General features: G+C 54.4%; 1 protein-coding gene and 1 long non-coding RNA gene across 2 annotated transcripts; one reads left to right on the top strand and one right to left on the bottom strand.

Moving 5' to 3' along the window:
- Positions 1 to 45,773: 45,773 nt before the first annotated feature.
- LOC129623693 (uncharacterized) lies at positions 45,774 to 57,325 on the bottom strand. The gene is made up of 3 exons (XR_008700624.1): positions 57,125 to 57,325; positions 56,480 to 56,667; positions 45,774 to 55,972 (listed from the first exon to the last, which is right to left on the bottom strand). It is a non-coding gene; the product is annotated as an uncharacterized LOC129623693 (long non-coding RNA).
- A 10,683-nt stretch (positions 57,326 to 68,008) lies between these two features.
- Positions 68,009 to 70,273, top strand: LOC129622640 (ral guanine nucleotide dissociation stimulator-like). Its single transcript, XM_055539223.1, has 3 exons — positions 68,009 to 68,161; positions 68,936 to 69,128; positions 69,461 to 70,273. Exons 2-3 carry the CDS (start codon positions 69,044 to 69,046, stop codon positions 69,739 to 69,741), a joined length of 366 nt encoding a protein of 121 aa, XP_055395198.1. The 5' UTR covers positions 68,009 to 68,161; positions 68,936 to 69,043; the 3' UTR covers positions 69,742 to 70,273.
- The last annotated feature ends 231 nt before the right edge of the window (positions 70,274 to 70,504 follow it).

The following is a 70,504-nucleotide window of genomic DNA, read 5'->3' as shown; positions in this document are numbered from 1 at the left end:
GAGGGGGCGGAAAGGAGGTCCCCACCGCACCGTGGGCTCTCTGTCCCACCCCCACCAGGCCAGGCCGGGTCTAACTGAAGAGGGGGGCGGTGACATAGGATGACCCTCTGCTCGCTAGTGGTCACTGAGCTGTGGAATTTCCTGCACCTGAAGTAACGCTTCTCAGTTAACCCAGGTGGACTTAAAGTCCATGTCATGAGCCTCACTTAGGACCGTCTGGGTCTTGGGGAACAAGCCGTGTGCGCCCTGAAGAGGGTTTCCTCACATCGTGTCTTCCGTGGGTGTGCCTTCAGGCCTCTGAGGCCCAGCTCCCCTGCAGCTCGCTGCCCCCCCGGCCACCCTCAGCCTCAGGCCCTTCATGGTCTGGGTGATGACGAAGGTCTGGATGCCACAGGTGAGGGCCAGGCCCAGGGCAAGCAGAGGTGCTTCATGGCTGTAGCCGGGGTGGTGCTTCTGAGCTCCGGAGGGAAGAGGAGGGCTGAGTCAGTGGGCCTGGGGCCTTATACAGGAGGAGGGCCAGCCAGTCAGCCCAGGCTGGGCCCCCGGCCACACAGTTTCCCCGAATCCCCGCTGGCCCATCCTCGGGCCCTCAGGCAGCTTCCTCCACCGGGACAATAGGAGGCCTTAGGCCTTTTTCCATCCGAGGCTGAGCAGGAAGGCCCCTTGTGTCCTGGGCCTGGACGGTTCCTGGTAGGCCCCAGATTGGGATGGGGGGTGTCTGGGCTGTGGGTCCAGGCTGGTCACCAGCGCCAGGAGCACTTCCAGGGTCAGCCTCTTGGACATGACAGCCTGAACTGGGTTCTCTCCCCAGCTCCGTCACCTCTGTGTCCCAGAGCTCTGAGTGTTTGGCAGCAGGAAAACCTGGGGTCAGTGTGTTGTGGCCACACAGTCTTGACAGCTTCACCTCCAAGAGGTGAAGAGAATAAAGAGATTATTAATTTCTTAAATCCACCTTTCCTGTTGTGTTCCCCATAGCAGTTCCCTGGTTCTAGACCCACAAATAAGTGTTTATGGGCAAGATGACTGAAACACCCCTCCCCTCCCCGTCGCACATTCAGCTGCCAGAGGGAAGTCTCCAGTGCAAATGTGACCCAATTCGTCTTTTCTCTGAAACAAACGTGAGTCCATCTTGGCATTCCCCATTGTTTAGGGAGTAGTTCTCACCCTTTAGGGCTCCTTGGAATCACCTGGAGAATCCCTCAAGGATGCTGTTCCCCGGGGGTCCACCCAGATCTACGGGGCAGGGACTGGCCTGCCACACTCGAGCGCAAGAATGTGGACTGGAGCGAGGTTATGAAGAACCATCACGCAGCCTAATGTTAACTTCATAGCTACATCACTTAGTACCTCTGTGATCCTCAGACTCTATATATACGTATTTCCTTTTTGCTTAAATTTTTTTTAAGTATAATTATTTTTTTGGCCATGTGGCATGTGGGATCTGGTTCTCTGACCAGGGACTGAACCCATGTCCCCTGCATTGGAAGGTAGAGTCTTAACCACTGGGCCGGCAGGGAAGTCCTCAAGATTACATATATATATATTTCTGCATCTTGATTTTCTCATGTATATAACAGTTGGGGATGATCAGTTCAGTTCAGTTGCTCAGTCATGTCTGACTCTTTGTGACCCCATGGACTGCAGCACACCAGGCATCCCTGTCCATCACCAACTCTGGGAGTTTACCCAAATTCATATTGACTGAGTTGGTGATGCCATCCAACCATCTCCTCCTCTGTTGTCCCCTTCTCCTCCTGTCCTCAATCTTTCCCAGCATCAGGGTCTTTTCTAATGAGTCAGCTCTTTGCATCAGGTGGCCAAAGTATTGGAGTTTCATCTTCAACATCAGTCCTTTCAATGAACACCCAGGACTGATCTCCCTTAGGATGGACTGGTTGGATCTCTTTGCAGTCCAAGAGACTCTCAAGAGTCTTCTCCAACACCATATTTCAGAAGCATCAATTCTTTGGTGCTCAGCTTTCTTTATAGTTCAACTCTCACATCCAGTAAGACAGTAGGCGCTGAGAGAGGCCATCAGAGGGCAGACAGACTGAAACTACAATCACAGAAAACTAGCCAATCTGATCACAGGGACCACAGCTTTGTTTAACTCAATGAAACTAAGCCATGCCATGTAGGGCCACCCAAGACGAACGGGTCATGGTGGAGAGTTCTGACAAATGTGGTCCACTGGAGAAGGGAATGGCAAACCACTTAAGCGTTCTTGCCTTGAGAGCCCCATGAACAGTATGAAAATGTGAAAAGATAGGACACTGAAAGATGAACTTCCCAGGTCAGTAGGTGCCCAATATGCTACTGGAGATCAATGGAGAAATAACTCCAGAAAGAAAGAAGGGACAGAGCCAAAGCAAAAACAACCCCCAGTTGTGGATGTGACTGGTGATAGAGGCAAGGTCTGATGCTGTAAAGAGCAATACTGCATATGAACCTGGAATGTTAGGTCCATGAATCAAGGCAAATTGGAAGTGGTCAAACAGGAGATGGCAAGAGTGAACGTCGACATTCTAGGAATCAGCGAACTAAAATGGACCGGAATGGGTGAATTTAACTCAGATGACCATTATATCTACTACTGTGGGCAGGAATCCCTTAGAAGAAATGGAGTAGCCCTCATAGTCAACAAAAGAGTCCAAAATGCAGTACTTGGATGCAATCTCAAAAATGACAGAAATAATCTCTATTTGTTTCCAAGGCAAACCATTCAATATCATGGTAATCCAAGTCTGTGCCCCGACCAGTAGTGCTGAAGAAGCTGAAGTTGAACAGTTCTATGAAGACTTACAAGACCTTTTAGAACTAACACCCAAAAAAGATGTCCTTTTCATTATAGGGGACTGGAATGCAAAAGTAGGAAGTCAGGAAACAAGGCAAATTTGGCCTTGGAGTACAGAATACAGCAGGGCAAAGGCTAATAGAGTTTTGCCAAGAGAATGCACTGGTGATAGCAAACACCCTCTTCCAGCAACACAAGAGAAGACTCTACACATGGACATCACCAGATGGCCAACACTGAGATCAGATTGATTATATTCTTTGCAGCCAAAGATGGAGAAGCTCTATACAGTCAGCAAAAACAAGACCGGGAGCTGACTGTGGCTCAGATCGTGAACTCCTTATTGCCAAGTTCAGACTGAAATGGAAGAAAGTGGAGAAAACCACTAGACCATTCAGGTATGACCTAAATCAAATCCCTTATGATTATACAAAGAAAGTGAGAAATAGATTTAAGGGACTAGATCTGATAGACAGAGTGCCTGATGAACTATGGACGGAGGTTCGTGACATTGTACCGGAGACAGGGACTGAGACCATCCCCAAGAAAAAGAAATGCAAAAAAGCAAAATGGCTATCTGAGGAGGCCTTACAAATAGACAATGTATCTCATGGGTTTAAAGTAAGAATAAAAAGAAATCGTAAGAATGGAAAGAAATTGTTGTGAATGTCAGTGAAGTGTGATCATGGCACACAGCTCTGCTTGGGGTGACATCCAAGAAAGGCGCGTCTTATACTTTTCCTAATTTAATTTACGATTGTACTGAAGTATAGTTGATTTTGGGGGGACTTCCCTGGGGGCTCAGAGAGTAAAGAATCCACCTGCCAATGCAGGAGACCTGGGTTGGTTCCCTGGGCGGGGAAGATCCCCTGGACAAAGGGATGGCTGCCCACTCCAGTATTCTTGCCTGGAGAATTCTGTGGACAGAGGCGCTTGGTGGGCTACAGTCCATGGAATTGCAAAGAGCTGTACACGACTGGGGGACTGACACTTTCACTTTGATAGTTGATTTTCAATGCTGTGTCAGTTTCGGGTCTACAGCAAAGTGATTCAGCTATACATGCAGTCATTCTTTTAAAATTCTTTTCCCATATAGGTTATTACGGAATATCAAGTGTATATAGTTTCCTGTGCTCTACCCTAGGTCCTTGTTGTCTGCTTATTTTTTCTATAATACTTTGTGTATGCTAATCCCAAACTCCTAGTGTATCTCCCTCTTTTCTCCTTTGGTAACCGTAAGTTTGTATTCAAAGTCTGTGAATCTGCTTCTGTTTCTTCGAGAAGTTCATTTGCATCATTTTTTTAGATCCCACATAGAGACATGTGTTTTCCTGTAGATGTCAGATAGGGAGGGCTGGCTGGGTCTGACACTGCGGGAAGGACCACCGGGGTTGTGGGGCGCTGGTCACAGTCAAAGCTGAGTGCTGGGTCCAAAGGGCTCACCCCACCATCCTCTCCCTGCACGCTCGAGAGTTTCCACGGTTTTTGCAATGTGAAAAACCCTTGAATAATCCATGTGTGACCTCTGGGAAGTATTGGCCGAGAGGCTGCAGTCACAGGGCCCAGAAACTTCTTACCTTGTGTTTTCCAAGCTCCCAGACTGTTCCCGCTTCTGGCCAAACCACCGCTGCAGAGCGCGTCCCTGCAGCCACATCCTCTCGGCCCCATGGGAGCCAACCTGGCCCCTTGTCCCCTGCAAGAGGGCCGGACAGCCCCCGTCACACATTCACCTGGGGATGACCATGTTAGCGAACTGGCTTCATGGAGGACGATCAAGCTTCTCACATCAAGGATGGGAGATGGTTTTCAGGTTGGAGCAAGATGCCCACTCCCCCCAGAGACAGATGGGGGTAAATGCTTAAAGATCAAGGAGGGGAGGGAAATCACCTCCCTTATTTTTCAACCAGAAATGCACATTTATTCTTACTTTTAACATGTTTGTGTCTTCGCCAGGGCCTGGGTACCATCCATCCCCAGTCTTCTCAGGCACTGCTCCTCCCCATCACCCGAAGCCTCTGTGAGCTCCGCTCTCTCCCCAGATATTCCTGGGTTTTGTACCCTATTTGTCCTGTGAGCACTAGCCCATCGTGACCCACTGTGTCCTAACCAGGAGACTGTGTTGTCCTGCTTTTTCTGCATCTTATAAGTTGAGAAATCGTATTGTCATGAGCCTCTGAGAGCCGAGGACGGCTCACCACAGCAAGCTAGCCTGTCCAGGCAGAGTGATTTATGTGTATTTCCGGTGCATGCCTTCTAAATACTGCTGTTTTGTTGCATGTGCCAGTGTGTGTGTGTGTGTGTGTGTGTGTGTGTGTGCGTGTGTGTGTGTGCGTGTGTGTACACTGAAAAACATTTCCCTCTCTGACTTGGTTTATCAACATAATCACAGAGCAAACCCCCACCTGCACACCAGTCTGTCCCTGGGCTCCTCAGTGCCCAGCATGCCCAGGAGCATCACCTGCCATCACCAGATCTGCGTCAGGTTGGTACCTGGTCGGCCAAGTTTCCCCTCACTGTTCCCTTAATCAGAAGAGATTGGTCATTCTTTGCATTTATGCTTCTGTACAAATATTAAAATGCCTCGCTACTTTTCATTAAAAAACCATGGAATTTTACTGTGTTTGGGGCATACTTATATATTTATTTGGGGACTGGTGTTTCTGTGGTGAAAGCTGGGGTCCTGTAGCTCAGGTTGTGTAGATTTCCTCGTAGTCGTGAAGAATGTGCGTAGTCTTGCGCATTTGCTCTAAGGTTTACTCCTTGGTGCTTTGCTACTTTTGCTGATGTAGACTTCACATCGTTCTTCTGTCAAATATCCAGCTGGATTTTGGTGTTGTGGAAAAGAAACCCCCTATACCATGTCAACTAGGGGAAAAAAAAGCACAACTAAGAAGCTGAGTTGCATTTTACTTCACAGACAAAACTGAGGACTTAATCCCAGGACGCAGCGTCTCAGATAACCCTGAGAAAATATTCCAAAGAAGCAAGGGGGGGAAGAGCCAGGATATTTAGGAGTTTTTACAATGAATACCAGATAGTGGGAACATCAAACAATTACTGTAAGTTAAATGAAAACAGATATATCAAGTTAAGGAATTTAGCGCTTTTCTATGTATGGGCAGATGTGAAGTCTGGGCTCACTGAAATCATTCCTTTGGTGTGTACCTTAGCTATTTGGGGCTCCTGTCCTGGGCTTTTCATCCTGAGTCTCCTCAGGGTGCTGCATGGGAGGGTGGCTGACTGCTAGACGGGGGGCATCCTGCCTCCATCCTGAGTTCCCTCAGGACTCACCCTCCAGCAGCTGAAATATGGTAGCTCAATGGCTGCAACATTCTTTGTTTACTGACAAGGCAACAATGTTTTATCATTGACAACCACCATCTGGGCACTTTGCACTCGGTTAAGGGATTCCCAGCTGACGTTCTGTTTCTCTAAGTAGAAAATCACAGAACTGGTAGTTACCCCTTCACACTCACCGGATCTAGTCTCTATAAATCTATCTTTTTTTCTTGTCTTAATGCATTGACAGTAATCACTAGCACGATGGAGCCCACAGAGATGAAATGGGTGTTCTGGACTCATGGCCAAATTGTGGGAACACATCTGCTGTTTCAGAGTTAAGTGTGGTCTGAACTCAGGTTTCTGAGAAACAGACTTCATGAGGTTGAGGAAACGTTCTCTTTGCAGTTTGCCAGGAGGGTTTGGAACTCTGGTTGTGTGGAGCTTTTTATCAAATGCTTTTCAGCGTCTAATGAAACAGTCATAGAGTTTTCTTTCAATCTGTGCATGTGGTGACCTATACAGACAGATTTCCTAAATTTCAGGAACAACAAGAGTCTGTCATGAAAACCATCACTACCTAACATCGTACCAGCCCATTTGTTAATGCAATTAGGCAAGCAGGACAAACAGAAGTATAAAAACTGGGAAGAGGAAAGTTAACCGACCACCAGACAGGTGATGTGCTTGTGCGTCTAGAAAGCCCAAGAAAATCAACTAGAGGTCAGCTATGAATGATAGACATTCGGTGACTCATAAGAAGACAAACACTGAGTTACTGAAAAATAAATAAATAAATTTCTAGAGTAAAAAAAGAACACAAATAAAAGTAGTTTAGGAAACAGTGTCTTTCATACATATGTAAGCAACAAACAGTTACAAGTCCTAAAGCAGGTAAAGAGTCCATTGGAATATGAACAAATTAATAAAACACTTGCAACGGATATCAGACAAGTGCAGGGACTTTTCCAGGAAAGCTTTCAAAGCCTTTTGGGGAACTCCTAGCAACCTGACTTCCCAGGTGGCGCTAGTGGTAAAGAACATGCCAACGCAGGAGACACAAGAGACGTGCGTTTGATCCCTGGATTGGGAAGAGCCCCTGGAGTAGGAAATGGCATCCCACTCCAGTCATGGAAGATTCCAGGGACAGAGGAGTCTGGTAGGCTACATACAGTCCATGGGGTCCTCAGTCCACGACTGAGGATGCACGCAGCAACTCAAAAGAAAGATGAAGCCTAAGACTTTGCATAAGGAAACCTGATGTAAAAATGTCAATTTTCTCAAGAGCAATGATCAATGGAATATTTTTTTAAAAATTTATGGGAAAACATAAGTAACATAAATGTTGTCATCTTAACCACGCTTCAGTGCTCAGCGTGGGGGTATCAACACATTCCCATTGCTGGGCAGCCTCTACCACTGTCCTCTCCAGAACTTTCTCATCTTCCCAAACTGACCCTAAATCCCCAGGAAACACTCACCCCCATGCCAGTCCCTGGCCCCACCGTCTAGTCCAGTCTCCACGGGGCCCCATGTGGGTGGAATCACACAAGATTTGTCCTGTGGGAACTGGAGTGGATGGGGGTGGTGAAGGGCCCTGGGGTTTCCAGGGGAAAGACCACGGTGTCACTGTCCCCTGTCCCCCTGTCGGTTAGAAACAAGTGCGTCCGCCCCTGCTGGGGGCGGCGTTGGCTGCAGGAGGACGGGGTGGCTCCCCGGGCCAGAGCGGGCGGCGCTCGGTGACGTCCTGTGGGCTCCAGTGCTAAGTGCTCCTCCCACACAGGCAGCTGCGCAAGCAGATGTGGCCCCGTGGACGTTTGCCTGCGGGCCTGACGGGGCACGCACACCCTCGGGCACCCCCGGGGCTGAGCCTCTGGTCCCAGCCAGGAGGGAAAAGAGGGGAAGATCCAAGTCTTACCCCCGTGCGGGGGACTGACCATTTCTGTCTTGTTTAGCCCTTTGCTCTCCAAACTCCTCGAAGGTTCTCAGGGCCTCTAGGCTCTCCTCTGGGGAGCGGCCTGCAGGGGACAGGTGGACATGGGTCTGGGCAGCCGAGCAGGCCAGCCACGTCTCCCAGGACTCCAGCCCGCTCTCCAAGGGGGTGCCCACGGATGGGGCCTTCCTCACCCAGATGTCCCGAGAAGGAGGCCGGATGGTGGGGCATGCGGTCTGAAGTGGGGATGCTGAGGGGACATCAGGGGCTGGGGGCCACTGAGGCCCTGTCTGAGTCACGGGAGGCACCCAGACGGCGTCCTCTCCCTGGATCTTGCTGCCCAGACTGGCCTGGCTGTGCTGGGACCTGGTGGGTGCAGAGGCTGGGGGCGTGGCAAGGACTGTCCCTGCTGGGCACATCGGGGGTGCTGGAAGGACAGGCGTGACGGGGGCAGTGCGCAGAGGGGCGGTCTGGATGCTCAGAGATCCTTGGGAGAAACAGGCAAGCTGGTTGTCAGAATGTCGCAGCTGCAAAATGGGGACGTGGCTCGGCCGGGGTCACTGCCGTGCCAAGGTCGAGGGCGGGGCTTCCCGACCCCGTTTGTCCTGCGCACTGTGCGGAGCAGCATCCACCCACCAGGTGCCTGAACCACCTCCCTCCCTGGTCATGGCAACCACGGACGTCTCCCAGCATTGCCCAGGGCCCCCGGGGACCCCGTTTGGAATCCCCCGATCCAGGGCATGACCAGACCAGAGGCCGACTGAGGAAGGACGGGGCGGAGGGCCACGGAAGAGGTGGGTGCCTGAGTCGGACGTGGGTGCCGGACAACAGAAATGGTTACACGAGATGGTGGACAAGAGCTGTCAAGAGAGCTTGCAAATCCCCCTCCCTCAGGCAGGCTCCGCGCAGTCAGGGACCAGGACCCACCGAGCCAGAACCCTGGACCTCAGAAAGCGCTGGTCCTCCGATGAGCATGGCCATGTGGAAGTAGGTCCCGTCCATCCTGCCCTGGGAGTGCACGACCACATACCCCTTCCCCAGCAGGAAGTCTATAGAGATGCCGTGCCTCCACCCTGCCAGCGACACAAGGACCCTCAGGGTCTCAGCCCCCCACTCCCGTCTGCTTCAGGGGGAACGGGCACTGGCCACGCACAGGTGCCGAAGTAGCCGGGGTTCGACCCTCTGCTCAAGGGCAGCTTGTACTGCAGGCATCCGATGGGCTCCCTGGAAGGCAGGAGTTACAGACGGGTGCCTGGACACAGCGCAGCCCAGCGGCCTCGCCCTCCCACCCAGCCAGCCCCTGCCAGCCCCTGTTCCCACCTAGGCTCTTGTTCCCACCCTGCCTGCCAGGCTCCCAGAGCCCCTCCCTGAAGACCAGGAGCGAGGTCCCCACCACAAGGTCACCTCGTTCAGACAGGGGAAGCAGGTGGGGGGTCAAGTCAAGGTCTGGTGTGCTGGCCGCACCGTGCACAGCCCGGCCGCAGACCTCGGCTGGTTCCCAAAGGCCCTTGGCCTCCCGGTCCGTCCTTCCCCGTGATGGCCGGCTTCCCATGGCCGGCTCGCCCTCTCCCTGTATTCTCAGGTGGTCCCAGCCAGGAGGGAAGCCAGGCAAGGCAGGGTCAGAAGGACCCCCTCACTGACTTCCAGGACAATTTGGGACAGTTTTTGCCCCAAACGAATGAGGCTCAGACCACTCTCTCCTGGTGCTGGTGTTAGGGTCTGTCTCAGACCTCCCAGTCCTTCACATCGCCTGCAGCCCCAGCCTTGGATCCGCCTGGCTCCTGCCCAGTCTGCTTACCAACCACAGAGCCCTGAGCAGAGGCCTCTGAGGCTGCATGGGAGCCAGACCAGCGCCAGGCTGCGGCTTCCACGGGAGGGAGTGCGTGAGGCCCTCAGGGAGCGGTGGATGGGCTCTCATGGTGCTCACGTCGGGCTGGGCGAGGTCCCAAAGGTTTCATGGGTCTGGGGGAGTGAGGCCACAGGATCAGGGCTTCAGGAGGCCACTGTCCAGCAGGGAAGGACTGGGCCAAGGGCTCCAGCGGGAAGCGGGCCTATTTCCCACACGGAGGGTCGGGGCCGGGGACCCACCAGCGCGTGAGGGAAGGTGTGGGAGAGGGGTGCTCAGCTGACGTCCTGAACTGCAGCTTTCCCAGACTATTCATCCCAAACTGGACGGGGGCAGGGGGTGTCCCCTCTTCTCCTTGGGGATCGCCCTGTTTCCTGCCCATTGCCTGACGTACAAGTTTCCTAAAAGCCGGATCGGGGTTGGGGGGGCTGGTCCGTGAGCAAGGGTGGGGTTAACCAGGCCTGCCTTGGCTTTCTCAGTACAGGCTTGACCAGCTCCCGGAGAGGGGAGGCACAGGGGGGCACAGTGGGCAGTAGGGGGATGGGTGCCCCTGGTCAGGAGGGGATGCGAGTGCCTGATTGGTCACTAGGGGGCGTGGGGGCACCTGGGCCAGCTGCCTGTATGCCCAGAGGCACCCGGAATGTGGTGAGGGCAGCAAAGATGAGGAGGCCGCATCAGACACCCCAACCCCAGTGACAGGGCCCTGGTGGTGGAGGGCATTTCCAGGGCCCTGAGTCTCACCATAAATCTTAACTGAGCTTTTAAGAGTCACAAGCTATTGGCACAAATGCGTGGTTTTCACATAGACCTTCACGCACTAGCCTCTCACTGCAAAGTGGACGGTCAGACTAGAGTCCTCTCAGATGAACAGAGAGAAGTTTCTGGGAACCACAGCCTGAGATGGAAAGAAACAGGTCCAGGGGCTGGGCAAGACCCCTTATCAGGAACCGTCTGTCTGAGGCCTCACGAAGCCCCGCTGCCCCGGGCCCTGGAGGAAGCCCTCTCCTTTGCCTGGAGACAACCCCAAAGACACAGACAGGGGACTCTGGCCAAGTCCACCCGGTGCGGGAGCAGCAGGACTGGGACCCTAGCCCAGCGCAGGCACCTGACCTGGGCCACCCTCGTCCCACGACCCCACCCTCTCAGAGCCCTTCACCTCCTGAACGCTGGTGAGGGTCAGCTGGGGCCCCCGGGCCCCCAGCACGGAGAGCAGACCCAGCCCAGCCGTCAGGAGGAGCAGCTGCCCGGCCAGGGTCCCCGTGTCTGCTCCGGGGGCGCCTGGCCTCGGGGTCACCCATTTATCCCTGGACTGGCGGCCCCACCCCCTCCCCTTCACAAAGGCCCCTCAATCCAGCGGGGTGGGAGGGGAGACATCGTTTTCTTTGGATCCCGTAAATGGAGGTTCTCAATCGTATCATTAGCTCCCATGGCTCTCGGGTCAGACAAGTCCGGAGAAGCCTTGTCTGGGAGGAGAATGTTATCAGAACAGGAAGCGGTGCCTCTGGGTTCAGAGCCAGGAGATAAGACCGCGGCTTCCTTGTGCTCCCCTCTCCCGTCCCGCGGCCTTCACTGCACCAGCCCCGGGGAAGCCTGGACGTGCCCTGGTCCCTCGAGGCCCCTGGAGAGCCAGTCCCCGTCCAGGATCCAGTTCCCACCTTGGAGCTGATGCCCCGATATCCCCAGACCTCCTGAGCCCCCAGTGCAGCCTCAGGCTGGCTCTGAGCACCTCCTCCAGGCTGCCCACTGGGCCTATCTTGCTCCTGCCCTCCAAGCAGCTCCCTTCCCCTTTTCAGCCTGGATCGACCTTCCTGTGCTCTGGTCAGTACCCCAGTGGATCCGAGAGGCCCGACTGACTCTCTGGAAACTTCTCTGCTCCCCACAGAGCCTGAGCTGTCTGCCCTCCTCGCAAATCCACCTCCTCCCCCGTCGCGGCCGCTCCTCCCCCGTCGCGGCCGCTCCTCCCCCGTCGCGGCCGCTCCTCCCCCGTCGCGGCCGCTCCTCCCCCGTCGCGGCCGCTCCTCCCCCGTCGCGGCCGCTCCTCCCCCCTCGCGGCCGCTCCTCCCCCCTCGCGGCCGCTCCTCCCCGGTTCCAGCTCCGAGGTGCTGGGGCGACTCCACCGACAGAAACACAGAGGTCTCGCTTCCCCAGCCCCCATTCCTCTGCCTTTCTGCGCCCAGAACTTTCCACCCAAGTGCAAATGGCGTTGTCTCACTCCCGTGCACCTGTGTGTATCTCTGTGTTTGTGCACATGAACTTCCAGATGTTCAAGCCGGTTTTAGAAAAGGCAGAGGAACCAGAGATCAAATTGCCAACATCCACTGGATCACTGAAAAAGCAAGAGAGTTCCAGAAAAACATCTATTTCTGCTTTATTGACTATGCCAAAGCCTTTGACTGTGTGGATCACAATAAACTGTGGAAAATTCTGAAAGAGATGGGAATCCCAGACCACCTGACCTGCCTCTTGAGAAATCTGTATGCAGGTCAGGAAGCAACAGTTAGAACTGGACATGGAACAACAGACTGCTTCCAAATAGGAAAAGGAGTACGTCAAGGCTGTATACTGTCACCCTGCTTATTTAACTTATATGCGGAGTACATCATGAGAAACGCTGGGCTGGAAGAAGCACATTTGCTGGGAGAAATATCAATAACCTCAGATATGCAGATGACACCACCCTTATGGCAGAAAGTGAAGAGGAACTCAAAAGCCTCTTGATGAAAGTGAAAGTGGAGAGTGAAAAAGTAGGCTTAAAGCTCAACATTCAGAAAACGAGGATCATGGCATCTGGTCCCATCACTTCATGGGAAATAGATGGGGAAACAGTGGAAACAGTGTCAGACTTTATTTTTTTGGGCTCCAAAATCACTGCAGATGGTGATTGCAGCCATGAAATTAAAAGACGCTTACTCCTTGGAAGGAAAGTTATGACCAACCTAGATAGCATATTCAAAAGCAAAGACATTACTTTGCCAACAAAGGTTTGTCTAGTCAAGGCTATGGTTTTTCCTGTGGTCATGGATGGATGTGAGAGTTGGACTGTGAAGAAAGCTGAGCACTGAAGAATTGATGCTTTTGAACTGTGGTGTTGGAGAAGACTCTTGAGAGTCCCTTGGACTGCAAGGAGATCCAACCAGTCCATTCTGAAGGAGATCAGCCCTGGGATTTCTTTGGAAGGAATGATGCTAAAGCTGAAACTCCAGTACTTTGGCCACCTCATGCGAAGAGTTGACTCATTGGAAAAGACTCTGATGCTGGGAGGGATTGGGGGCAGGAAGAGAAGGGGACGACAGAGGATGAGATGGCTGGATGGCATCACTGACTCGATGGACGTGAGTCTGAGTGAACTCCGGGAGTTGGTGCTGGACAGGGAGGCCTGGCGTGCTGCGATTCATGGGGTCGCAAAGAGTCGGACACGACTGAGCGACTGAACTGAACTGAACACTTGTGTGTGTCTATACTATGTATGTATGTACCTGTGTGTTCACAGGTGTCCTCATGCTCACCTGTGTGTGTGTAAGCTTACATGCAAAGGTGTGCGTGGGTATGTGTGTGTGTGAGAGGGTGTATCTGTGTGTGTCTGGGTGTGCATATTGCATTGTGTGTGTGTCCGTGTGTCTCCTATGCATGTGCACATGTGTATGTACGTCTGTCCATGTGCGTGTGTGTCTGTGTGTGTGTCTGCCTGTGCACAGGTAGGGGAAGGCTCCAGACTGTTCCCACGCTGCACAGCTCTGACTCCAGTGGTGGGTGGTCCCATCCCCCCCAGACCCCAGAACCTTCTATGACCCCTCCCCCGACCATGCAGCTGCCCTGCTGGGGGCGCATCAGCCTGAGGACGAGCCCGGGGCTCCCCTCCTGGGAGGTCCCCCCGCTGCTCCCGAGGGGCTCAGCCCTTCTGTGTGTCCCCCGGCTTGTGGCTCCTCACACACAGTGGCCCCTCTTTGCTGTCGGATGGCAGGAAGGAACGTCTGCTCCATGCAGTCAGCCTGGAGTGGGCACTGCCCCCTGAGAGGCCCCGGAACCGTCCCTCTCGCTGGTCCTGGCAGCTCTGCCTACGTGCCCTTCCCGGCCAGGTGATGCCAAGGTGGGGCTTGTGGCGAAGACCTGAAGGTGCGGCTGGACCAGGGGGGCAGTCAGCTCAGCGTGAGATGGAGATGATCCTGGTGATCCCGGGCCCAGTACCATCACCCCTGATATGAGGACGGGGCGGGAGGGGCCGGGCAGGGAGGACGTGGGGGTGGGCCGAGTCAGAGGACTCGGCGCAGGGGCTCCACGGGACGCTGCGGGGTCTGAAGGTGGACAGAGGGGCCACAGGCCATGGGGCTGGCAGCTCTAGAGCCGGGAAGGAGAGCAGATGGGCTCTGCCCAGAGCCCGAGGAGGAGCCGGTGCGCCGGTCTACGGGCAGATGGTGTGAGTGGAGCACGTCAGCCCCTTCAGGAGGGCGTCTGGGTGTCCACTCACGAGGGGCAGGGCTCAGGAAAGGCCGGGGTGGGGGTGGTCTCTGGGAGGAGCTGGTCCAGGCCTTGCAGGACTGAAGGCAGGAGCTCCAGGTGGGCTTTCAGAGGGGATAATTCAGCCTGAGATGAGAAGCTCAGCTGTGGGCACGACAGTGCCTGTGTGGGTGTGTCGTTGTGTCCCTGAGTGTGTGTCTACGTGCACACACACAATGTTGATGGTTTAAAATAACAGAAATATGTCCTGGCACAGTTTGGAGGCCAGGCGTCTGAAACGAAGCTGTCGTCAAGATAACACAGTACAGGTCCAGAATCAGTGATGCCTGAGGCCACAGCCCAGGGTCTGAAGGCCCAGCGTGACCAGCGGACCAGGCTCTTCCTAAAGTTGGGGTGGGGTTGTCCCCGGCCAACCACTGTCCCCTGGTTCCTGTGCATGGATCCAGAAATTCTGACTGGATCCAGATTCCCGTGAATCTCATTGAACTGTTTTTCTGTTTAAATCAGCTAGAGTCTTATCCAGTATTTGTAGTTAAGAATCTTGACTAGCGGTCCAGCGGCTAAGACTCTGCCCTCCCAATGCAGGGGGGCTGGGCTCGATCCCTGGTCTGGAAACTAGATCCCGACTAAGACCATCAAAGCCAAATAAATGATGAATGTGGCTGTGGTTTGTGCTCTCCCTGCAGTCGTGTCCGACTCTCTGTGACCCCACGGACTGTACCTCGCCAGGCTCCTCTGTCCATGGGGATTCTCCAGGCAAGAATACTGGAGTGGGTTGCCATGCCTTCCTCCATGGGGTCTTCCCAAGCCAACGATTGAACCTGTGTCTCTTGTGTCTCCTGCGTTCTTTACCACCAGCACCACCTGGGAAGCTGTTGTTTGGTTGCTAAATATATATATATAAATAAATAACCACTGTGCCTTCTGCACCCAGAAGTCTGTGGCAGAACCAACACCCCCAGTGTCCTCGGGCTGGGTCATCAGACAGAAGGACCAAGAGACATCAAGCTTGTGAAGGGGAATAGGAACCCCCAGGAGGGTGTGCTGAGAGCCTGCAGCGCTTACCTGGCTTCAGTTCAGTTCAGTTCAGTCGCTCAGTCGTGTCCGACTCTTTGTGACCCCATGAATCGCAGCATGACAGGCCTCCTTGTCCATCATCAACTCCCGGAGTTCACCCAAACTCATGTGCATCGAGTAGGTGATGCCATCCTGCCATCTCATCCTCTGTCATCCCCTTCTCCTCCTGCCCCCAATCCCTCCCAGCATCAGGGTCTTTTCTAATGAGTCAACTCTTCACATGAGGTGGCCAAAGTATTGGAGGTTCAACCTCAGCATCAGTCCTTTCAATGAACACCCAGGACTGATATCCTTTAGGATGGACTGGTTGGATCTCCTTGCAGTCCAAGGGACTCTCAAGAGTCTTCTCCAACACCACAGTTCAAAAGCATCAATTCTTCGGTGCTCAGCTTTCTTCACAGTCCAACTCTCACATCCATACATGACCACTGGAAAAACCATAGCCTTGACTAGATGGACCTTTGTTGGCAAAGTAATATCTGCTTTTTAATATGCTGTCTAGGTTGGTCATAACTTTCCTTCCAAGGAGGTAAGCGTCTTTTAATTTCATGGCTGCAATCACCATCTGCAGTGATTTTGGAGCCCCAAAAAATAAAGTCTGGCACTGTTTCCACTGTTTTCCCATCTATTTCCCATGAAATGATGGGACCAGATGCCATGATCTTCATTTTCTGAATGTTGAGCTTTAAGCCAACTTTTTCACTCTCCTCTTTCACTTTCATCAAGAGGCTTTTGAGTTCCTCTTCACTTTCTGCCCTAAGGGTGGTGTCATCTGCGTGGCTTTCCTGACCCAAAAGAAGTGCAGACCAGGACTTGAGTCCATGGCCAAGCCTGTTCTCCGGCTTTATTCCCTGCAGCCAAACGATGCGAACAACCCGTCCTGAAGAATGGATAGCCGTATGTGGTCCAGCCACAGTGGTGTACATTCGTCCATAAAAGGAATGTGGTTCCGCCACACCTGCCACATGGATGAGCCTGAAACTTCACGCTGGATGAAAGAGGCGCACAAAAGGCCACATATGATATGACTTCACTGATAAGAAACACACAGAGGAGGTAAATGCATGGAGATAGCATCTCCTTGGGGGATATCCAGGTGTCTCCAGTGGTGGTCTCCAGGATTCAGGGGTGGGGGAGGAGGAATGGGGGTGGTGATTGCTGATAGGGTGAGGAGCATTTCCAGGGTGATGAAAATGTTCTGGAATGAGGTGGTGGAGGGGGTGAGGCGGGGAGGCTGTGCCTCCCAGAAACAGGGGAGGGGCCACGTGGAGTGTCTGAGCTTGACGGGGAGCAAAGGTGCCATGACCCATGCTCTTTGCTGGCCACTGTGGCCTGGGCAGCCCACTACTTATGGGCTCGGACCCCTGGAGGCTAACCCAAGAAGAAGAGGGGGTGGAGGTGGGCAAACCCCGCAGGGCCAGCCCCTTGGGTGCGGGTGTTCTCTGCCTGCTGAATGGACGGCGGGGCCTTGGATGTGCCAACCACTGACCCCGGTTTCCAGGGAGGAGAGCAGCGAGATCCAGGGGATTCTCCCTGACACCTTCGAACTAGACGTGCAGGTCGGGCTGCTCCTCGCATGGATGAGGTGCTGCCGTGCGGGTGACCGGGAGTGGACGCAGGCTGGCCGCCGCATGCGGTATGCAGGTGGGAAGGAAAGGCTGGGTCTCCCCACCCCTGGGGGGCCTCGGGGGCGAAGGGCAGTGGCTGGGAGACCTTGAGGGTCAGTCCAGCCCGTGGGGCCGGTTTTGTTTGGGTGCCACTCTTCAGTCTCCACGCCAGAGCCAGGTCCAGCTGGGGACAAGCCCAGTGGTTGATGGCTGGACACAAGCCCCGGGACACAGCCACCTGAGGTCCTCCTCGTCCCTCCCGCGGGACACGCGCTTACAGGATTCTGTTCAGATCCTGCTGCCCCCAGCTCATTTTGATCTGACCATCCTCCCCGCAGCCCTGGCCCAGTGCAAAGCTGGACCCCTCCAGGCAGGCCCAGGGTCGTTGAGGAGCGGACAGCGCTGGGGCAGAGCTGGGCTTGGTTCTCAGACAGAAGAGTATCTCCGTGTGGGCCCTGCGGCCTCTCCCCAGGAAGATGGACCCCTAAAACAGTCTCCATAGAAGCCAGAGCTGGACACACGGCCCCCCAGCTCAGCCCGGGTTTCTCCAGGTGAGGTGGAGGGAGGCCTCCTGGGCAGGTCTGAGCAGGACTGTCTCCAGGCAGGTCCTCGCACCCCCACCACGAGTCTTACCCCCAAATATCAGGACCCTGAGCCCTGGCCCTGCCAGCCCCTGGCCGCTTCTCTGCCTCCCAGGGAAGAGCCAGATCAGAGAGGACCCATCGCTTAGGGACAGGTCAGCACCAAGTGGGCAGATGGTGCCCGGCCCAGATCCCAAGACAGGAGCCCGAGGACCAGGCAGCCTTCACCGTGACCCCCGGTCGGGCTCCCGGCGTGATGGTCTCACACCGTTGCAGGGAGAGTGGGGCCAGGAGAGCTGTCATAACAGAAAGTGGACATATGCCACCAAGGCCTGCGATGGTCGGGGCCCCAGGAGCCCCCACACTGGTGAGAGGCTCACACTGCAGGGGGACCCCTGCCCAGTGTCTCCTTGTCAGGAAGGAACACTCCAAGTGCCCAGAACCTGGTATCTCCGCGTGGGGCCTGCTGTGTCCAGGAGGGCCTGGGAGAGCTGGCCGCCCCCACTGGGGACTGGCGGGGCCTGGGACTCGGGGAATCTCACCCACCCTGTGTGGAGGGACCCCTTGTTCCCAGTCTCCAGGGAGGCTGGGCTGGGATCCTCCTCCCACCACGAGAAAGGAGACCATGGTCACCATCAGCTGGCTGTCAGGAGGCACATTGCCAGGCCCCAGGGGGATCTGGGGAAACTGCAGGGTCAGTGTCAGAAGAAGCCAGAAGGTCCCTGCTGACACGGTCCCCTGCCCAGGGGCAGCGCCTGTGTGCAGCCAGGCCTGGGTGGGAGGACCAGCAGAGTCGTCCGGGTCTGGGGCCCAGTGTCGGGCCATCCTTGTCCTGTGAGCCCAGGCCAGCCTGGCCCCCTTCACTCCCACCTTGGCCTCCAGCTTGTGGGGGCCCGGGGGGCCGGGCGATCCCCACCTTCACACACGTCCCCACCTGGGGCTGGGGCTGACCCTGCCATCCTCACACCTTCCCCCAACTACGGGACCACCCAAAGCCTATGCTCCTGGGCATCAGACCCCTCCCCCCAACCACACAACCACCCAAACCTGGGCTCGTAGGTATCACAGCCCTCCCCCTAACCACGGGACCACCCAAACCTGTGCTTTTGGGCATCAGGTCCCTCCCCCAGCCACATGACCACCCAAACCTGAGCTTGTGGGCATCAGACCTGCAGAGACCCCCCAGGACCTCGGGCAGAACTGCCAGCACCCACCTCTCCTCGGACCCCCAGGCCCATCGGACAGAGACACACACCACGGGGACCCAGGACACGAGCGGGTCCTCTGGTCCTTCCTGCAAGGCTTCCACCTCCCTGTCCTCCCCTCTCACCCCCCGAGGGGCCCCACAGACAGGCAGAGCCCCTGGGGATGCTGAAGCCTTTTATTTGAAGCCAGGAGAGAGGAGGGAGGGCTGGGCGAGAAAGCAGGGCAGGGAAGCAGGGGGTGGGGAGGCCCAGGTCCCGCAGGATGGCGGGTCCTGATGGCGCTGCCGGGGGCTGCCGTGGAGCCTGGTGCCCCCTGCCCTGGAGAGGAGGGGAAAGGTCATGGAGGAAGGGGGCAGACGGGGCTCTCCCTGCCCCCAGGGCTGCAGCGTCGGGGGCGGAATGCACCTTCCGCCTGGTGCACAGCCGGGCGGGCACAGACATCCCGAGTTACCCAACAGTGAGCCTTGAGCACAGAGAGGGCGCCTGGGTGGAGTGCAGCCCAGGAACAGACCCTGCAGGGCGGGGCCGGCCGGAGGGGCCCTCAGAGCAGAGACGCCACCTCCTGGCCACGCAGGGTCCCTCCTGCCTGCCCTGGGGAGCCCGGTGGACCCTGACACCCCATTGAACTGGGACCCTCGATTGCTTCAAGGACCACTCACCCTAGTCACTTTCAGGCTTGCAGCTTTCTGTAGAGACCAAGACAAAGCCAGGAGTGAGAAGACGCCCCGCACAGGGGCCCAGACCCCTCACTGCCCGTAGCCCGGACGTGGGTCACGGAGACCCAGAGCGGGGTCCCCCAGGGCTCCCTGTGACCCATCACAGCGCTGATGTCTCCCCACAGAGGGGCTGGGGAGGGGTGGGAGGGGATGGAGGGAGGGACCCTGGGCGTGAAGAGGACGCAGAGGGGACCTGGGGGTGCCAGAGGGCCGGCCCCTCACCTGTCTGCTCAGGTGTGAAGACGTCCTCCGGGGACAAGCCCTTGCGCTGGACGAATTTCTTAAAAGCCTCCAGGGCCTCTGGGTTCACGTCGGGATTCCTACCTGCAGGCCAGGCGCCTGGTGAGTCAGGCCTCGGGGGATACCCAGAAGCAGGGTCTGTCCCAGCTCCCAGGGAGGGCGCAGGGCAGAAGGGCTCAGTCTGGGGTGGATGCCGAGCAGGTGCAGAGGAGATGGGCCCCTCCCAGCCAACAGGTCCGGGGAAGGAGGTGGGGAAGTCCCAGGGGACACCCAAGTCCCTGGGGGCTCCAGGGGGACCCAGGCCAGATCCCAGAGCCACCTGCAGGGTCAGACCCCTGACCTGGAAGGGCTTCTCTCCCAGAGGAACTGCGCTCCCTCTGACCAGAGAACCCTGGCCTTCACCCCCCGTGAGGGTCCCTGCCCCAGGAATTCCTCCGTCAGCGCCTCCTACCTCCCCCACACTGACCAAGCCCTGGCCCGAGACCCCAGGAAGCGGGACTCTGCATGTGCAGTGACCCCTGGGGGTGGTCAAGTCCCAGAAGGAGCCTGGACTGGCTGCCCGGGCTGTAAACCGTGCTGGGCGCACACGGACCACATGGTCTGTATTCTGGAAACAGGAGTGACCGGTGCGGTTCCTCTGGCTTCTAGAGGCAGAGGCCTTGGGGTGGGTCAAGACACGGGGATCTGAGGGCAGGAGGGCGGAGCCTCACCTATGAGCTTCCCCACATGGACCGATTTCCCCTGGCGCTGGCCTTCGCAGTAAAGGATGTAGTGGCCCTCAACGGGCAGTTCCAGAATGTGCATTTGCTTCTTGCCGCCATCTGAGGATGGACAGAGAAAACGCGCCTTGACTGTCTCAGTTCCTAGAGAACATACTGGAGACCACAATAAGGAACTTTCTGGAACATTTGGACTTCTTGACACCCTAGCCATACTCAGCTCCCTGTCATCCAGGGACCCCATGAGCCTGTGCCCAGGACATGCTGCTGCCAAGGCCCGACCCTGGGGAGGAGCCTCCTCCTAGGAAAGTCTCAACAGGAGGTGTGGAGTCAGAGGCTGGAGGGTTCGGATGCTGGGCTGGACCCTGCAGGCTCCAGCAGCTTTCCCGCCTGCTTCCCCATCCCAAACCTTGCTTCCCTGTGGAGGACGGCCAGGACCACCCAGAGGAAGTGGGGGGTCCCTTCATCCTGCTGTGGACAGACCTGTCCCATCTGGTGTCTGGTGTCAGGACGGGACCCCTGGGAAGGGAGGGGTCAGACTCTCTGAGTGGGGTCAGGGTGGGGACCCCGGGCAGCAAGGCCCCCCTCGGGGAGGGCGAGGCCAGGGCTCTGCTTGCGGGGCGGGGACGGGCAGGGACTCACTGGAGCTGTATTTGCCAGGCTCCCCGGTTGGCTGCACCCTTGTTCTCTTCTCATGGCAGCGGGCCTCCTTCCTGGGACACACAAGGAGCAAAGGAGCCACGCTCCGCAATCATGCCCGAGCCCGCCTGAGCTCGCCTGGCACGTGGGCCTCTTGCCCAGCGTCCCCCAGATGGCACCGTCGACCCCTGCCGCCCAGGACTCTTTCCCCTCGAGGTCCAGGGGACGCACATCCTAGCAAGCACCCCGACCTGGGGTGGGAAGAGGTGTCCTGAAGGGCATTTACGGGGAGGGGAGGGGACCGCAGGACTGGGGCAGGGGGTGTGGCGACACGTACAGGAAGGTGAACATGAGTTCCAGGTTCCCGCCGCCCAGAGCCGTCACCGTCACAGGGGACACCTTCCTGGGCCTCGTCTCCTTAGGCAGGTTCTCATCGGTCACCATGGCCTTCACATACCAAGTTCCTGCGATCTGAGCAAGATGGGGCCGTGAGCCTCCAGCGTGGGGCAGGCCAGGTTCGCGTCCGCACCCACCACCTGCCTCCCCCAGTGCAGGCTGTGCTCCAGCACGTCTGCACCCCAGGTGTTGGTCAGAACAACCCGGCGTGCAGGGCTCCTGGTGCTAGACAGAGGCAGGATGCCCATCTTCTTCGGGGAGCAGGCTCCACACCCGATGCGTCTTCTCTGCAGAGGGTGTAGCCATGCCATCGGGGGTCCCAGGAGTCGCTTCCCTGGGCCCTGAGATGGAGCTGTTCCCCGGGCAGTCCTGGGCCGAGCAGGGGCCTGACTGAGAGGCGAACAGAGAGCCCCCTGCTCCCCGACCCCTTCCTGTGGGGAGCCCGGGTCCAGAGCCCTCCTCCTGAGATGGGCCTGGTCACGCGGTCCCCACGGGTCACAGCCTTCCCCTCCACCAGGCTCACCTGCTGGGGCTCCAGAGGGCAGGATGGGGGGTCCTGGGCCCTAAGGGCGGCGAGCAGGCTGAGGGCAATGGGCAGGAGCAGGGCCTTCATCTCTGGGTCTTTGAGCTCCCAGCTGCCGGTGGGTCTGGGGGTCTGGGGGAAGTTGTGCCCGCTCCACACGAGGCGGCTGTTTATACCCGGAGCGCCTGGCACGGACCCCGCCCCACCCACCCAGCACCCCGGCCCAGTCCCCGTCAGGGGGGCGTGTGTGTGCTCAGCGCCAGAGTCTGAGGAGCAGGTGCCCCAGAGTAAATGACGTGCAATGCTGTCCCAGGTCCGCCTCCCGAGGGTGCTGGCTCAGAGAGAGCCGCCCGGAGGACAGTCAGCCGGGCTGAGGGGCGAGGGGGCTGCGCAGGTCTCTGCCCCGGCCCAGAGTGAAGGGCAAGGCTTCCTCCCCTCCTCCACCGCGCCCCTCCCGGACCCCTGGGCTGGGATCTTAGGCGCATTCTCTGGGAGCCCTCCGAAGGGACTGAGCTTCAGAAGGGACGTGTGGGGTGTGATTTGTGGAGTCCCAGGGTCCCCAGAGCCGACTTCTCACCCACCTGGCACCCCTGCCCGGGCTGGTCCCAGGCCTGGGAAGCAAACCCCGGATCCTCGTGGGACTGGGGGCCCTGGTTTATGACCTGGGGTCAGTCTGGATATCTCCTCTTCAGAGAGTGTCCGACCCCAGGGCCCCAGAGGAGGATCCCAGCCTCTCAGCCCCTCACTCCGGACCCCGAGGAGGGGCTGGGTTTCCAGGTGAACGCGTGCTCTCCTCCCAGTGGGGCCCTCGTTCCTGCACACGTGGGTTCACCAGCCGTCTGCCCTGCTGCATCTGCAGTTCCCCAAAGTGCGGGCTCTGGCCACGTGGTGGGCGGTCACTGGATGTTTGTGGCTAAAAGAATAAACTAGTGAATGTGTCTCTGGGGCCTCAGAGGCTCCCCTTCTGAGGGGAACGCACACTTCTGTGGCTCTGGGTCCCGTGAGCCGTGGGAGGACCCATGAGTGCCGGCCCCTGGGCACGTAAGAGGCTCAGCAAACCTGGGCTCTGCCTTGCGTCCTCCTGTCTGGAGTGGGACCCACACTCATGCCACTTCCTGACTTCTTTCATCCTTCCAGAACCCCGACCACCCAGAACTTCCCCTCTCCCATCAGCTTTGACCCCCGTGTCCCTCCAGGACAGGACTCGCAGCCTATTCCATTTGGATAAATGGGCTGAGTGAGGCTCAGGGGTCCAGGCTGAGCCTCCCTGCTCCTGCCTCCGTTAGCCTCAGCGCTGGCTGCCCCCTAACAAGATCCTGGCCTCCCTCCTCCCTGACCGTGTGGGTCCTGGGTCTGAGTCACCCGCTCTGAGACCCATGCTGACCCAGGCCCCACAGGCAGGTGCTGGGGACACAATGGCGTCTTTGTGCCTTGTTGGCCCAAGGTTGGACATGGCTGAAGATGGTCCGCCCCAAGTACTGGCTCAATAATAATAATCAGCCTCTCCATAACCCCCAGGGGCCGCACGGAAGGTGCTGACGGGACCCAGTAATTGCTGCATCTGGGAAGGAACTGCTAAGCACAAAGTCCACCCTCCCTGGGAGCGGGAAAGGGCGGGGTCCTTGCTAAGAGCCTGACCTTAGTAAGCAGGCTGGTGTCTCCAGATCTTGAGAGGGCTTTTCCTGTTCCCTGTTCTCCTGCACGTTCCCCAGGGAACCTGGATCTGGGTTAGTACCTGAGAGTCCCTGATCTAAGCATTTATGACAGTGACAGACTTCATTCAGGCCTTGAGGAAACCCTGGACACAGGCAGGTCTCCCGGGGAGAACGGGCTGCCCGGCCCCGCCCTCTGCGGGGGGCAACCCAAGCCCTCCAGGCCCTCCGGTCCTCCACCTCGGCGCTGTGCCCTGGAGGGCGGAACCCTCCCCAGGTGTCCAGCTGTGTTCTTCCTGGATCGTGGAGGGGCGTGCGTGGGGGTGGGAGAGGCGGCCGGCCATGGGCACTACCCCTTGACAGCGTCTCAGGGACTGTGGTCAGCGCCGTCCCGAACCTTCAGTTCCAGAACTGACCAGAGTGGATTTACTGTGAAGCCCGAGTGCATTGGAGAGGGTGAGTGGTAACTGTGGGACTGACCTGATGGCCACCCTGCAGCTGGAGTGCGTGGCTCCTGCACGCAGACCGGACCCCAGCTTCCCGCCTCCACGCCCACACCACTTCTTCTGGGCCTCCCCGATACACATGGGTCATAGCCAATGAGCAGTGAATGAACACGCCCAGTCCGCATGGAACGGAGCTCAGGGGCTACATACCTTGGGCTTCTCACTCCGCAGTGGGACAATCTGATGTGATCGCACCCATTTCTCAGAGGTCCTCAGGAAGACTGAGTCCCAGTTGCCCACAGCGAGGACCTTCTCATTAAAACTCCCTTTATTGCGTTTTCTACCTCCCCATCTGGGCTTCCCTGAGAGCTCAGTTGGTAAGGAATCCACCTGCAATGCAGGAGACCCCGGTTCAATTTCTAGGTCAGGAAGATCCGCTGGAGAAGGGATAGGCTACCCACTCCAGTACTCTTGGGCTTCCCTGGTGGCTCAGCGGGTAAAGAATTCGCCCACAATGCGGGAGACCTGGGTTCAAGCCCTGGGTTGGGAAGATCCTCTGGAGAAGGGAAAGGCTATCCACTCCAGTATTCTGGCCTGGGGAATTCCATGGACTGTGTAGTCTGTGGGGTTGCAGAGAGTTGGACACGACTGAGCAAACTTTCACTTTCACCTCCCGGTCTCACCTGACCTCAGATTTCTGGCTTCTAGAACTGGGAGAGAATGGAATTTCTCTGTTTATGCTGCAGAGTTTGTGGCACTTTGTTACAGAAACTCTAGGAAACTGACACAAGCTCTACCATTAAATATTCTGTCAGAATATAAGTGGACTAAATATGCAAATATAAGTGGACTAAATATGCAAATATAAGTGGACTAAATATGCAAAGTACAAGACAAAGATGGCCAGGGTGGATTAAAAGTCACAATACAGCTACATGTTGTTTTTCCAAAACCTACTTCAAATGTAAAGTAGTTGGAAGTTAAAATGCAGAAAAAAGGAACATAATTAAGATAGCTAAGTGATTCCAGTGCCAGCTGTGGGTGGACTGCCTCTGTAACCCAGCACCTGTCCCCACTGCCGGCTCTGCAGTGACGGAGCTGGGCCAGTGGGCATTCCTCCTTTGCTCCTGCCCTGAGTTAAGCTCTGTTGGTAGGAGGCTGAGGATGAAGGGGCTTCCTTCCTGGTTCCAGGGTGCTTCCATTTGATCCTTCTTCTTTCTCCTGCTGTATGGCTAACGGTGGCACCAGGAAGGGATGTCCACAGCCACTCACCACACTGAATACAGGGGATGCTGGCACCCCCACCAGTGGGCTCCAAGTGAGTCCTGTAGGTGCTCCAGCCTATCCCCTGGGAGGGGAGAGGGCCCTCCTGCTTGCTGGTCTCAGCCTGCATTTCCCTGCCTGCTGGCCACCGCCCAGACCATGAACCAGCTCTGGTCCAGGGCAACCCAGCAACTTCTCCATCCTTTGGGTTGCATGCTCCCTTCTCCCACAAGGTTGGGCCCCAGCCCTGGGGAGGGGGCTCCCCCAGATTTTGTACTTCTTTAGCTACTCTACTTCAATCCTGGGCTATGCTTCATGGTTCTTATTTATTTATTTATTTTATTTAACACCAAAACCATTTTGTATCGGGGCATAGTGGATTAACAATGCTGTGATAGTTTCTGGTGAACAGTGGGGAGACTCAGCCACACACAGACACGCATCCAATCTCCCCCAAACTCTGCTCCCATCCGGGCGACGCTTCATGCTTCTTCATAGTTAATTGTTCATTCTACAGGCCATCTCTGCTCAGTCTATTGTATGGCTTCTGTATCCTGATTGAAGGCTGATTCATATAATTATATATTATTTTAAGAGGTGATAAGTGCTAAGGTGGAACAAGTGGAGTTGGCCGTGTGGGGACAAGGGAGTAGTTTATACTTTAAGTGGCAGGTCCAAGACAGCAGAGTGACCTTTGGACATTGAATAAAGATATTGGAGGAAGTGAGCCATGAAATCACCAGGTGGAGAAGCTTCCAGGTGGAAAGATCACCCAGGGCCCGTGTTCAGGTGGGAGAGGATTGGTTATGTGTCAGGAACACTCAGGAAGGCAGGGGGCTGGAGCCCTGGACCACGTGTGAGTGGTCCCCGGACGACACCTGGACCACGTGTGAGTCGGAGCGGGGGAGGGCTGGGCCTGATGGCGTCAGATGTGCCGGCCACCACGCAGACTTTATCATTTACTCTGAGGAATGGAGATCCTACGGAGAGATTTTACAAAGTCAGAGACTGACTTTTGGATTCAAAGGGTCACTCCAGTTGCCTCCTTGAGGATAGAATTTGCGAAGGGGGCTGGCAGAGAATGAAGGCATAAAGGCAGAGGAATCAGTCAGAAAGATGCTGCTTGTAATCCAGGCCAGAAGGGTAATGCGCTGAGGTCCACCCAGCCATCAGGGAATCACAGGGTGAGGACCTACGCACCCACCGTGAACAAATAGAGAACCGGTCAAATTTGTGAAACAGTCTCTGTTTTTAGATGTTGGCCCACAGGCAATGCAAGGCTGCGATCCCTGGGAGGGAAAAGCTCTGAGTCAGAGGGGAGATCCAACACTATAGCCTGGGGAGGCCATCAAGGCAGAGCACAGCACAGACCAGGGTCTGGGGCATCTGCGACGACTAGAGGGAGATGACAAAGTACTGGAGCAGAGAAAGCCGTGTGGAGGAAGAGCTCCAGAGGCCTGCCGAGGATCTCACTGAAGGCCAGTCTATATTCTGATCAGTATGAGCTGAAATCTTATTGTAGTTTTGACTTACATTTCTCAGCCTCCCTGACGGCTCAGCAGGTAAAGAACCCACCTGCAAAGCAAGAAATGCAGGAGACAGGGGTTTGATCCCTGGATCAGGAAGATCCCCTGGAGAAGGAAATGGCAACCCTCTCCAGTATTCTTGCCTGAAAAATCCCACGGATGGAGGAACCTGGTGGGGCTACCATCCAAAGGGTCGCAGAGAGTTAGACATGACTGAGTGACTAAGCACAGTAATTAGAAAAGATTTCTGAAGTGAGAGAGTGTTGATGATTACACAACCTTGTGAAGATACTAAAATCCACCGAATTGTACACTGTTAAAAATTCAAGAGTTTTTTTTTTTCATGCAGTTTCAGATTAACAGCAAAATCAAGGGGAAGGTGCAGAGCTTTCTCATAGACACTCTACAGCACATGATATAGCCCCCTGGCCTCAGTATTTACCCAGGGTGGTAAACATTTCATGACTGATAAGCCTACATTAACATGTCATAATCACCCAAAGTGCATAGCTTGCCTTCGGGCTCACTCTTGGTGTTTGGACAAACGTACGGTGTGTATCCATCACTAATATCATGCAGTCTATTCTCAGGGCCCTAAACATCCTCCCAGCTCCTGCCCCCACCAGTCTTTGGCAATCACCAATCGTTTTACCATCTCCCTGATTTTGCCTTTTCCAGAATGTCGTATCGATGGAATCAAACCATGTGTACCCTTTCAGAGAGGTGTGTGTCACTTAGTCACATGCATTCAAGATTCCTTCACAGCTTCATGGCTCACTTCTTTCCAGTGTTGAACAATCCTCCTTGTCTGTTTGTACTGCAGCTTAATGTTGAATAATATCCCATTGTCTGGATGGACCACGATTTAATAATCCATCCACCTACTGAAGGACATCTTGGCTGCTTCTAAGTGTTGGCAATTTTGAATAAAGCTTTTATAAACATCCGTGTGCTGGTTTTTCCGGGGACATAAGTTTTCAATTCCTTTGGATAAATACCAAGGAGTACAACTGCTGGATCCCATGGTATGAGTTTGTCAGCTTTTGCAAGAAACCACCAAACCATCTTCCAAAGTGGCTGCACCACATTGCATTCCCACCAGCAGTGGTGAGAATTCCTGTTGGTCCACACCCTCCCTGGAGTCTGTGATGTCTGTATTCCAGATTTTGTCCATTCCAGTGGGGGTGTTGCTGTTGTTCAGTTGTTAAGTCATGTCCAAGTCTTTGCAACCCCATGGACTGTAGCCTGTCAGGCTCCTCTGTCCATGGGATTTCCCAGACAAGAATGCTGGAGTTGGTTGCCATTTCCTTCTCCAAGGGATCTTCCCAACCCAGGGATCGAACCCAAGTCTCCTGTGGTTCCTGCATTGGTAGGCGGATTCTTTACCACTAAGCCACCCGTGCTTCCCCAACAGGGGTGTAGTGGTATCTTATTGTTGCTTTAATTTGCATTTCCCTGCTGACATAGGATATGGAGCATGTTGTTGTTGTTCTAGAAAGTGCTTAGTGTTTTTTTATTTTTTAGAGTACAGCTGATTTATAACATTGTATCCGTCTCTGCCGTCCAGCAGGCCGCATCGGTTACACACACACATATGTATTGTGCTGTGCTACGTTGCTTAGGCGTGTCCCACTCTTTGTAACCCAATGGGCTGTAGCCCGCCAGACTCCTCTGTCCATGGGATTCTCCAGTTAAGAATACTGGAGTGGGTTGCCATGCCCTCGTCCAGGGGGATCTTCCCAACCCAGGGATCGAACCCAGGTCTCCCGAATTTCAGGCGGAGTAGCCTAGCCCTTCTCTGGGGGATCTTCCTGACCCAGGAATGAACCAGGGTTTTCTGCATTGCAGGCGGGTTCTTTACCAGCTGAGCTATCAGGAAAGGCCCACATACACATACAGCCACTCTTTTTTCCAATTCTTTTTCTGTATAGGCTATTACAGAGTACTGAGAAGAGTCCTCTGTGCTATGCAGCATATCTTTATTAGTTCCCTGTTTTATATATGGAAGTGTGCATGTCAGTCCCAGTTTCCCAGTTTCCCCCTCCCCGGCTCTCTGCTTTCCCTCCTGGTAACCATGTTTGTCTTCTCCATCTGTGTCCCTATTTCTGTTTTGTAAATAAGTTCATTTGTACTGTTTTTTTTTTTTTTTGAGAAGGAAATGGCAATCCACTCCAGCATTCTTGTCTGGAGAACTCCATGGACAGCAGAGTCTAGGGGGCTGTCCCATGGGGTTGCAAAGAGTTAAAATTCCACATGTCACAATATCATATGATATTTGTCTCTGACATGTTTCACTCAATATAACAATTTCTAGGTCCATTCATGTTGCTGCAAATGGTGTTATTTCATTATTTCTAATGTCTGAGTAGTATTCCATTGTATATATATACATATGTACCACATCTTCTTTATCCGTTCATCTGTTGATGGACATTCAGGCTGCTTCCATGTCCCGGCTATGGTAAATGGTGCTGCAGTGAAGAGTGGGGTCCACGTATCACTTCGATTTGTGGTTTTCTCTGGATATACGACCAGGTGGAGTATCTTTTCATGTGTTTATTTGCAATCTGGATCTCTTCTTCCGTGAGGTGTCTGTTAAGATCTTTGGCCCATTTTTTAATAGAATTGTTTGTTTCCTTATTGTTGAGTTTCAAGAGACTTTTCTTTTTTAAAAACTTTTTTCTATCAGTCCTTTGTCAGAGGTGTCCCTGAAATCTTTCCTCCTGGTCTGGCTTCTCTTCTCATTCTCTCATCCTTGTCTCTCACAGAGAGAAATCCAGCTTACCAATTATTTCCCTCATGGATCGTGCCTCTTGTATCCACAAAGTCATCACCATGCCCAAGCTCATCTAGCAAACGATGGATGTGGGTGTGGAGGGCCTGGGCTCCCAAGCCTGGGATTTGTCAAAAGCTGGCCCTGGGAGGTGACTAGGACAAGTTTGGGGTCCTTGGAGGCTGAGGGAGGCGGCCCTGGGGGCGGTAGCAGAGTGTGTGTGGGGGAGTCCTAGGCTGCTCCACAGGGAGCCTTGGGGTGGGGGGCTTGGCGGGGGCTGGGGTGTTGGGGGAGTGGCTTTGGCAGGTCCAGGAGACTAGGCTCCTCACCTCCCCGACCCGGACGGCACAGGGGGCTGTCCCCTTCGTGGACCTGGAGCTGCTGGGATCTGTGGTGGAGGGCTCTCTAGGATGTGGGTCTGAGGGCCAGGCCGAGGGGGACCAGCCTGAGGGGGACCAGCCTGAGGGGGACCAGGATCCTCAGGTGTAGCGCAGAGATACCCTGCTCTGAGCCCTGAGCTCTCAAATCCCGCTCTGAGAGCCTCCCACCTCCCTGGAGGCTGGACTTTGGGCCCCTCTCAGCCTGGAGTGAGCGGAAGCTTCACAAAGCCTCCGGCCAGGCCGCGGGCTGGTGGGCTCAGAGCTGCCTGCAGAGCTTCAGGAGACTGGTCTACGCTGGACCCCAGCCTTTGCTCAGGTGGCACCGCTGGGGAGGGAACTGAGGCCCCCGCAAAGTTGGGGAGCACAGAACTGCCCCAGCAGCTCCAACCTGACCCCGGCCTCAGCCTCCTCCTCTGTCATCAGAGAGGGTGGGGCTGGGAGCCCCCTCCCCTGAGACCGGGGCCTGGGGCAGATCCTGTCCTGTTTCCGGGTATGCTCTGCCCCTGCTGGTCACTGTCGGTAATGCAGCCTCAGAAGGGACCCTGGTGGTGGTGGGCTGGGCCTTTCAGGGGAACATGAGGAGAGTGGGGTGTGAAATCAGAGACCCACCTGGGAGGACTCCCCCATCCCAGCTCCGTCCTCTGCATCTTATATTTATTGGGAGTTTGATGCACAGAGCTTATCTGTCCCACTGGCTGTGGGGGGGGAAGCATGGCCAGTGGGAGAATTTTCTGGAGGGGGTGGTATTTGAAGCCAGCTGTAAGAAAAGGGGAGGTCTGGATGGAATTGGAAGGAAGAGGGTCCCATGTGAGCAAAGTCCAGGAACAGCCCCCTGCCCCAGCCCGCACCCCCGACACGCCCGGGGTCTGTGCCCTGTCCTTTCTCAGCAGTGAGCGCACAGCTGGGCCCTCGGGGTGCCCTGGGCTGACTCCTCCCACTCTGATGGAAGGAGAGCCTAAGGAGCCTTTTTGGGGGTCCCTGAGGCCACATAGGGGCTTCCCTGATAGTTCAGTTGGTAAAGAATCCGCCTGAAGTGCAGGAGACCCCTGTTCGATTCCTGGGTTGGGAAGATCCGCTGGAGAAGGGAAAGGCCACCCACTCCAGTATTCTTGCCTGGAAAATTCCATAGATTGTATAGTCCATGGGGTTGCAAAGGGGCCACATAAGAGGGGAGGGGAGGGAGCTCCCCGCCTGTCTCTCGGGCAGCTCCTCCCCAGAGACTATCCTTCTCCAAGGGAGGAGCAATGTCTACCTGTTGTAAATGGTAAATGCAAGTCCTGATATCTTACTAAAGCCCAGGCTCCGTGAGAGCCGAGCAGCTGCGATTTTGCCCTTTCACTCCCTGTGTGTTTTTTTAATCTATTTTGATGGATGATGATTACTCTACAACATTGTGATGGTTTTTGCCACACATCAGCACGAATCGGCCATAGGCATACATATGTCCCCTCCCCCCGAACCCCTGCCCCCACCCCTGTGTTAATAACACCACACAGAGACTCTTAAATCTGTCTCTGAATAAAGACATTTGCAGGATCAGCTGGGTTTCATGGGCTCTCAGTGCACCTTCCACGGGTTTTCTCTTCCCCTTCACAAGTTTATGTCTCTTTGTCCTTCTGTCTGATGGACACAGTCCAAGGACACCGAGGGGCCAGTTCTGCCCCAGGCTTCTGTGCACGAGTCACAGTAGTTGACTTGTTCGGTAGCCTTTGGGCTTTCAGGGTTCTGACCGCAAATACCAGGTGGGACTTCAGCGAATTTAAGCAGAAGCTGCTCAGGAGGAGGACCCTGCAGCTCGTACAACTAGCAGGAACCTGGGCGATCGGACCAGAGGGTGAGCGGGGTCCAAGGGGCAGAAGTCACAGGACACCCAGCCCAGAAAGAGCCAGGTCAGCAGCGTGTCCTGGGCCACAGACGTCACTGGTTAAGGCGTGCACTCTGTTAGTTTCCTGACAGCACCCGACTTTGCACACTGGGCCTCCACACTGTGAGAGCATAACTGTGTGTTATTTTGTGTGTGTGCACACACACACAGACACACACACACATAGACACACATACACATACATAGACATACACACACATACATAGATACACACAGACACACACACACATAGACACACATACACATACATAGACACACACACATACATAGATACACACAGACACACACATACATAGACACACACACACATACATAGATACACACAGACACACACATAGACACACACACATAGATACACACAGACACACACATACATAGACACACACACACAGAGACTCACACACACACACATACATAAATACAGACACACACACATACATAGACACACACACACACACACACACACACAGAGGCCACTCTCCTGCCCACAGTGAGCTTGTCATCTCAAGCTGAATGGTGGTGCTGTTCAGTCTCCAGGTTGTGTCTCTGTGACCCCATGGACTACAGCACGCCAGGCCTCCCTGTCCCTCACCATCTACTGGAGTTTGTCCAAATTCATGTCCATTGAATCAGTAATGCCATCCAACCATCTCATCCCTTCTGTCGTCCCCTTCTCCCATTTTCAATCTTTCCCAGTATCAGGGTCTTTTCCAATGTGTCGGTTCTTCACATTGGGTGGCCAAAGTATTGGAGCTTCAGCATCATTCTTTCTGATAAATATTCAGGGTTGATTTCCTTTAGGATTGACTGGTTTGATCTCCTTGCTGTCCAAGGGACTCTCAAGTGTCTTCTCCAGCACTGCAGTTTGAAGGCATCAATTCTTTGGTGTTCAGCCATCTTTATGGTCCAACTCTCACACCCATACATGACTGGAAAAACCATAGCTTTGGCTATACGGACCTTTGTCAGGAAAGTGATGTCTCTGCTTTTTAATATGCTGTCTAGGTTTGTCATAGCTTTTCTTCCAAGGCTGGATTACCCACTGAAAAGCCTACCCGGTGACTTGAAAACATCTCCTGCCTTCAGTCCTGCGAGGCCTGGACCAGCTCTTCCCAGAGACCACCCCCACCCCGGCCTTTCCTGAGCCCTGCCCCTCGTGAGTGGACACCCAGACGCCCTCCTGAAGGGGCTGACGTGCTCCACTCACACCATCTGCCCGCAGACCGGCACACCGGCTCCTCCTCGGGCTCCGGGCAAAGCCCGTCTGCTCTCCTTCCCGGCGCTAGAGCCGCCAGCCCCACGGCCCGTGGCCTCTCCGTCCACCTTCAGACCCTGCAGCGCCCCGTGGAGCCCCCGGGTTGTATCCTCTGACTCGGCCCACCCCCACGTCCTCCCTGCCCAGCCTCTCCCGGCCCCTCCCCATATCAGGGGTGATGGCACTGGGCCCCGGATCACCAGGATCGTCTCCGTCTCACGCTGAGCTGCTCGGCCCACTGGTCCAGCCACACCTTCAGGTCTTCGCCACCAGCCTCAGCTGGGCCTCGACTGGCCAGGAAGGGCACACAGGCGGCGCTGCCAGGACCAGCGAGAGGGATGGTTCCAGGGCCTCTCAGGGGGCAGTGCCCACGCCAGGCTGACTGCACGGAGCAGACGTTCCTTCCTGCCATCTGACAGTGAGGAGGGGCCACTGTGTGTGAGGAGCCACAAGGGGGGGAGGACACACAGAAGGTTTGAGCCCCTCGGGAGCAGTGGGGGCACCTCCCAGGAGGGGAGCCCCGGCCTCGTCGTGACCTCAGGGTGATGCGCCCCCAGCAGAGGGGCTGCATGGTCAGGGGGAGGGGTCATAGAAGGTTCTGGGGTCTGGGGGGATGGGACCACCCACCACTGGAGTCAGAGCTGTGCAGCGTTGGAACAGTCTGGAGCCTTCCCCTACCTGTGCACAGGCAGACACACTCACACAGACACACATGCACATGGACAGACGTACATACACATGTGCACATGCATAGGAGACACACAGACACACTCACACAATACAATATGCACACAAACATACACACACTCAGACACACATATCACACAGATGTACATGCAGTACACACATACATACACACTTGGGCAGACAAGACACCATCCACACACATGTACATCCATACGCACAGAAAGGCACACATGCATAGACACATGTGTGCACAGGCAAACCCAGATGCACACATGTCACACACACACGCACACACACACATATGCACAAACACCTGCACAGGGCATGATGATGCCATTTGCACTTGGGTGGAAAGTTCTGGGCGCAGAAAGGCAGAGGAATGGGGGCTGGGGAAGCGAGACCTCTGTGTTTCTGTCCGTGGAGTCGCCCCAGCACCTCGGAGCTGGAACCAGGGAGGAGCAGTAGCGATGGGGGAGGAGGTGGATTTGGGAGGAGGGCAGACGGCTCAGGCTGCGTGGGGAGCAGAGAAGTTTCCAGAGAGTCAGCGAGGCCTCTCGGGTCCACACTGGGGTACTGACCAGAGCACAGGAAGATCGATTCAGGCTGCGAGGGGTAAGGGGGTGCAGTAGGCCTGGTGGGCCGCCTGGAGGAGGTGCTTAGAGCTGACCTGAGGCTGCACTGGGGGCTCAGGAGGTCTGGGGATATCGGGGCATCAGCTCCAAGGTGGGAGCTGGAGCCTGGACGGGGACCAGCTCTCCAGGGGCCTCGAGGGACCAGGGCGCGTCCAGGCTTCCCGGGGCTGGTGCAGTGAAGGCCGCGGGACGGGAGAGGGGAGCACAAGGAAGCTGCTGTCTTATCTCCTGGCTCTGAACCCAGAGGCACCGCTTCCCGTTCTGATAACATTCTCCTCCCAGACAAGGCTTCTCCGGACTTGTCCGACCCAAGAGTCACGGGAGCTAATGACACAATTGAGAACCTCCATTCACGGGATCCAAAAAAAATGATGTCTCCCCTCCCACCCCGCTGGACTGAGGGGCCTTTGTGAAGGGGAGGGGGCGGGGCCCGCCAGTCCAGGGGCAAATGGGTGACCCCAAGGCCAGGCACCCCCAGAGCAGACACGGGGACCCCGGCCAGGCAGCTGTTCCTCCTGACGGCCTGGCTGGGTCTGCTGTCCGTGCTGAGGGCCCAGGGGCCCCAGCTGACCCCCACCAGTGCTCAGGAGGTGAGGGGCTCTGAGAGGGTGGGGTGGGGGGATGAGGCTGGCCCAGGTCAGGAGCCTGCGCTGGGCTAGGGCCCCAGTCCTGCTGCTCCTGCCCCGGGCGGACTTGCCTGAGTCCCCTGTCTGTGTCTTCAGGGACGTCTCTCACACAGAGGAGGGGTGCTGGGTGATGCCAGGGCGAGCCCAGTCCCCTGTTGGAGCATGGTGTCTTCCTGCCCACCCGGAGAGGGAGCAGGCTTAGGGAGCCTTTGGGGCAGATTTCCATCCACAGTGGGTCCTCTCGGCCTCTTAATCCTGGTGAAGTCACGGCCAAGGCGGGGGTGGCCTTTCTAAGACGTAGTTCCCTCAGAGGTCAAAGTCATGGCTTGCAAGGAACTTTGCATATCTCAAGCCCTTCCGTAAACATAAAGAATATTGTCCCAATTATATTTTGCAAGGCTTACTACATTTAGGGTCAGTATTAAAGATCACACACATTATTATCAAGCATGTTAAAACCTTGGAAGAATAACGGTGCAAGTGGAAGAGTATTTGAGGTTTGCATGTGTCTAGATGCCACCCACTCTCCGGTCACTACTGAGCTTCCCTGGGGGACTGTCACAGCCTCACCTTCTCAGGGGCCTTGGCGCCTCCTTGGCACATCCAGGGATGCGACCTGGATGTCCCCGAGACTCGAGCCTGTGCTCCTGGCGTCCCCAATACCTGGGCTCCTGGGTAGTGTCCAAGGCCCCCCCACCTTTTCTGACCCCTTACTCCCCACGTCCACCTTCCCTCTCTCAAAGATGGTCAACTTGATGGCTTCTTGTCCGTCTGGGTCTAAGGACCCAAATTCCTCTCTCCTTCCCTTTTTCCTTATTAAATACCCGTATCTGAGTCCTCCCTCTTCCCCACCCATGAAAGGACTACACTCATTCAATCCTGAGAGTCATCCTCATTCTCCCAAGAAAGTGAGCTCCAGGACCCGAGGATGAGGCCGGAGCTGGTGCTGGGAAACCCAATGCTAGTCACCAGTCCTGCCCCAAACCCAAGGACTGCCAAGCACATGTGTGCTTGAACAGAACTTGAACAGTTCAGAACAGAACTGCCCTGGGTTTCAGGGGATGGGGTTTGGCAAGAGCAGTGGTTAGAGGGCTTGGGGCCCTCAAGTATGTCAGGACAAAGAAAGGTCTGGCCATATGGTCACAGTAATTCCTATGTCAGGTTTCTCAATGACCTAGAAAATGAATAGAAAAATGAATGGTAGATGAATGGACGGTGGGCAGAGGAATGTGAGAATGCAAGGGTGCATGGACCCATGGACGGGTGATGGATGGATGGCAGGTGGATGAAAGGACGGTGGAAGGGTGGGTGGATAGGGGAAGGATGGGAGGATGGTGGGCGGATGGATGGATTAATAGATAAATGAATGGTGGGTGGATAGATGGATGACAGTGGATGGTTGGATGGTAATGGTTGGATGGTGGATGGATGGATGGATAGTGGATGTACGGTGAAAAGGCAAAAGGGTGGTGGATGGACGGATGGACGGATGGTAAGCGGGTGAATAGACGAATAAATGAACAGATAAACAGTTGGAGGGAGGGATGGTGGATGGATGGGTGATGAACACATGAGATGAGATGAATAGACAGGGGGTGGATGCCTGCGAGACCAGGGCTGATAAGGCACACGTGGCACCTCTAAGGCCACAGTCTAAACTGACTTGACCGTCACTGTGAGCTCTCTGCACACTTGCTCCCTCCTCTCCTCTTGCTTTGCTTGTTGCTTCCCCCCTTCCGAATCCAGAACTGTCCCACTCTCAGGGGTCTAGTGCCTCCCACATCTCCACTCGATGGGCTCATCAGCACCCCCTCCTCAGGAGGTTAGGGCCGAGGCAGTCTCAGTAGTTGTGGCGACAGGCTTAGCTGCTCCGAGGCAAGTGGGATCTTCCCAGACCAGGGATCAAACCGGTGTCCTTTGCATTGCAAAGTGGATTCTTAACCACTGGACCATCAGCCATGTTCAGTCGCTTCAGTCATGACTGACACTTTGCGACCCCATGGACTGTAGCCTGCCAGGCTCCTCTGTCCATGTGGTTCTCTAGGCAAGAATCCTGGAGTGGGTTGCCATTTTTCATCTAGGAGATCTACTCCAGGGGACCTTCCCAACCCAGGGATGGAACCCCCGTTTCCTACGGCTCCTATGGAGCCGTATCATTGCAGGTGGATTCTTGACTCCTGAGCCATTGGGAAAACCAGGAGCACCAGGGAAGCCCCCAGTCATTTTATATTTTCCTCTCAAAAGCTCTTATTACAGACATCCTTTCCCCCCAGCTTTTAGGAGCACGGTATATAAAGCACTGGGTCAGAACCCTAGATATCCCCCGGGGTAAAGAAGCTTCACCCCCTGCCACCCTTCACCTTCGTGATGAACATCAACCCTGCTTTGCAAATTAGAATGCATATCATGTGAGTGCCCTTCTCCCCCGCCAATTCCTGGGGTCTGCCATCCTGACCTTGGGGCTGTTGGCCCTTCCTGAGCTCCGGAGCCAGGCAGCAGCTACCGGGGTCGATCCTATGTCTTCTACAAGGTTTATATGCTGGCTCTCCTGGCAGACTCCATGGGAGTAATGATGGTGGAGGTAATGAAAAATAAGGCCAAGTCGCCATCATGGACTGAGAAGGGACTAAGCCCCAGTTACCTGGGAAGTGCTTCACAAGCCTTGTCTCATTCGCACCTTGCAGAGCTCGGCACTGCGGGTTCGTGGGAGGACCGCCCTTACAGGCTCTCACTCGTGCTGGAAATGAATGGTTAGCTAGGCACACGGCAAGACTTCGGACTGGCTTCCACGGAGATGAGGAACGGAGGCCTCTCGTCCATAGGACAGGTGGGCCAGTGGTCATCCTGATGCGCCCAGTGGACCCCCCGGCAGGCTCATCCTGCAGCTCAGCGCTGTAGGTGGGACAGGTGGAGACAGGCTCGGGGCTTCACCATCGCAGGTCAACAGCCCGCTGGGATGGTGTTGGGTGCCATCAGCAAGCTGAGCTCGTGTTTCTGATGATGGACCCGATGGTGCAGTTCTGAAGGTCCTGTAACGAGAGGCTCCAACCCCTTGTCCTTGTGGGGGGAGGGCAGCCAGTCAGGGCAGTGACCTTTGCAGCAGCTCCTCCCCACCCCCACCCCGGCCCCCCGCACGTTCCAGGTGCTGCTCTGTGCCTCCCTGGGCTCTGGAGACACACAGGTAAAGAAGATGTGTTCTCACCCCAAACCTTCACAGCCTCCTTGAGCGACAGGTGGGCAAGTTGGTCCAAGAGAAAGGCCAGTCCTGCTGCCTGAGGCCTCATGGGGCTTGAGATGGGGGGACTTCATCCAGGCTGAGGTCTGGGGGAGAAGAAATTTGCAAGCTTCCTCGGATAACTTGTGACCATTCGTTCTGCATGGCCAAGTCGGTGCTGGCTGGGGACGTGGATGGGGGAGGCCACAGATGTCCACACGCTTTAGAAGAGCAGGACACCAGAGCATCCGAAAGGCGACAGCAGGGGCTAGTGTTGGAACCATCCTCTTGTTTTGTTTGAGCAAAGATGCTGTGGAATTCCGGGCCAAGGTCCTGGAAGCCTTGGGGAGGGTGGGGCGCTGAGGGGCGCTGACAGGGCAGGAGCCTGGCTGGGAGGATGAGCTGGAGATGACCCCTGGGTTGAAGGAGGCAGGCTGGGGACACAGCAGGGAAGGAGGAGGCCCTTTGTTTGAGAAGCCAGGGCCCAGCCCCTCCAGACTCTGGGACACTTCCATCACCAGACGTGGGCTCCACGGTCACTTCTGTTTTCCAAGAAGCCAAGCAGATGCCTTCTGTTTAAAATGCCCTTCCAGGAACTATCACCTGGGAAATTCCAATCCTGTAAGTGACCACTGGCTCAGCCCTCAGACCACTGGAGGGCCGGATCTCCAGGTCTCTGGAAGATGGCATTCCCATCGGGATGTCAGAGGGGACACCCAGGCCCTGAACGTGAGAGACTGGGCTTCTCTATCCCCTGAAAACCTTAGCTCTCCACAGGCGGGTGGGGGCTGGCAGTTTTCTGTCCTGCGCTCAGATCTGTCAGTCCCCTGGCTGCTCCCAACACTGGCTCGTGGTGCTTCTACACCGCACCTGAGAACCAACTTCCTCCAGTTTCCTGGAGCCAGGAGCTCCATTGCCAGGCCACCCCCCGCCCCCGGCGTTGGCCTTTCTCACTGAGGCTGGCCCTGCACCCAGGCACAGGACCCCTGTGCTCTCCCTACTTATCAGGTCCCATGCTTGGGGGACACGGCACCCTGTCGGCACAGTGCCTGCCATCCCCCCTTATTTCATCCGGAGACCCAGCCAGGAATTCTGGGCGCCATGAGTCAGCTGCTCACCTGCTCCCTGCAGCATTTGGGAGAACCCACAGGGATGAGCCTCCAGGAAACTTGGCTGCTGGCAGCCCTGCTGGGTCCAGTAGAGAGGGGGCACCGTGCCTGGTCCCCGCAGCCCCCAGCCACTGCCTCCCTCCACGGGGCAGCGGGAGCCTGTCCCCTCCTGACCTCAGGGCTCCCTGCACAGGCCTCCCTCCTTCCTCTGGTCGCCCTCCTTCGGGCTCCGGGACCCTCTCTGACCCCGTGGGCCCCAGTGAGTCTGATCTGCGTCCCTTCCAGGGTGGAGACCCATCATCCAAATCTGGTTCGTCAAGGAGAGGATGCAGACCCTAGCCTACTCCAAGGACGTGATGGACAGCCAGCACTTCCAGATGATGGCGCTCTTTGGTGAGGGGCTCCATGGCAGGAGGGGCCGTTAGGACTGCAGCCTGGCCACAGAGGGCCTGCCCACCTCCGCGGGCACCTCTGGTAGCAGCGCTCAGCCTTTGGGTCAAACTGCATTGCACCCTGTTCACTGATCGGGGCGTGTGTGTGCACACGCGTGTGCGTGTGTGTGCACACGTGTGTGCATGTGTGTGTGCATGTGTGCATGCATGTGTGTGTGAGCCTGCACTGTCTGCCACCATCACTGTCAGCTGACCTCTCTTGGTCACTCTTTTTAAAAAAAAAAAATTTATTTTTGGCTGTGCTGGGTCTTTGTTGCTGCATGGGCTTTTCTCTAGTTGGAGTATGGGGGCTTCTCACGTGGGATCCTCCCGGACCAGGAATCGAACCCATGTCCCCTGCATTGGCAGGCGGATTCTTTACCACCGAGCCCCCATGGAAGCCCTCCTGGTCACTCTTCATCCCCCCTCCCCATGATCCTTCCAGCATCCTGAACCCTCAGGCCCTGGCCTCCTCCCTTCCTTCCCTGGACCCACACCGCTCACTGCCTCGGCCTCCCTTGACACGTTTCAACACCCGCGACTTGCTACCAGCCCCCCCTTGCCAGCACCTAACTCGGTGTCTTTCCCGCGGGTTCATCGCAGATTCCTGCCCCTTACAAGCCGCCAGCCCGCTGGATCTTTTCCTGCCAACCTTGCCCCATGCCCACTTTCCTTCCTTGGCATCACATCCCTCCCAACTCTGCACCTGCTGGGCTCTGGGATGGCCCCTGACACTTGTCTTCCCCTGGTCCTGGCTGGTGAAGCCCGCCCTGGGAGCCCAACTCTCGGCTTCGTGTGCAGCCGTGAGCAGGGCAGAGGCCAGGGCCACGCAGGGGCTGGTCTCGCCTTCACAGTATCACGACAGACCACAAGGGCCCTCAGGGACGCCCAGACCCCTCCCCGGGGTCCCCGAGTCGCCTCGCTCCTCCCTGCTCCAGGCGGCATCTCCCAGGTGCCTTCTCTCACCGTCCACCCCTGCTTTCCTGTGCAGGACAAACCTTTACCCTGAGCAAGGCCCCGTCCATCCCTGGATTGCGCACGCCCCGGGCGGATAGAGCTGGGAAGGCCTGGATGCGGGTGCGATGTGCCATTACCCGCTGGGAGGGGCGTGGTGGCAGCTTCTGGGTCCCTGGCTCCTGCAGGGAGAGGCGCCCAGGCAGCTGGAAGGGCAAACGCCCTGGGGGGCCGAGGGCCGCAGCGAGAGACCAGCTGATTCTAGGATGCGTGTCTGTAGGGGGTGGGGGTGGGGGAGCTCCTGGCCATGCTGGGGAAAATGGGGGCCCCCTCAGGAGGGACTGGGGGGCTGGTTCAGGGTGAGGATGATGAGATGGGAAGGTCACGGGACCCTGGAGATCAGGCACAGAGAGCTGGGGCCCTTTTTATTGGAGTGGTACCTCCCACCCCCACCAAGCCATCAAATGCTAGAGGCCCTTCCTCCGAGGCTGAGGAAGACAGGACATAGGGAGGAGGTGTGTCTGGGGGCTTCCCCACCACCCACCAGCAGAGCAATTCTCTGCCCTCCAGGACCAGGGGGCAGGTGGGCCCCGTTGCCTTTGGAGCCTTCAGATAAGGGGACCACCCCAGGCCCCCCATCATGCGGGCGGCCCCGCCCCAAGTGGCACTCACACGCACCTTGTGCCTGAAGGCTCTGGAGGGCCCCACCTGTTTGGAGGCCTTGGCAGGGCAGGCTCCAGCCTGGGTTGTCCCTGGGGACAGTGGGCAGGTGTCCTCTCCATGCCCAGAGGGCCCTGGCTGAGACAACGGCCCTCCCGACACGGGCTTGGTCAGTGGGCCTCAACTTCCCAGACCCACCTTCACGCATCTCCCCTGCAGGCTGCACCCTGGATGAGAACCCAGAGGTCCTGAGAATCTTCGAGGGTTTTGTGGAACACAGAGGGTGGAACAAGACAGAAATCATCCACCCAGCTCAGGCTGGTAACGGGAATGTGTATGTATTTCTTCTGACCTTTTAGCTGTGATTTCCTAAACCCAGGAAGTGACTTTTGGCCTGTCCTTCCTCCTGTACCGTGGTGACCACGTGGAAAGCCTGGAGCAATGTACACGGCCCCTCACCGTGCTATCTGCAGGGATCTGTCAGTTACACCGTATTTCCTGGTGCACAGCAGCAGCTCAGGATGCAGAATCACAGGGACCCTGCAGCCCACCTCCTCCTGGCGGTGCCTCCGAGTGACCTGCGCCCCTTTCCTTTCAGAGTCAACCCCCCGGTACCCCTCAGTCTGAGTGCCCAGGCTGCCCGTTTTCTCTCTGTAGCCATTCCCTTCTCCACCCCCAGTTTTGCCCTCTGTAAGATGGGTGTAGGATGTTCTTTCCTAGGCTTCTCTGTGAAGTTGGTCTTGATCCTCTGAGACCCACAAGGAAGAACTCCCCGTTGCGTGTCTTCTCAATAGAACCCCCGAGGTAGGGTCTGCGTCCGTCAGGGGAGCTAGACAGTGTTTTCCTAGGGGACTGGTTAGAGTTCCCCTTTTGGTTAGTAGATGAGCTGGGCTATTTTTTTTAAATGAATGATAGTGTCTTTTGTGCATATTCCCTGCATGATTGCTTTTTTCTTTTTAAAATCTAAACATCTTTATATAAGGCATCAAGCCACTTTGCTTGTGACATGAGGCACAAATATCTGTCCCAGCGGATGATTTGTTTTTAATTTATGTGCTTTACCTTTACATATTGTCAAGATGTCAGTTCTTTCCCAATCTGTTAATATCTATACATTAACATAGCCTTTATAATACCTCAGCAGACATCTCGGGGAGAAACTGATGTGATGACTTGAATATTGACATAAAAATACAAAGGCTGAGGACACGCAGGATGATCTTGAAGAAGACAGCGGAAGGCTCCGCCACCAGCATTCAGACTTACGAAGCTCCAGGAACTGGGGCAGTGGGCAGGGACAGGCACACAGCAACGGGAAGGATGGGGTCCGGCCCAGACCCACACAGGGGGACGTTTGTGACTCTGACCAGCCTGATGAGGGAATCCACACCTAAAGAGCAGACTCTGCACCCTTCCATGGAAATGCAGTCCAGCACAGACACACAGGCATCGTGCTTGCAGCTGAGAGGGGCACTGCAGGGCAGTGGGAGAGGACGCTCTCAATAAATGGTCCAGGTCCACCTGTTCCTCATTTGGGAAAAAAAAATTCATCTTGGCTCTTACTTCACATCATAAGTAAAGATCAAGGTGGAGGCAGTGATAAGAGAACAGACTCTGTATGATTTCAATACCTGTAAGACCACAGGATTTGTGCACCTTGTTTTCTGTCCCTGGATATGTCAGTGTCTCCTACTTTACAGTCTATGGGAACTTGAATAGAATCTGTACTCTACTGTTGCGTGACGTTTGTATAAAGCTTAATTATGTTGAATCGGTGCATGTGCTTTTCAGGCCTACCATATCCTTCTATGTCTCTGTATATTTATTCTAGTAATTTTTGGGAGTTTGACGTTAATACTTCAACTAAAAATCTTAATTTATCTACTTTTTAAAAAATAGTAATATATAGTGGAACTATACTAGTTCTATATTTTCCAAGTCTCCTGTAAATATTAAATGTGTTATCATAATTTCATAATTTTAAAAAATTAAAATAAAAAGCTTTTAGAAAGGTTTTATAAAACAATGTAAAATGATGAAATACTAGATGTCAAAAAATCAGGTGTGAACACTGTAAACACAGCATGGCCTTAATTAGGCAAAATAAAAGCACAAATACTTAAAAAAGGAAAGACTGAGGTGGACATGAGATCTGAGTGTGAGAGTTTAAAACGATGACATTTCTAGTAGAATAGAATATTTTTGTTCTTGGAGTAAGCAAACACTTCTTAGAACACAGAGTACACTAACAAATGGAAAAATTGATAAATTGGATCTTTATAAAATTAAGAAATTCTCTACACCAAATGACACCATTACGAGAGTAAAAATGGCCCAAGTAGAGAGAGGACAAACACCTTCCCTATTAACACAGTCTGCTGGGCCTCATCCAGTATTTCTGAATCAAGAGGGTGGAGTGTGTGCTGAGTACCTGCATTTCTGACTAGTAGCTCATGCTGCTGGTGACTTGAGAACCCCTGTCTCAGAGGATGCGTGGGACAGCCACTTGACAGTCTTTGATGTGCTAAGACCATCATGAATCTGGACAAAATTTACATAAGATTCTGAGAACATTTTCTCTGCCTGAGGCAGATGATTTTTCATTCACTGTCTGGTTCAAATGCCCGGTTAGCCTTGTTCATATCCTTCCACTCCCTGGAGATGCACTTGTCCATTACATAGGAGCCTCAGGTCTCTTTGGGAGCTATCCCTGCTCTTCATAAAAAATAGGCTCCAAAATCATTTTTTCAAGCCATTAATGCACATGTAAAATGTAACCTTGTTTTACAGCCAAACTTTAAGTTACTAAAAAATTATATTTCTACAATGTTGAAAGTATCTATTATTATACAAGGTGGGCTCTCCTACACCAGCCGGAGGAAATTTACTGGTGAAATACACACCTGTGCTGGGTTGTATGTCTGAGTAGAAGTGCGGGGACAGAGTATGAGTATGTCCATCCTGAGAAAGGATTGAAACTGCATTCCTCGCGTGGGACTCAAACCCATCCGCACCTCGGGATGGAACTTAAACCCACAATCCCTGACTTAGGAGGGAATTGAACCCACTGTCTTTTCAGTGAAACCATTAACCAGGGCAGGTGTCAGGACTTACACCTGAGGGGTTTTTTGTCTCATCACAGAAAGAACTGAACGTGAGGCAAAGTGGTAGGCAAAGAGTGAGTTTACGAGCATCCGCGCCTGTGAGAGATACAACCGGGCAGGTGAGCAGGCTCTGCCCTGAGGACTGAGCGGGCTTTATTTTTGTAAACAAAAGTGGGCAGGGGTGACCCCCACCTTCTTCCTCACTGGCAGACTTCAAGGCTTACATCATTAGTTCCTCTTCTGACCCTAAAGGGTCTAGCTAGGACTGTCATGGCACTGTTTAAATCATATGTATAGTTAGCATAACGATGGTAACACAGACTAAAACATGATAACTCATCTCAGCTTTCGGTATAATGTCCCCTTTCATCTACATTTCTGTCTTGGCTAATGCAGAAATGCTACCCTTCAAGAACTATTAACTCCCTGACTTCATGGAACAAGATTCAGAAACCCCAAATCTTATGCCTTGTGCCTTAACTACCTGGGCTTGTGGCTTGAGTGCTCCTGGCGCTTGGATGCACCTGTCTTCCTTCAAAGCAGTGCAGACTGTCACTAGGTTACTGGATTCTCTTCTTGAGTGGTCATTAGCTTACAACAGTCTCCCAAACTCCCTTCAAATTTCTGTTCTATCTCTAATCCCCTAGTGGGCTTTCTAAACTATTTAATTATCCTACTCTATCCCTATCAATGGTGGTGGTGATGGTGGTTTAGTTGGTAAGTCGTGTATGACTCTTGAGACTCCTCAGACTGTAGCCCACCAGGCTCCTCTGTCCATGGGATTTCCCAGGCAAGAATACTGGAGTGGATTGCCATTTCCTTCTCCAGGGGATCTTCCCAACCGAGGAATCGTATCTACGTCTCCTGCATCACAGTCTCCTGTACTGCAGGCAGATTCTTTCCTGACTAAGCCACTGGGGAAGCCATTCCTATCAATACAACCTCACAAAGGGCACTGAACAACTCATACTCAAACAGCCATGAAGGAGCGGCCTGACTGCCCACATCCTCACGAGCACTGCAGGATGTTTTCATCTCAACCGCTCCAGTGTGTGTGTGGTGACATCTCGCTATGGCTTTCATCTGCATTTTCCTAAAGCAATATACCTAAGGAGTAGTAATGTGCATATCACCACCATTTGGTGACTTTTTTGGTGAAACGCCTAGTCAAATCTTCTGTCCATTTTTTTCTGATGAAATTGTCCATATAAGTAAGTCTGTGTTGGTCTCAATTTAAACAGCTTCACATAGAATCACTCTCTTTTTATTGTATGTTTTTTTAAAAGAAGTTACAGCATTTAATTTGCCATCTTCACCACGTTAGTGCACAGGTCAGCACTGCTCACAGTACACTTACATTGTTGTGAAGCAACTCTCCACCCAGAGCTTTTCATCTTGCAAATGGGAAACTCCACGCCCCAGACAAGGCTCCCCGTCTCCCCTGCCCCCCAGTCTCCTGGTAAGCACCATTCTAGTTTCCATTCCCATGAGGAAGACCGCTTTACATGCCTCCCAGGAGTAGATTCAACAGTGCTTATCTCTTGTGAACGGCTTGTTTCACTTATCATAATGTCCTCAAGACTCATCTATGACATTAGCATATACCAGGATTTCCTTCCTTTATAAAGTTGAATAATATTTCACTGTATGACTCAACCACGTTTGTTATCCATTCGTCCACCACTGAACACTGGGTGCTTCCACCCCTTGGCTACTGGGAAATATGGGCATGCAAGTTTCTCTTGCAGACTCTGCTTTCAATTCTAAATATATACACAGAGTTTGGAATACTGGATCACAAAGCAGTTGTATTTTTTTTTAAGTCATCTCCATACTGTTTCCCATAGTGGTTATGCCATTTTAAAATCATATCAACAGCGCACGCAAGCTCCAGTTTCTCCGTATCTTTGCAAATACTTGGTATCTTCTCTATTTTTAATTAAGCAGTCAGCCTCATCTGATGTGTGAGATTTTATCTCTGTGTTTGGGGTTTATATTGCTCTAATGATTAGTGATTTTAAGCACATTTTCATATGCTTGTTGGTCATCTGTGTATCATTGGAGACACGTCTATTCAAGTCCTCTGCCCATTTTTCAACAAGCACAAGTACTTTACTCCTTCTGGATACTAACCCGTTGTTGGATACACGACCTTCACATATTTCCCGCCGCCCTGCAGGCTGTCTTTCCAACTGCCACGCCCTCCGGCGTGCGCCTATTCGCTCTGCTGTTGATGCTGTTTCCTGTGACTGCTGTCACATACGGAAAATCATTATCAATCTAGTGTCATGAGCGTTGCCCTTGTTTTATTTCGGGAGTTTCATAGATTTCAGACTTTCATTTAGGTCTTAAATCCATTTTGAGTTAATTTTTGTACAGTATAAGGGCCCACTTTTGTTCTTCTGCACATAAACATCCAGCTGTCCCAACATCATTTGCTGAAGAGACTGTCCTTTCCCCATCGTGTGCCCTGGCTCCTGTCCCTCTGCTCTGCTTATTTTTGTGCCAGTGCCACGCCATCTTGATTAACAAAGATCTGTAATGTGTTCTGGAGTCAGGAGGTGGCATCCTCCTACGTTGCTCTTTAAAATTTTGTTTTGGCTGCTCAGGTTCCCTTGAGATTGCAAATGGATTTCAGATAAATATTTCTATTTCTGCAAAGAAAACACAAAGAGACAGATTGCACTTTGTAGACTGCTTTTGGTAGTATGAACACTTAGTGACAGTCTTCTAATCTATGCACGTGAGGTTTCTTTCCATTTACTTGTGTCTTTAATTTCAGCCACGTCTTGTAGTTAGTTCTCAGTTTTCAAGTCTTTCACTTTCTTGGTTAATTTCCTCCTAAGTATCTTGTCCTTTTGATGTCCTCGTAAATGGAATCTAAATTTTAGATTGTTGACTTTTAGCATACAGAAATGCAACTCATGTGTGGGCTGGCTTTGTGTCCAATAATTTTGCTGAATTACTTTATTAGTCCTACAGTATTTTCTGGTGGAATCCTTAAATAAGAGTTCCCACATATAAGATCACATCATATGAAAATAGAGGTAATTTACCTCTCCCCTGCAAATTTGAATACCTTTCCTTTTTCATGCCTAACTGCCTTTGCTAGGACTTCCAGGACTGTGTTGAATATAAAGGGCAAATCAGTATCATTGCCTTGTTCTTGCTTTTAGAGAAAATATTTCAGTCTGTCACCACTCAGTGTTAATGTGGGTTTTTCAGAAATGGCCTTTATTATGTTGAAGTAGTTTCTGTCTATTCCTAGTTTGTTGAGTCTTTTTTTAACATGAAAAGGTGTTGAATCTTGTCTGTCCCTTCTCTACTTCAGTTCAGATCATCACTGGACTTTGCCCATCTGTGAATGAGGGGGCAATGGCTTGGGTTCATTCGCTTACTCTTGCATGCACTGAGCATCTGTGCACTGTTCCCTGCTGGGTGCAGCCAGCTGAAATGTCACATCATCTTAGATCCTAGATGGCACTGTTTCCTCGGCGCTCACGGCCACGGGGCGGGGGGAGGGCGAGGGCGGCATCTCAGCCACGGCCGCAGGTGGGGGGCAGAGCCAGGGCATCGCCAGCACAACATCTTGCACCAGCTGTGGAGCTAGAGCGGGCTCTGGAGTCAGCTCCAGGGCCAGAGCCCTGAAGGACTAGGACTTGCCCCATCCGTAGACGAGTGCCCGCCCTGACAGCAGCTATTGAGCTGCAGCTCAAACAGACCAGCTCCAGAACAAGAGCGCGCTCTGGCTCTAACTCCAGAGCTAAGGCCATCTCCATCACCAGCTCTGCCACCAATTCTCACACCACTGCCAGGCTTGGAGCCGGCCCTGGTATCAGCTCCCATTAGGGAGCCAGCCCTGCACTGCAGGAGAAGGCTGCGGGACGTGTCTCTCTTCGGGAAGTCACACGGAGGGCAGTCAGGCGGCTGGTCTTTCCTCCTCTTGCTGCTTCAGCGCATCTCAAGATCTAGAGCAGAGCTGGCTCCAGCACCAGGCCTATTACCATCTGAGATCTAGATCCCGCTGCAGAAAACAGCTACAGAACTAAAGGCAGCTGTAGACTAAGTCACTTCTGTCACTGGCTGTAGTGCCGCCTTCAGCAGACCCCCGGGAACTGGCACCCACAGCACAGCCAGTCACAGCAGCAGCTTGGAGCCTGGCCAACGTCTGCACCAGGACCAGTTAGAGAGCCAGAGTCATCACAGTACTGGTTGCCCCCTGGGTAAGCAGAGGCACATCTGGTACATGCAGGAAAGCTAGGGCTACCTTGACCTACAAAGCTAAGGTCACTGAAAGCCCCACAATTTGCACCAACTTGGGCTAATGTCAGCTCTGTCACCAGCTACAGAACCAAAGCCCCTTCCGCCCACACATGGGGGACTGGCTCCACAATGGAAGCCTCTGAAGGTGCTGGTCCTTGCACCAAATTTGGGAGTAATACCGGAGACGTAGAGTCAGCCTCAGCACTAGTCAGGTCGAGAGCTGGTTCCAGCACTACGACCGGAGACAGGGCCGGCTTCAGCCCCAGCACAGGCACTGCTCCCGGGCCAGACCCTCGGCTGGGCCAGCAGCATCCCAGCATCAGCCGCAGCTCCCACTCTGGGGCCGGCTCCACCTCTGCAACACCTTCAGCTCCAACCACTGACCTCCAGCCACACCAGCTCCAGCCCCAGAGCTCGCTCACTTGCCCAGGAAGGCAAGTTTTTCTTACTTTTCTCTTGTATATCATCTTTGGTTTTATATTTCATGTGTTCAAGTTCAAATTCAATGACAATTAGCCCTGAAATTGTTTTAAATTATACAATTCAGCAGCACTAACCACATTCTCTGTGCTGTGTGCACCACTGCCCTCTAATTCCAGACACTTTTATCTCCTCAATGGGAACCCTGTGCCCATTAAGCAGTCACGCTCCAGCTCCACTCCCTCAACCTGACAGTCACGAGTCTGCTTCCTGTCTCTATGTGTTTCCATCTCCCTGCTCCGCAGCCCCTTCATGAGTTCAACTGACCCTCCATCACAGAAGTGAAGACCCTTGAAAAGGCCAACATGTTCCATCGTATGACCTCGACCACCAACTGTGACCGTGTCCTGACAAAGACGACCTTCAGCAAAGGGGTGAAGGTCAGGCACAGAGCCAACTCAACCCTCCCCGACCCAAAGCAGAAGGGACTCAAGATTGCGAAGGGCATCTTCTAATTGGTCCTCAGCACTGGCCAATCACATGGCTACCCTCCCCAGCATCTGTAACTAGGTAACTAGTTATTTATAGACTGGTCAGGTGGGCACCTGCCCCCCCACCTGCCAGCCCAGGTCACCTCCAGGCTGTTTCACCCTGAACCTCTCCGCTGCCAGTGTGATGCCTGCCGGTCAACAGGCTGACTGACCTCCAGTAGACCACCTGTAGCCTCAGGTACCTTCTCATCCCTGGGGTCCAAAGGACTACCTGACTTTGCCAGGGAGCACTGCCCACGGGCCCCGCCCCTGCAGGCAGCGCAGCCCGTGCGGCGCGCCATCCAGGCACTGCCGTCTGTAGTCGCCTCACAAGTTCCTAGTGCAGGTCACTGTCATTTGTGCCCACGGGTCCCACCGAGCATCACTCACCCTGTGGATTTAACCACTGCAAAGCCAGCTCTGCCACGCAGTCACCAGGTCCCGACACAGAGTTCAGGACCAGGGGCAGCTCCCACCTTAGTGCTGTGACCAGCTCAGACGGGGGCAGAGGTCTGCAGCGGGGACTCTGCCCACGTGCTCACGGTGCATTGGGCCAGCTCCTCCAGCTTCGGAGTATAGGAATGATATGAGCTTTGGCACAGAGCCCTATGATGCCCAACCGAAGAAGGCTACTGCCCACGCCTTCTCCCTGACATCCCTTCCCGGCCCCTCCATTCCTGGACTGGAGCTCCCCACTCCACACCCACAAAAGGGGCCAGGAAGTCCTGGCTCCTAAACAGAGTTTCTAGAAGCCCATGAGTGGGTCGTCAGCCTCCATTGCCCTGCAGGGTCCAGAGACTCTGCTGACCATGCTGTCTCCATGATTACTGAGAAGATCTGGCATCAGCTCGGCCCCCAGCATCACCTCCCCCTTCTGAGCTTCAACCACACACCCACAGACTCTCTGTCTCAGGGGTCTGCAACCACACCTCCTCACTGCCTCCAGCACATGGGCAACACCGCATCATCCACCGTGGACACGGGCAATGGCAACGTGTGCGAGAGCATCCTGGTGAGCTCGTCAGGCTAAGTGTCCCCTTGATCCCCTCATTCAGACCCCTCTGGGTACCAATCTCTTTTCAATGGCTGCCTTCCTGCCATTCAAAATGCCCATCCCTGAAAGAAAGGATGCCACCTCTTCCCCTCACTGGAAAGTGAAAATTAAGTCACTCAGTCGTGTCCGACTCTTTGCGACCCCATGTACTGTAGCCTACAAGGCTCCTCCGTCCATGGGATTCTCCAGGCAAGAATACTGGAGTGGGTTGCCATTTCCTTCTCCAGGACATCTTCCTGACCCAGGGATCGAACCCAGGTCTCCCGCATTGCAGGAAGACGCTTTAACCTCTGGGCCACCGGGGGGCCCTGAGGCAGGCCCAAGAGCCAGCACCGGCTCCAACAAGCACAGAGTCAGAGGCAATGCCAGGTTCAGAGGGCAACCTGGCTCGAGCATGGGCTCCAGGGTTCAAGCCCGGGCTGGCCCCAGCTCCAGAGCTACCGGCGGGTCTAGCAGCACCGCCAGGGCTGGAAACAGCTCCAGCATCAGCTCCAGCACCGAAACTAGAGGCAGAAAAATCCTGAATGCCAGTCTGAACACAAACTGCAAAGAGAGAGGCAGTTTTATTACCAACTCTTGTGGAAACTCCAGTGATAGTTCTAGCACCAGGCCTAGAATTAGAACCAGCTCAAATCAGAGTCCGGTCCAGAGCCAGCTCTAGGACTACATCCACACTAAAGCGTGTGCAGTCCCGAGTGTCAGGGAACATTTACAGGATTCCTGCATGCTGTCTTCTATTTCTCAAGGGTTCTCTGTTCCTTATCAGTTCCTATTCCAAGAACGAATAGAGCTACCCTCAGTTCTCAGGACTGAGGTCATAGGATGAGACATGCAGTGACTTTTTTCAGCATCAGCGACCTTGTATGTATTAGACTATCCATATTGTGGCTATTGACAAAATTTCATCCTGTGTAATAGCTGAGTGATCATCCTACTAAAGATATGGGGATGTTCCCAACCCAGGGATCGAACCCGGGTCTCCTGCATTCCAGGCAGACGTTTTAACCTCTGAGCCACCAGGGAAGTCCTACTAAAGATATATAAGCCTGCATTTCTGCTAATAAAATACCCTTACTCCATCAGAGCTTGGGTCCCCGTATCTGTCTGTCTTTCTGTCTCTCTCTCTTTCACTTTCTTATTGCCGACTCCAGACCGCCAGGTTCCAGTCCATTAAAGGATCACAACACCAGAGCCAACAGCAGCTGCAACAAGAGTTCGAGCTCCAACACCAAAGCTGGGAGGAGCTCCAGCCTCCCGTCACCATCATCCGGGAGACAGGTGGCTCTGTCAGCAATGCTGGAGTCCGCTCCATCCCCAGCTCCAGAGCCAGAACCTGCTCAACATCAATTCCAGAGCCGGAGCCACTGCAAGCCTCAGGACTGGAATCAGCCCCAGACCTAGCTCTCGCCCACCTGCTGCCACACAGCCCGCTTTGGGGGCCCATGCAGAGCTATGGCTGGTGCAGTCGATGCAGCAAGAATCCACAACAGCACAGCCCCAGAGCTCAGGCTGTTCCAGCCACCAACCCACAAAGCCCCAAACCCACCTCCAGTAGCTGCTCATGAAACCCAGCCGGTGTCACCTCCAGAACCAGAGTCTTCCTGTCCTCATCTGAGGGTATCCTTTTTCTGCTTCCTGTCTTTTTCTTTTCACATACTTTATGGTCTCTTCATGGTGCTTTACGAGTTAACTTTCAAGTAAAAGTTCATCTTTTCAGACATATTTAACTGTATGATTTGGTGGCATTAACTTCATTTACTATGCTGTGCACCATCACCATTATCTAGTTCCGTAACGTCATCGCCCCCAAAAGAAACCCCGTAGCCATGTAGCACTCACTTCCTGTTGCCCACTCCCCCTATTCCACGGCATCCCCCACCCAGCAATGTACAAGAATTCCAATTCGTCAGCATCCGCGCCATCTGTTATTTTCTGTTGACTGCATTACAGCTGTCCCAGTGGGTGTGAAGCAGTGTGTCCCTGTGGCGCGGGCCTGCATTTCTCTAATACCTGGTGATACCATCCTTCCATGTGCTTCACGGGCCATTTGTGTATCTTCTTTGGAGAAATGTGTATTGTGTGCAACGATGCTGTGTTTATGCTCCATGTAAAAGTCCTTTATGTATTCTGGATACAAGACCTTTAGAAGATTTATTATTTGCTAATATTTTATACCATTATTTGGGTCTTCTTTATACTCTTTTGAGATTGCCCATTTGCAAAAGGTTTTCGTTTTGATAAAGTCCAATTTTTCTGGGTTTTTTTGTCTCTTGTATAATTGCCATTCTATTAAATATCACATCAAGGGTATGAGATTTATCCCTATGTTTTCTTCTAAGATGCTTCCATTTTAGGTCTTAAATTTAGGTCCTTGCTCCGTAATTAGTTTTTCTTTGATGTGAGGTAAGGCTCCATCCTTGTTCTGTGGCATGTGGGCATCCGGTTTCCCCAGACCATTTGCTGAAAAGACTGTTTTTCTCTTATGAATGATCTTGATATACAAGTTCAAAATCAATTGCCTGGATTTATTTCTCAATTCTATTGATATGAAAGTGAAAGTGTTAGTTGCCCCATCATGTCCGATTCTTTGTGACCCCATGGACTGTAGCCCGCCAGGGTCTTCTGCCCACGCCATTCTCCAGGCAATACCTGGCGTGGGTTGTCATTCTTTATCCAGGGGATCTTCCTGACTCAGGGATCGAGCCCAGGACTCCCACATTGCAAACAGATTTTATATCATCTAAGCAAGACATATATCTATATATCTATTGATAGATGTCTTGCTAATTGCTTGTCAGATTTCCATTACCATTTTGAAATGAAAAGCAAAAGTGGGCATCACCGACTTACTCCCATCCTTAGGGAGAGAACTTTCAGCCTTTCTCCCGAATGTGATGTACGTGTTTTTCTCAAATATCCTAAATCATGTGAAGGAAATGCTATTCTATTTCTACTTTATTGAGAGCAGCTATTAAAAAAAAAAAAGGCTTGTTTCTTCAAAGTTTTAAATGCTTTTTATACATCAGTTGAGATGACCACGTGTTTTTACTGAGGTGGTGTACGACACCCATCAACTGTGCTGAACAGCCCCGCTCACTCCTGAGATAGACAGCACTGGAGATGACTATATAGTCCCTTCAATATGCTGCTGGGTTCTGTCTGCTAGCCTTTTGCTGAAGATTTTTACATCTTTCTAATGGATTTTGGCCTGCAGATGTCTTCTCTTATGGCAACTTTCAGTTCAGTTTAGTCACTCAGTCATGTCTGACTCTTTGCGACCCCATGAACTGCAGCACACCAGGCTTCCCTGTCCATCATCAACTCCTGAAGCTTGCTCAAACTCATGTCCACCGAGTCCATGTTGCCATCCAACATCCCATCCTCTGTTGTCCCCTTCTCCTCCCACCTTCAATCTTTCCCAGCATCAGGGTTTTTTCCAATGAGTCAGTTCTTCGCATCAGATGGCCAAAGTATTGGAGACTCAGCTTCAGCATCAGTCCTTCCAATGAACATTCAGGACTGATTTCTTTTAGGATGGACTGGTTGGATCTCCTTGCAGTCCAAGGTACTCTCAAGAATCTTCTCCAACACCACAGTTCAAAAGCATCAGTTTCTCAGTACTCAGCTTTCTTTATGGTCCTACTCTCTTTACAGAATCTTTGGAGTTATGTTAATGTCATCACAAAATGAGTTTAAATGTGTTTGTTTTGTACTTTTTGAAGAATTTAGGATCTGTTTTCTATTAAGTATCTGAGACAAAACACCAATGAAGGCATCAGGTTCTGGTTTTTTTCCCTGTTGGGTTCTTATTACTGCTTCAGTTTGTTTACTTGTAAGAGGTCTACTCAGACTTTCCATTTCTTCTTGAGTCAGTTTTGCTAGCTTGTGTGTTTCTAGGAATTCATCCATTTCATTTAGGTTAAGCAACTTGTTGACATACAACTGTCCCATGTTGTCCATTTTTTAAATCTTTAAAAGAAAGCTATTGGTGTCATTGATTTTCTCGAGTGCTCCTCTGTTCTGTTATCCCTGCTCTAAATTTCATTATTTGCTTTGTCCTGCTAACCTTGGGTTTATTTTGCTCTTCTTTGCCTATCTAATCAAGGGCATCGTCTCACCAGCCCCTGACAACAGCCAGGGCCTCTCTCCAGATATGCATCATTGGGTGGACAACAATCATAGATTGGAGTGGACTAGGCTACCAGGCACTTTTCACCCCAAACTGGCAGTCCAGGTCTCTCCCAGACTACAGTTTCACCGTGAACCTTGCCAGCCCCCAGGCTTTGGTGGCTGCCATGGACGGGCTGACCTGGCCTCTCACAGACCACAGCCTCAGGTGTTGTCTGTGATCTGGAAACAAGAGGATTTGCTGAAGTTTGCAAAGGGCACTGCCCACTGTCACACAGCCCTACCCACCACCACCAGACTCTGCCTCTGGGTACTTCCCTCACACCTTCCAGGCTTGGGTCCCTGGTGCCTATGCCCTTGGGCACTAAAGAGCATCCATCCGTCAGATCTGACAATGGCAAAGCTGGTCCTTCCATCCAGCCACCAGTTCCCCAACATGGAGCTCAGGACCAGTAGAAGCTCCCAATCCAGGATCTGGGACCAGCTAAGGAGATGATGGCCTGAACTCAGCGGCTGGGAAGGTGCCCACGTGTTCGGTGTGCACTCCAGGCCCAAGCGGAGAGGATCGTGAGCTTTTCCAACATGAGCTTGGCCCCCCTCGTGGCCAGGGGGAGGAGATGACTGCCCCACCCCTTCTCTGGGACAGCCCCTCCCGGTTCCAGCATACCTCACTCCCTCCATACCCAGAGGGGACCAAGACGCCCCAGCTCCTAGAAGCCCCTGGGGTTGGACGCTGGCACAGGGCACCCTGTGGGGTCTGGGCTCTGCCAATCCTCCACTCCTTGGGGGATAGGAGTATACGTTCCATCCTCAGCATCCCCATGGCCCTCAGCCTCCAGCAGCCCTCGTCTTCAGCTCCACATGCCCTTGGCAGCCTCAGGCACATGAGGGTTGGGTCTCAGGATCTGCAACATCAGCTTCTTGCTGCTCTCCAACCAGCAGGTGAGGGACCCCCTGCATCCATGTCAGCCTGGACATCAAAAGAGCGACAAGGGCAAGAGTGCCCTGTTGATCCCCCCAGCCCCTCACTCGGACCTCTCTGGTCCAGACGGCACCCGAAGGGCTTTGACGAGAAGCCCCCTCTGGGCCCTCAGGGCAGCAGGCCCCTCCCTGAGAGGAGCAGGATGACTGCACAGCCTCCACTGAGCACAGGAGGAGACAGAGGCCGCCTCCGCCATCTCTGGGGGGTTCTCTGGAATCCATGCTATACGGGCTGGAACACAGGTCCAACAAAACACCTCTGAATCTAGGAGCTGAGAAGTGGGGGTTCTGACCAGACAGCCTGTACCTTGTCCCCCTTGCCCTATAGTGACATCTGACTCCTGTCCCCATACTCAAGAGTCCTGTGTGGTCTGGTCCAGACACCCTCCCTGGTGAGCACCTCTCATCCCCGCCCCAGGCTCCCTACCGCCTTCCTCCCCCAGGGACCCTCCCAAGCTCCTCCCCACCCCATCACCCCCATCCACAATGGACTCACCTCCAAGGCTGGGCTCAGAGCCTCAGGCTCCTGTGCAAGGACAGCCTTTGGGGCCATGTTGGCCTGGACTCAAACCCACGGCGGGGCCACGTCACGGCCCGTGACAGGCCAGCTCATATGGTGACTCTCTGAGCCTCCGTTTCCTCCACTGAAACCGGGATCAGTGACTCTGACCTTGGGAGAGGGTGCTGGGGATTAAAGCAGGGAGAGGAAGACACCCAAAGTGCTTGGACTCAGGAGGTCCCCTGTCTGGGGGAGCCCAACCCAGGCCAAGGTCTCAGCGTGGGCTCAGTGAACGTGAAGAGCCATGATCTGACCGCCCCAGTCACGGCTGGACTTGGTCACTTAGACTTGAATGACCTTGAGTGCTGGGACCGCTGCTCATCTACAAAGTGGGGTGAAATGACTGAGAGACCAGAGGCCTCACTATTAACAGCTACTGCCCCCCAACTCTCGCCCCCAGGGGTGCTGGGCGCCCTTCTCCATGGGCTCCCTCTGACCCCCGGCCACCGGCCAGGCCTGCCCTAGGGGACAGGCTGGACCTCAGTCTTGGGGTGCTGTCAGAAAGACAAGCAACGTGGGCAGAGGACGCGCGGACGTGGTGGCCTCCCCTTCTCCCTGCCGAGTCCGCGTCCAGCGACTCACCCAGCCAGGCCCTGGGGTCCAGACGGAGGGCTGGGGGTTTGCACGGTGACTGTCCTGTCTCCTGGTCTCCAGGACCACCCAGCCCAGCAGCGCTCGGCGGCCAGCCTGGCTGCGGTGGGGGTGGAGTCGGAGCTCAAGGGGACACAGGCCCCAGAGCAGCGGACTGGGGGGCCCGGCAGGACGATCACGACCGGAGGAGCCGTTGGCGGTGCGCGCGGCGGGAGGCGGGGACGGGAGACGCGCATGCGCGGCGCGGCTGTGGGCGGAGGGGGGACCGAGGCCCCGCCCCCCCGGCGGGTCAGCCCCACGCCCCATCCCGAGGCGGGGGTGGGGAGGGCAGAGAGCCTGCAGCGCACCCGCAGCCCCCAGGAGGGAGAGTCAGCGCAGTGAGCGCCCTGAGCCTCCTGGGCAGTTCCTGTCCAAGCCCTCACGGGACAGTTAGGAAACAGGCCAGGAGAGGGGCAGGGACTCGGCCCAGCACAGCGCGTGAGCCCCGCGCAGAGGGGCAGGCAGGGTTCCAGGCTCCGAGGCCGGGCTTCAGCCCTGCCATGGGGTTTGCTCTGGGAACCAGACGGCCTGAGGTCCTGGGTACCCACCCACCCTGCCCACCCCTCCCGCGTGGGACCCTTTCCTTTGGGCATCCACACGTGGGCTCAAGTACACACACACACACACACACACACACACACACACACACACACACACACACTGAATGCCCTGCTGGGCGTGGACCCTGGACACACACACACACACACACACACACACACACACTGAATGCCCTGCTGGGCGTGGACCCTGGAAGGAGATGAGGAGGAAGAAAGAGCTGGGAAGTGGCCTGACGGGACCCACCGGTGGGGAGGGCACAGGAGGCGGTTCCCTGCTGCCTGGACGCCATTTATCTCCCAGTTATCGAGCGCCTGTTCCATGAAGGCTTCCGCCTGCGTGCGTGCTCAGTCCTATTTGACCTTTTGCGGTCCCGTGGACTATAGTCCGCCAGGCTCCTAGGTCCATGGAATTCTGCAGGCCAGAATACTTGAGCAGGTTGACAATTCCTACTCCAGCGGATCTTCTGACCCAAGAATCGAACCCGCAGTCTCCTGCATCTCCTGCGTTGGCAGGCAGACTCTTTACCACTGCGCCACCTGGGAAGCCCCCTACCCCATGCAGGCGCCTCCTAAATGCTGGTGGCAGAGCCATGAACACAGGCTGACAGATAAGATCTTCATGCCCAGGCACACATGCCTCCCAGGCAGGTTTAGTTCTCAGGAGATGGGTCTGACAAGAGGCCTAAGTAAGGCTCCTGGAGTTCCATAATCCAGGCTGGAGGACAAATGAGCTCCCTGGGGACCTTTTAGCATCCTATCACCAGGACGGGGCTGGGAGGGCACAGGGCCCCCCTTGGGAACGTGAAGCCTGTGCTCACTGCCTTGGGGAGAGTTGCAACATTCTCTGTCTCTGACCCTGGAACCCTGTGTCTTTGTCCAGCATCTGGGAAATGGTGACAGGCTCAGTTGTTAGTGTGCAAGTGGGCCCAGTCTCAGGCCCTCCTTAGTTCCCAATGGACCAAAACTGACGTTGCTCTCCTTGGTCCAGCCGACAGCATTGGGGCAAAGAACTGAGGGCTTGAGGAGGGCAGAAAGGGCTTAAAGCAACTCTTAAGAACCACGATTTGGACAGGAATGGGTTTGGGGCTCCAGCAAGTGCTGGATCATGGTAGACTGGATTAGAGGGCAGCCTCTGGACCAGTTCTTTGGGTCTAAATCATGTCTCTACCACTTAATTTGTGTAGGTCACTTCCTCTCTCTGGGTCTTTTAAAGGTAAGAATCAGGTGAAGATTAATGAGCTAATACAGGGAAAGCTCTTAAGAAAATGTCTGGCACACCAAGAGTTCTATAGAAGGTTTTGTGCAATTGGCTCAGATCAGGGCCCCTTGGGCAGCACAGGGGGCAGAGGCTTTGCTGGTGGGAAGGGCATGGAGGCACAGCAGGTCCAGAGGATGACGGGGCTAGCTATGGGCTGCCATCCCCTGATACCTGTCTAGCTGTCTGTCTGGTTCCGCAGGAGGCCAGCAGGGGTAACAGTGCCCTGCAGTAGAATCGGGGGACTGTTACCAGGTGGGCAGAACCTCTGGGAGAGAGAGGAAAGCACCCTGAAATTGATGGCTCGGCCAGGTCATCAGGTGCGGGAGAGATGGGAGGGGCTAGGGGAGGAAGAGAGGGTGAGGGGCTGATGGAGGAGCGGATAGTGAGAAAGAGTCGCAGCTAACTCAGGAGACACTCGGGGCTTCTGGCGGCCACCTGTGCTCCCTGTTACCAGATACACAAGGGAAGGGAAACTTGGATTTGAAAGAACCTGGCTGGGGTGACTAGGGCCAGTGGAGTAAGGAATCCAAATTTATTGAAAAGCAGACAGTGATTTTACTAACAAAGTGGGTTTCATCAGGAAAGGCAAGAGGATTGCTATCAGGACACGCATACCACAGCAAAGACTATAGGCAAGTCCGCGAAACAGGAGAATAGAGTTACTCTGCACAGAATAGTAGGCAATTGGGAAACCGAGCTTTGGAGGAAAATCGATTGGAGGAAAGTGCGAGTTCAGGGCTGGTGAGGGCTTCCCATTGGCTGAGCTGCTTGCTTTCCCATTGGCTAAGAAAAAGTTACCCAAAAAGGCAGAATGGTTGTCCAAGGAGGCCTTACAAATAGCTAAGAAGCGAAAGGCAAAGGAGAAAGGGACAGATACCCAACTGAATGCAGAGTTCAAGAGAATAGGAAGGAGAGATAAGCCTTCTTAAGTGAACAATGCAAAGAAATAGAGGAAAACTATAGAATGAGAAAGACTAGAGATCTCTTCAAGAAAATTAAAGATACCAAGGGAATATTTCATGCAAAGATGGGCACGATGAAAGACAACCTGTATGGACCTAACAGAAGCAGAAGAGATTAAAAAGAGGTGACAAGAATACACAGATCAGATCAGATCAGATCAGTCGCTCAGTCGTGTCCGACTCTTTGCAACCCCATGAATCGCAGCACACCAGGCCTCCCTGTCCATCACCAACTCCCGGAGTTCACTCAGACTCAAGTCCATCGAGTCAGTGATGCCATCCAGCCATCTCATCCTCTGTCGTCCCCTTCTCCTCCTGCCCCCAATCCCTCCCAGCATCAGAGTCTTTTCCAATGAGTCAACTCTTCGCATGAGGTGGCCAAAGTACTGGAGTTTCAGCTTTAACATCATTCCTTCCAAAGAAATCCCAGGGCTGATCTCCTTCAGAATGGACTAGTTGGATCTCCTTGCAGTCCAAGGGACTCTCAGGAGTCTTCTCCAACACCACAGTTCAAAAGCATCATTCTTCAGTGCTCAGCCTTCTTCACAGTCCAACTCTCACATCCATACATGACCACAGGAAAAACCATAGCCTTGACTAGATGGACCTTTGTTGGCAAAGTAATGTCTCTGCTTTTGAATATGCTATCTAGGTTGGTCATAACTTTTCTTCCAAGGAGTAAGCGTCTTTTAATTTCATGGCTGCAGTCACCATCTGCAGTGATTTTGGAGCCCAGAAAAATAAAGTCTGACACTGTTTCCACTGTTTCCCCATCTATTTCCCATGAAGTGATGGGACCGGATGCCATGATCTTCGTTTTCTGAATGTTGAGCTTTAAGCCAACTTTTTCACTCTCCACTTTCACTTTCATCAAGAGGCTTTTGAGTTCCTCTTCACTTTCTGCCATAAGGGTGGTGTCATCTGCATATCTGAGGTTATTGCTATTTCTCCCGGCAAATGTGTTTCTTCCATCCCAGCATTTCTCATGATGTACTCTGCATATAAGTTAAATAAGCAGGGTGACAATATACAGCCTTAACATACTCCTTTTCCTATTTGGAACCAGTCTGTTGTTCCATGTCCAGTTCTAACTGTTGCTTCCTGACCTGCATACAAATTTCTCAAGAGGCAGGTCAGGTGGTCTGGTATTCCCATCTCTTTCAGAATTTTTCACAGTTTATTGTGATCCACACAGTCAAAGGCTTTGGCATAGTCAATAAAGCAGAAATAGATGTTTTTCTGGAACTCTCTTGCTTTTTCCATGATCCAGCAGATGTTGGCAATTTGATCTCTGGTACAAGAATACACAGAACTATACAAAAAAAGTCTTAATGACCTGGATAACCACGATGGTGTGGTCACTTACCTAGAGCCAGACATCCTGGGGTGTGAAGTCAAATGGGCCTTAGGAAGCATTGCTACAAACAAAGCTAGTGGAGGAGATGGAATTCCAGCTGAGCTATTTCAAATTCTAAAAGATGATGCTGTGAAGGTGCCGCACTCAATATGCCAGCAAATTTGGAAAACTCAGCAGTGGCCACAGGACTGGAAGAGGTTTGTTTTCATTCCGATCCCAAAGAAGGGCAATCGGAGCTGTTTCCTGGGGGGTGAGGCTGGTGTGTGTTCTGGAGAGGGTCAGGCTGCTTCCTTGGAGATGATCTGAATGACCAGGAGAATCTGGTATTCACACCGTAGACTGTGGTATTCCCTGGGCTGAGACAGGAGAGTCAGGCTTTATAAATAAACAGTAAAGGGAGTTCCATGGCAGGCCAGTGCTTAGGACTCTTGTGTTTTCACTGCGGGGGGCGTGGGTTTGATCCCGGGTCAGGGAACCAAGTCCTACAAGCGGCATGGTGAGGCCAAAAAGTAAAATAAAAATAAAATATATAACATATATAAACTAAGTGAATAATAAAACAAAACGACAGTGAAGACCTTTGTCTCTGCCCCCAGGCTGCCCCTCTGGTCCCAGGGTCTGCTCACACACTCGGACGCTCCCATGTTCCTGGCTCAGGAGGCATCTATCTGCTGTCTGTCTCACTTACTTGGGACTGGCAAATGTTATTCCATCGTGATCCCATTATTCCCACAGAAGTCCCACTGCAGCATGGAATCTGCCAGCCTCTCCTCCTCACCAGCTGCTTCATGAGCTCTGGGGGCAGAGAAGGGCTGGGGTCCTGCTGAACAAACCCAGCTCAGTTCAGTTCAGTCGCTCAGTTGTGTCCGACTCTTCGCGATGCCATGGACTGCAACATGCCAGGCCTCCCTGTCCATCACCAACTCCTGGAGTTTACTCAAATTCATCTCCATTGAGTCGGTGATGCCATCCAACCATCTCATCCTCCATCGTCCCCTTCTCCTCCCACCTTCAATCTTTCCCAGCATCAGGGTCTTTTCAAAGAGTCAGCTCTTCGAATCAGGTGGCCAAAGTATTGGAGTTTCAGCTTTAACGTCAGTCCTTCCAGTGAACACTCAGGACTGATCTCCTTTAAGATGGACTGGTTGGGTCTCCTTGCAGTCCAAGGGACTCTCAAGATTTGTTTTCTCCAACACCACAGTTCAAAAGCATCAAATGTTTAGCACTCAGGTGTCTTTATAGTCCAACTCTCACATCCATGCATGACCACTGGAAAAACCATAGCCTTGATGAGATGGACTTTTGTTGGCAAAGTAATGTCTCTGCTTTTTAATATGCTGTCTAGGTTCCTTCCAAGGAGTAAGCATCTTTTAATTTCATGGCTGCAGTCACCATCTGCAGTGATTTTGGAGCCCCCAAAAATAAAGTCAGCCACTGTTTCCCCATCTATTTGCCATGAAGTGATCGGACCAGATGCCATGATCTTAGTTTTCTGAATGTTGAGCTTTAAGCCAACTTTTTCACTCTCCTCTTTCACTTTCATCAAGAGGCTCTTCAGTTCTTCACTTTCTGCCATAAGGGAGGTATCATCTTCATATCTGAGGTTATTGATAATTCTCCCAGCAATCTTGATTCCAGCTTGTGCTTCATCCAGCCCAGCGTTTCTCATGATGTACTCTGCATATAAGTTAAATAAGCAGGGTATTGATATACAGCCTTGACGTACTCCTTTCCTGATTTGGAACCAGTCTGTTGTTCCAGGACCAGTTCTAACTGTTGCTTCCTGACCTGCATACAGGTTTCTCAAGAGGCAGGTCAGGTGGTCTGGTATTCCCATCTCTTTCAGAATTTTCCACAGTTTATTGTGATCCACACAGTCTAGGCTTTGGCATAGTCAATAAAGCAGAAATAGATGTTTTTCTGGAACTCTCTTGCTTTTTCCATGATCCACCAAATGGTGGCAATTTGATCTCTGGTTCCTCTGTCTTTTCTAAATCCAGCTTGAACATATGGAAGTTCACAGTTCATGTTCTGTTGAAGCCTGGCTTAGTGAATTTTGAGCATTACTTTACTAGCGTGTGAGATGAGTGCAATTGTGCGGTAGTTGAGCATTCTTTGGCATTGCCTTCCTTTGGAATTGGAATGAAAACTGACCTTTTCCAGTCCTGTGGCCACTGTTGAGTTTTCCAAATTTGCTGGCATATTGAGTGCAGCACTTTCACAGCATCATTTTTAGGATTTGAAATAGCTCAACTGGAATTCCATCACCTCCACTAGCTTGTTCGTAGCGATGCTTCCTAAGGCCCACTTGACTTCATATTCCAGGATGTAAACCCAGCTGCTCCAAAAAGCCATGCCATGGAAAATGCCCCAGGCTTCAGCCCCCAGGCCAGAAGAGCAGCATGCAGGGCAAAGAGGCAAAGAGAGCCACACAACCGCATGAGAACACTGGTGTGCACACAGGGAGCACGACAACGTCCTCTGTGGCAGACAGTCACTGGGGCAGAGATGGGAGCAAAGAATGAAAAGACCAAGTTTCCACACAAGATATGTGCTATGGTGTTTTATAGAGTTTGTGTTAATAAACTGGGGAAGAAGAAACATCTTAACAATACAGGAGGGCAAAGCACATAAATTTGAAAAGAGGAAATAATCAGCTGGAACTAATAATTGTCACCACATGTCAAAGCGGCTCACGTCCTCTTATATAAAAAGTCCCGAGGGACCTCCCTGACGGTCCAGGGGTTAGGACTCAGGCTTTTACTGCTAAGGGCACAGGTTCAAGCCCTTGTCAGGGAACTAAGACCCTGCAAGTGGCGCAGCTGAACCTGCTTGCGGCCTCTGTGCCCGCCCCTCGCCCCGGCCTGCGGCCCCCTCCAGAGCTCGGCTGACCCTCCCATGCCCCGCCCGACCAGAGGTGAAGACCTCTGACACCACCAATGTGTTCAGTGCCGCTGGCTCCACCGCCCACCACGACTTTGTCCTGGAGATGCTGACCTTCACCAGAGGGGTGAGGCCAGGCATGGAGCCAGCTCAACCCTCCCCTACATGAAGCCGGAGGGGCTCAAGGTTGCCAACAGCGCCTTCTCATCGCCCCCCCGCACTGGCCAGTCACAGGCTGCCCTGCCGGGGTCTACACCCAGCTGGGAAGCCAAGCACTTACAGACTCAAGAGACCAAGACCAGCTGGGCACGTTGTTCCTAAAAAGACAGTCCAGACCACCCGAGCGCACTTCACCTTGAACTTCTGCTGCCAAGATGGCACTTGCTGCTCAACAGGCCGACCTGACCTCCGGTGGCCCACTCAGCCTCGAGCGCCCGCTCACCTTTGGACCAGCTCCAGGGTCAGAACGCGCTCTGGCTCCCCCCAGCCCTAAGCCACGCCCATCTCCACTGGCTCGGGCATCACTTTGGGCACAGCTGCCAGAGGCAGAGCCAGCCCAGCCCTGGAGCCCGTCCACCAGGCTAGCTCCGGCTGACTTTCTGAGGAGCGCTGCCCACCAGCACGGCGCCCTGTCGCCCACCCAGGCCCTGTCCTCTGTGCACCTCCCCCGCACCTTCTTGGGTGCAGGTCACACGGTCCCTGGGTGTGCCCATGGACACCCCAGAGCACCACTCACCCAGTGAGTGCGACCCCTGCGGAGCTGGCCCCTCCATCAGTCACCAGGTCCCCCCCACAGACTCCAGGGCCAGGGACAGCTCCGACCCCACAGCCGTGAGCAGCTCAGGCAGGGCGCCGACCTCGGCCGTGGGGACGCTGCCCTGCGCTGCGTGAGCATGTGCCCAGCTCCACCCTGTAACGTGTCACGACAACGTGGGCTGTGACCCCGAGTCCCCTGATGCCCAGGAAAACAAGGTGATTACACCACCCCCCTCCCCAAACAGCTTTTCCCAGCTCTTCCTTCCGGTGACCAGTCTCCCCCTCCACACCACAGAAGTGGCCAAGAGGCCCCCAGTGCTGGATGCTGGCATGGGGCACCCCGCAGAGTCCAGGGCCTCTGCTGCTCTCGCCATCCGTGGGTTCTGGGAGTCGACACCGTCTTCATCCTCCGGGACCTCGGGCCCCCGCGGGGCCTCCAGCCGCACCTGGCTGCCCACATGTCCGTGGAGCCCCGGGCACACGAACGCTGGGTCTCGGGGATTGCAGCCCAGCCCCTCACTGTCGCTCTCCATCCGGCAGGTGGACGACGTTGCATCATCCATGTCAGCCTGGACATGAGAACATAACACGGACAAGAGCTTCATGCTGACCCGGAGGGCGATGCCTCGGTCCCCTCACTCACACGTTCCTGGGTACAGACCTCTGCTGAATGGCCGCCTTGAGAAGAGGCCACCTGTGGACCCTCCGGGCAGTGGGCCCCACCCTGAGACGAGGCAGACGACCACCACAGCCCCCACTGTGCACAGGGGAAACTGAGGCGTGCTCCTCCTCCTGGTAGGTCACTGGAGACCCATGCTTGGGGGCGGGCAGTTAATGTGCCCTCCATGCTCCCTCCAAATCTAGCATGCTGCGGATCTGATAGGACAGCCCCCTCATGTCCTGTCCCCACACACAACCCGCGGTGACCTCCGACCCCACACTCAGAGCCCTGTGTGGTCTGGTCCACCCTCCCTCCCCCGTGAGCACCCCCCGCCCCCACCCCAGCCTCCCTACCGCCTTCCTCCCCCCGGGACCCTTCCAAGCCCTCCCCCTCAGAGCCCCCTGCCTGCAGCGCCCCCTCCCCACTGCCCCCCAAATGACAGACTCTCCACCAACCTGGTTCAGAGCTATCTCCAAGGCTCCTGTGCTAGAACCGATTTGGGGGTCAGAATGACCTGGGTTCAAACCTATAGCAAGGCCACATCCCGGCCCTGTGACAGGCCAGCTCCTGAGGCGACTCTCAGAGCCTCAGTCTCCTCCACTGAAGATGGAGTCAGCGACTCCGACCTCGGGAGAGAGGGTTGGGATTTAAAGCAAGAAGAGGAAGGCGCTCAAAGTGCTGGACTTGTGTCCAGTGTCCTGCCATCAGACAAGGGGCAGGGTGCAGAGGAGGAGGGGCAGGGGACCGCCCCCCCACCGGCCATGCCCAGACTCAGTGTCTCCAGCTCCATTCCCTGGGACCCGGCCAGGCCCTGGGCGGGACAGCGGGGTGGAATCCGGGTACCAAGACGGGGGACACCTTCCGTGTCTCTCTGGTCCCCAGGCCTTCCCAGCAAACAGCCAGGGCCCTGTGGCCCTGCCTGGCTAGGGCGGGGGTGGCCCCAGGCCTAAATGGATGAGGGGGTTCAGAGCCAGGGGCAGAGATACGGACCCTGGGCCCACCGCTTGGACCACCGTTACTGGCGGGCATCCCCGCGGTGAGGCGGGGTCTGCGCGTGCGCCGTCCACCGGCCTGCGTGCGTCTCGCGCGGGGTCCACCTGCTTCGAGCCGTTGGTGGGAGGCCTGCGCATGCCCAGAGTGCTTCCTCACCAAACCCACCCGGGAGCCAGGAGCTGGGCTAACAGCATCTCCTCCAAATACTTCTAATGCGGCAATTGGTAAACTGAGGCCAGAGAGGCAGGAACTGGCCTGAGGCCACGACGTGGGCCGAGTCCAGAGGAGCTGGGAAGATTCCACCTCCTAGGTCAGGGATCAACCGTCCGGGGGAGGGGTTTACTTTGGGAATGAGAACCTCTAAGAACCTGGAGCTGCCTGCCCCTTCCCATCTGGGGTCCTTTCCTCTGGGTATCGCCATGCAAACGCAGATGCTGGAGCACACACGCGCACACACACACACACACACACACACACACTCTCTCTCTCTCACTGCCCTGTTAGGGATCAGAGGGGAGTGAACACTACGGAGGGGACGAGAGAAAAAGAAGAAAGCGATTGTGGTTTTGAGGCAGCTCTGCCACGGGGGCAGGGGCTTCCAGTCTCTTGACAACAGGCCTGGGCTTATAGCGTGATGAAGGGAGAGATGCCAGAATGATGGCAGGGGGTCCCGGAGGTGCCCAGAGGTTTTTCTTGCATCCTAGAGACTGCACCCCGCCCAGCCCACTTGTCTGCAGATGCTGGAGGCAGCAACACGTTCTGCTGTGTCCCAGGGTCTGAGGCTCTGGCCTCAGCAAAGCCTGTCCTGAGAGCCTTTTCCAAAGCTGTAGACCTTGGCTCCGTCTGCACCCCGGATGCCTCAGGGTGTTGGCCCGGAGGCACCCAGAGGTGACACAGGGAGGACCAGAGCAGGCCACCACTCTGATCCCTCCTGGGCAGTCCTGTGTCCCCTGCCCCCACCATGTGCATGCGTGGAAGGGAAGGGGAGAAGGGGCTTATGTCAGAGCAGGAGCAGGCTGATGAAGAGTCAGTCAGAAGGCTGGTGGGCTGGTCATATTCACCTCCCAAGTCAATGCTGGTGAGATGTCTGGGAGGACTTCCTGTTCAGAAGCCACCCAGGAATCCACCCAGGGTTCCACCAAGGGCTTTGCGTCTTGAGTGGCCATCGTTCCAACCCAAGGAGTCTGGGCACCTCCCTTCCCACCATCCAGCCCCTGGCTTGGCCAGGCGCCGAGTCAGTTTTCACATCTTTATAAGATTCTTCAAGCCAATTCCTTTATTGGAAATGAATTTCAGGACAGAAACGTGAGTGTTTTTGCACTGCTTGTTTTTTCGAACTGTCCCTCTTTGTCTGAAGATTAGCCCCGTGTGAAAAATGGATCCGCCCTGAACCTGGATGAGCCCCTCAGGGAGAGGGTGGTCACAGCAGACCCCCTGGAGAAGCCGCTGAAGCGCCTGGTGCCCGCCTTCCGGGCCAGCGACCTCTCCTATGTCACCAGCTTCCTGTGCGCCTACCGAGCCTTCACCCCCGCCCAGCAGGTCCTGGAGCTGCTGTTCAAGAGGTGAGCGCCTCACCCCTCCCTGGCACAGCAGCTCTCCGCCCACCTGCCTGCTGTGTGTCTCGGGAATGTCACTTTACCTCTCTGAGCCTGAGTCTGTTCCACATGAAAGCTGGGCTACCAAGAGTTGTCAGGATCGTCAGATAAGTGTGGACCATGCGGCCCCGTGCCCGGCCTTGTGAAAAGGGCTGCTGAGGGATGGGATGGTTTTCATTAAGATTTTCTTCCCTGCTCCCCGCCCCCCATGAAGAAGCTCTCTGCTTCCAGCCCTTGGGCAGAGGCATTTTCCAATTTGTAAAGGAAGCTCAAGATCCTATCTTGGGGTCCCCTCCTGGGATTAGCCAGAGCAGGGATCACTGGGGGCTGGCAGAAGGCCCCAGGCCACTCAGGTGTCTGTAAGGTGCTGGTTGGGGTTCATTCATTCAGCAGATCTGTATGAAGCACCTACTGTGTGCAGCACAGCCAGGCCGGAGCAATTTGAACAGAGCAGGCACGGCCCTGCCTGCCCTCCTGCAATTCCCTTTGGTTGGGGGGGAGGTCAGAGTGGGGGTGGGGGGGGCGGACAGGAGTGAGTCAGGCTCCCCAGGAAAGAAGAGGTGATCACCGTGGACAGAGGGCTTGCTCCAGCTGAGACTGCCCGCCCCCACTGCTGACCAGGCCTTGGCGTCCAGATGGGCGGGGGGAGCCCAGAAGCCCGGCCCCCAGGGGGTGCCAGGGGAGGGCCAAGAGGAAGGAAAGGCCAGGCCCTGACTCTGCTGCCCGCCCGCCCACCCCCAGTGCCGTCTCCTCCATCCTGGGCACCTGGCTGAACCAGTATCAGAGGACTTCTTTCAGCCCCCCGACTTCCCCTGCTTCAGGCAGCTGGTGGCCTACGTGCAGCTCAACATGCCCGGCTCCGACCTGGAGCGCCGGGCCCACCTCCTCCTGGCCCAGCTGGAGCACGTGGGCCTCGGCGAGGCAGAGCCGGAGGGTGAGGAGGGCGGGGTGGGCGCTGGACTCAAGCGGGCGCCCCCACCGCAGAGCTAGAGGGTGAGGAGGTCGGGGTGGGTGCTAGACTCGGGGGAACCCCCATGGCAGAGCCAGAGGGTGAGGAGGTCGGGATGGGCGCTGGACTCAGGGGGGCGCCCCCACGGCAGCTGTCGGACGGGGAGCAGAGACTGGCCTCAGACCACCTGTGTGGGGACTGCCGTCGGGGACAACGTCGTGTTGTGGGTTTGGGGGCGGAGGCTTCTCCGGAAACCTCTGGGATGTGGTCCTGTCTTTGGAAAGGCAGGCGTGTGGGTGGTCTCTGCTCCTCTGCAGCTCCAGCGTCAGCTCCATCCGGGATCAGAGGTGACAGGAGCCAGGTGCGGGGGCAGAGAGGTCAAGGCGGCCCCAAAGCCTGCGTCCGCCTTCAGCTCGAGCGCTCCCCCTACTGGCGGCTCGAGAGCGGCGCCGACACCAGCGCCGGTTCCATTAGCAGCTGCGGAACGAGACGAGGAGGCCGCTCAGGTCCTCCCTTGGACCAGCCCCCGGGGCCAGCTCCCAGCCCACACCTTCCACCTGCTTCCCAAACAGGACTTTTCTTCCCCCCTCCCCCGTGATGGGGCTTTTTGTCTTCAGTTCAGTTCAGTGGCTCAGTCGTGTCCGACTCTTTGCGACCCCGTGGACTGCAGCAGGCCAGGCCTCCCTGTCCATCACCAACTCCCGGAGTTTACCCAAACTCTTGTTCACTGAGTCGGTGATGCCATCCAAGCATCGCATCCTCTGTCGTCCCCTTCTCCTCCCGCCTTCAATCTTTCCCAGCATCAGGATCTTTTCCAGTGAGTCAGCTCTTCGCATCTTTTTGTCTTGGGGCTTCTTTTTTTTCCTCTCTACACTCTTATATTAGATGATTTAGAATATTCAAATATAATATAGTATTTCAGCTGTCATCATTTTGAGTCGTACAATTCGTGAGCATTAAGTACCTTCACAATGCTGTATGGCCGCCACTGCTCTCTTGGTGGAGAACGTCTCACCCCCTGAAAGGGAACCCTGTGCCCAAAGCGCTCACTCCCCTTTCCTCCTTCCTCCAGCCCCTGGCCACACCTAATCTGTTTCTTTACCTATTCTAGATATTTCCTATCAATGGAATCATATAGTAAATGTCTTTTTGTGTCTTCCTGCATCTTTGAAGAAAGACTAATTTTTGGTTTATGTCATTATTTGAAAAAAAAAAAAAAAGCACATTTGATTTTTAAGGGAAATCCCAGATGGATTAAAGCACTGTTAGTAAATTTGTGCATAACTTCAGGGTAGAGATCCCTGTATTGAGTGTGACACCAGAGTTAGAAGTCATAAGGAAAACGGCTGACCGTTCCTGTG

Source organism: Bubalus kerabau, chromosome 11 (genome assembly GCF_029407905.1).
Source record: "Bubalus kerabau isolate K-KA32 ecotype Philippines breed swamp buffalo chromosome 11, PCC_UOA_SB_1v2, whole genome shotgun sequence".
NCBI classification, from domain to species: Eukaryota; Metazoa; Chordata; class Mammalia; order Artiodactyla; family Bovidae; genus Bubalus; species Bubalus kerabau.
The sequence above is the reverse complement of the archived record's forward strand: the minus strand, read 5'-3'. Positions and strand labels throughout refer to the sequence as shown.

Excerpts from the sequence above, each read along its gene's own strand:
- LOC129622640 (XM_055539223.1), top strand. The coding sequence starts at position 69,044 with ATGCCCGGCTCCGACCTGGAGCGCCGGGCCCACCTCCTCCTGGCCCAG. Across the intron at positions 69,129-69,460 it reads CGGCGAGGCAGAGCCGGAGG|CTCCAGCGTCAGCTCCATCC; the intron begins GTGAGGAGGGCG and ends GCTCCTCTGCAG.